General features: G+C 33.9%; 2 protein-coding genes and 3 non-coding genes across 5 annotated transcripts in view; 4 read left to right on the top strand and 1 right to left on the bottom strand.

The window, feature by feature from the left end:
* Window positions 1-1,019, top strand: part of Smp_149600 (histone H4, putative) — a gene marked incomplete at both ends in the record, with an annotated part of 5,639 nt that extends 4,620 nt beyond the window's left edge. Inside the window, one exon of the mRNA XM_018790623.1 lies at window positions 735-1,019. Within this exon, the coding sequence (XP_018646136.1) occupies window positions 735-1,019 (285 nt within the window). The remainder of the gene's footprint in view (window positions 1-734) is intronic.
* A 2,326-nt stretch (window positions 1,020-3,345) lies between these two features.
* Smp_tRNA_02402_Gln_TTG.1.1 lies at window positions 3,346-3,412 on the top strand. Its single transcript has one exon. It is a non-coding gene (tRNA).
* An 18,114-nt stretch (window positions 3,413-21,526) lies between these two features.
* Window positions 21,527-38,658, top strand: Smp_149590 (hypothetical protein; the record flags this gene model as incomplete). Its single annotated transcript, XM_018790622.1, has 4 exons — window positions 21,527-21,778; window positions 29,518-29,763; window positions 34,710-34,757; window positions 38,608-38,658. 4 exons carry the CDS (start codon window positions 21,527-21,529, stop codon window positions 38,656-38,658), a joined length of 597 nt encoding a protein of 198 aa, XP_018646135.1.
* Window positions 38,659-44,908: 6,250 nt separating this feature from the next.
* On the top strand, window positions 44,909-44,975 carry Smp_tRNA_00080_Ser_TGA.1.1. Its single transcript has one exon. It is a non-coding gene (tRNA).
* A 1,113-nt stretch (window positions 44,976-46,088) lies between these two features.
* On the bottom strand, window positions 46,089-46,160 carry Smp_tRNA_01011_Val_AAC.1.1. The gene has a single exon. It is a non-coding gene (tRNA).
* Window positions 46,161-72,089: the final 25,929 nt, after the last annotated feature.

Genomic DNA, 72,089 nt, shown 5'->3' with positions numbered 1-72,089 from the left:
TTTGAAGGCTGTTAATAAAATTAAAAAAGTTTCGTATAATTTCGGATTAAAGCTAACACTGGAATCTAGGACCCTCATTTTGTCTTATTGTAAATCAACAACTGGATTTATCCATATCCAAGTGTTTATGTTTACAATGAGATTTGAATCCAGTATCTAAAGTGTGATCTACTAAGCCACAGATTCCAAATCACCATCGATAGGTTAAAATATAAAGTTTACTCCTATCCTCTATTTTACAGTGTTAACAAAACATTTCACTTATTCATTTCTATAAATTACTATTGTCTAGAATTATATTCTTGTTTCATCCTTTATTATTGGCCATAGTAACTTAATTAATCAATAGAGGATTGACAACAAGAATTCACATAATAAATGGAACTTAATCCGGTTTTTTTCTCATATAGAATTACACAATATGATACATTAGTTTAATCTCATACCATTTAATGTTTATGGTAATACTATAACATGAGATAAATAACCCTAATATATGTTTTGTAAATCTCTTCTTGATTCAACAAAATAAGATGACTATATTAAATAGGAATAATATATTTGTAAAATTTCAGCGAATGAATTTGAAGTAAATCCAACGTTTCATCTGGCAATCTGGTCCAAGCTTTTTCAAGGAAATATAATCAAACATCAAAATTTTCCGTCTCGTATCAATCTGCAAGTCAGTCTATCTATCGTTAAGAATCATGCCTGGTCGTGGTAAAGGTGGTAAGGGTTTGGGTAAAGGAGGAGCTAAGAGACGTCGTAAGGTTTTACGTGACATCATCCAGGGTATCACAAAGCCTGAAATCCGTCGTCTGGCTCGTGGTGGTGGTGTGAAGCGCATTTCAGGATTGATCTACGAGGAGACTCGTGGTGTACTGAAGTTGTTTCTGGAGAACGTTAGCCGTTATGCAGTCACCTACACGGAACCTGCCAAGAAGAAGACAGTAACAGCTATGGACGTTGTGTACGCTTTGAAACGCCAAGGTCGTACTTTGTACGGTTTCGGTGGTTAATTCACTAGCATGTGAGCAGTTGGCGACCTGCAACTGGTACACATGAGAACCATAATTTTGATGTTTGATTACAATTCCTTGAAAAAGCTTGGACCAGATTGCCAGGAGAAACGTTGGATGTACTTCAAATTCATTCGCTGAAATTTTACAAATATATTATTCCTATTTAATATCTTACATCAACTCGGCACTCTAATACTGTGAAACTATTTGCTCTAATTTAGTTCTTATATAAGATGACTATATTTTTCAGTACTAAATAAAGTAAACCTGCTGTAAATTTACTTAATAATTGTATTTGGCATTTCCATTACTCATATATGTATTCACATAAATACATACAAATCACACTTTACTAAATGATAGACAATCAGATATTTAGAATAAGAAATAACCTTGAACTATGATTTATCATTTTTATAATTGGTCTATAGTTGCTTAATTACTTATATCTGTTACTCCCAATGGAGCATAGACCGTCGACCAGTATTCACCGACCCACTCTGTCCTGGGCCTTCCTTTCAACTTCTGTCCAGTTGTTGTTCATTCTTCTCATGTCTGTCTCCATTTCTCGGCGTAATGTGGTCTTTGGTCTTCCTCTTCTCCTTTGACCTTCAGGATTACATGTGAGGGCTTGCCTTGTGACGCAGTTGGGTGCTTTCCTCAATGTGTGCCTTATCCACTTCCAGCGCTTCTTCCTGATTTATTTCTCCGCTGAAATCTGGTTTGTTCTCTCCTATAGTAGCTTGTTGCTGATAGTGTATAATTGGTCTATATTAAATAATAATTTCTAATACATTTAGTGTATAAATTACTAATAAAATAAATTGTAAGCATAGAAATGCGAACAGTCAAATTTTAAAAAAATTTATTCTTAGTAAACATTGACTTTTAATAGCCCTATATCTGACTCCATTTGGATCGTTTCTGATTATGATAGAAATATATATATGTCGCCAATCCTCGTATTCAATCGTCAATTTAGCTGTCGTTGGTGAATAACGGGATTAAATAAATCGAATACGAGAATGAGTTTCGAATACATATATTTCATACAATCGTTGGTCCAGACAAACGGACAAAGAAACGAAACGAAAAGAAGAGAGCGAATCGAAATGACGCGCAGTGGATGTGTATGAGCCAACTCAGTTTAATGGAGCGCTATTCGATATTTATAGTCAGATAAAAATAAGTTACAGACGTGATGAATAAGTTAAGAGATGCATCCACATACTCTCATTCAAAGTTGATAAGTGGATAATTAACAAGGTCAGAATGTGACTCAGAAAGGATGAGTAAATTGGCTTGGCTGGAAGCTAGAATAAGCTAATGTGAGCTTAACATAGCAACCGACACTACAGACTCACCATCGATATAAACACTGTGATGCAGGTACGTCCAGCTGACGAGTCCCAAATAGGACGAAACGAGCGTCCTGGATTCCACTGATAGCCACTATCCATCTTTGCACAGAACACTGTTTATTACTGTTGTTATAAATTGCTGTTGTTCACAATGCATGGACAAGAGTTTTATAACCTGCATTTAAAATAATTTAAGAAATTGTTATTATCGAAAATTTGTAGAGGTGGTTGATGTTTCCCAGATTACATCATACACTGATCTTAGTTAAATAACTATCGAAAACCAGAAAGTACAGGACAGCTGTTGTATCCTGATATGAAACTGTCCAACAACCCTAATCTACCATCTCATCGAATATAGAACCCAGGACCTTAAGTCTTGCTCTGCAGAGTTTGATTTTCAGACAACTGAACCGGCATTCATATATAGGAATAGCTTTTAAACTATTTTTAACGGATATATGTTATGGTTTGTTGTATATTCTATTTTTATTTATGATCTAACATATATACAACCTTGTGAAAACTCTAACTGTTGAACATTTTGGTCAACATCACAGATTGTTGCATACATATTTAATGTGTAAGTGTTTGAATCTTCCTGTTGTTGATGTCAAGGACTGTAATTAATCAGTCTCTTTAGCCATTTACAGAACATGTCATAGTCGCTTTGATATTGTTACTAGCTCACAAGCGTTTTGAAACAAAGTTGGATAGTGGCTAGCAACAGATTCCAGGACAATCTCTTCCTCTTATTTTAGACTTGTCCGCTGGATTTATCCTCATTCCTGCATTGATATTCACCCTGCCGATCAAAATCAGTAACTTTCATTTTAAATCCTTAACACGTTATTCACGTTAATAATTTGTACCTGATTGTTGTCGGTATAAAGAAATTTTAACAAAAGTCATTTTAAATCTAACTATAAAACGAGTTTTTATCATTGATAACAAGTAAGGACTCAGTAGCTGAGTGGATAACGCAATGGTGTTTGAAGCGAAAGGTACTGGGTTCGAGTCCCAGAGTGAACATCAACTCTGAGATGCAGGTATATCCAACTGACGAGTCCTACATTGGACGAAACGCGCATCCTGGATTCCACTGCTAGGCACTATCCATCTTTGCTTATAATGCTTGTGAATTAAGGCTATATCGAAGCAATAAGCACAGTATGCACATATGCCAATTAGAGACTGATCAGTTGCAGTCCTAACACATCAGTGGGAAGATTCAAACAAATAATACTAAGTGAATTTAAGTATACTTTTTGTTAGGGAACCATATATATTCATATTATTTGCACTGGTATATATTCTTAGGTCAACCGCATGTATATTTCATCTCATTATCCATCCCTAGTAATTAAGTGATTGACAAATACACAAGGAATGTCAAACCTACTTTAAAATCAATATACTTACGTACTTTTTAGGATTAATAAATCCCAGTTATTCATTGGTGACAGATTAGTGAATTTTGAAAGGAAGAAAATATGTAGGAAATTTTGGTTTACAGTTGACAGATGATTGATTTCATGCTGATTTTCTAAATAGTTAACCAAACGTTTTTTTTTACTTTTCATCAAAATAACAAAAAATTTTAGCAATGATAGTGAAGAAAACAAATTAAACAGTAAGGTCATATTCAGTTATTTGAATAGTTCAGTGCTTCTGTCAACTATGTAAGACTTACCTACTTACTTGCCTAATTCTGTTACCCCCAAGTGGAAGAGAACAGGCCATCTACCAGCACTCTCCATTCAACCTTTTTTAGAAACAATTTATTGTGATATTTACATGAAAACATTGAATGGATCCCTAGGCACATTTTGATGAAGTAAAGAGAGGGAATTTCACAGTTTAATTATTTAAATGCTTTATTGTATTGTAGTGTGATCTAATTATATCTATATAAGCAGTATATGACGATGGTCAGACATAGATTGTATTTTGGCAGAAGACCGATAAGGAAAAAATAGGAATGAAGAGCAATCGGTACGAAAATGCATGAACAATGGAATTAAAGAAGACGGACTGATATTTACAGAAGGAACAGTGAAGATTGAGACAATTGGTTGTTATTTTACGAATTAACTGTTCATTGTATGGTTATCAGAATTTAGTGAGAAAAACTGTAATTTGTGCTTAAACACATTTGATTATCCCCAACCGGTGTTCTGTTCACTACAGTAAGAGTAACGTTTTGGAAAGAATTCCTAAAAGATTTATTTTCCAGAAAAAGTTATAGTTATTGTCATTTACTTTACCTGATTAAATGAGTTATCTTTAAATCTTTTTTCGTGACTTGTATTTACCAACTTTATGGACCTAATTTAATGAAAAGCCTATTACTTTGATCATTTTATAAACTCGATACACAGTTTTGACCAATGACTTACTTTACTCTTGAAGTTTCTGCTTTTGAATGATATATTAAGCAAATGATGTATTACATATTGACTAAAGTGGAATATATAGACCATTGGATTCCAACACAAACGAGAACAGAAGAAATATTTAGGCTGTCCTTCTACTTTTTAATGATTTTTGACTGGTCCACTAGTTGATTCAAGATTGAATATACATTTCGTCCGAATCTACCTAGATTTCTTCGTATGTAAATGATTAAAACAGCAAAAGCTCTTGCCATCCATGAGTTGAAGCCAGGGCTGTGCATACAAAATAAGTTAATGTTATCCTAACCGTTACCTTGGACGTAAACTATTATTATTATGTTCCATATTTGAAAATATCCCCCTCTCTCTTTAATTATTCCTCTCATCTCCATGATTTTATGCAAACTTCTTTCTGATATCACTTCATTTCATTTTACCCCTATATTACCTTTGGTTATTGTAACAAAGATATTTTATTGAAATCATGAACCGATCAATTTCTGACCACCGTTGACAATCTGGAAGCACTGGACAGATGTTTCGTTCCAGTGCGGGACTCCTCAGTAGTGAGGGCCTGCGATCCCGCATGTGAGATCCGAACCCATCACCTTCGATATCGAGCGCAAGCCCTTAATCTCAAGACCATTGAACCGGTATCCAACGGTGGTAATGTCTAATTTCAACTGACCCATGATGTCGAGCGGTCATCTTCCGTCGTCTTCGGTGGGTATTTGCCTCACATCCGACACTGTTGAACTCCATCGGTCGCAGTGGGACAGAAGGTTCTGGTTTCAGACCCCTTATGTGAGATCACTGGTACACACTGTTTAGGACTCCCATGCTAGAATGAAACGGCCATCCACAGCCTCCAGGTTTTCAATGGTAGTCCAACACTGATCCGTTCATGATTTCAATGAAATTCAATAATTTACACAACCCTAAACTGAAAAAGTATTTTAATCATCTTACTTCATTCACATTATGATACGTTTTTAACTAATTGGTTTTAAAAGGCTTTCTATTTGCGCACACTTAACCTTTAATTGTTATTATTCACATTATCTAATTCAGCATTATTATCTTCCTGTTACATCATCATGTTTATTCCTTGTTCATATGTCCTCACAGAACTAATACGTTAACAGAACTTTCATACATGTATACGATTTTTGAAAAGAGATTCCTTCACTGAACTCCGTGTTTTGAATGATTCATATGCTTATGGCATGTAATAATTAAGATCACCCTCAAAATATCTAAAGACGTTCACAAAATTCATCTTTTTATGAAAAAATTGACGTGAAATAAATTATTTGAGTAGCATATAACATACTAGTTTCAATGAACTGATAAGTCAGTGTGTCAGTGTTATTTTATTTCAATAAATGGATCACAAGTCATTGGAGTGACATACACCAACGATATTCACTGTATTATAACTAGACGTCAATAATACAGCCACTTATCATCGTAAACTATTGACTATGATATAAATGTTTTCTTCCAATATATAACAGATCATGATCATTAGTATTAACTGAACACATCAAGAGATAACAACGATACACGTCTATGCAGGTGAATCTCCGTATAGTATTTGTGGGATGGAATTTCTATTTGTTTTGGACATTAACATTTAACTCAGCGATTCGAAGATATAATTTAAAGTAAAATCTCTTGATTTTTTTACATTGTAGGATTTGACCATAACTCTGACATCCGAAAGACCAGAATCGGAGGTTGAACTTATACCCGACAAATATGAACCCTGCAGAATAAACCTACAAACGCTTGTAGATCAGCAGGTAAAATATGGAAAAGCCTTTAATCTTTACATTTAAAATTGAGTTGAGAAATCATTAGGTTGCACATTTTTGTAAAATAAAATATACTACTTATCTGCCAATGCAGTAGACGATTGCAAACAGCTACAATAGTAAAAAAACATCTTCAAAAGACTGATGAAGTCGATGGAAAATCCCAGGTGGACGTAAACAAAACTTCTTACCGAAAGCTAAAGGCATCTGTTAAAGTTAGTATGATATGGAATTTACGATAATTTATGCCGATTGCTTTGAAATGGTGATGAATTTTTAGTAAAGAATAACAAATTAAATAGAATGTCTTACATTCGTTTACTAATTGGCGAGTTGATGAGTAATAGAAAGGACTTCAAATTACGGATGATATTTTTAATAGCTCCAGTTGATAGAACACATGGACTTTGAAATCTAACATAAAACATTTAGAGTTCTCTGATGGTTTAACGTAGACAAGATTTAGCTTGTACTCATTCCTGTGCTGTGTAAAACCAAACCAAAACAGTTACCATATTTTGAAATATGAGCTGTTGTTCAACAATTTAAAAGAAGCGTTGAGATGGTGGAGAAGATTTGTAGGTCAATGAATGATTTAGGTGGAGTGTTGTTCCATTAACTGGATGGTTTGGTCGCGAATTGGATTGTTCGAATACCTACATACCTACATGTTCTGTTGACCTCGATGTTGGTCAGTTATTATTTACCTTTAAACTGTCATCGTCTACCTCATTATTTCGATCGTATTTCCCTTAGATTTGATTCTTGATCTCATATCTACCACCGATTTTTCTGATTACTTGATATATTGAATCGGTTTCAATGTACTTGTTTATTGATGATTGACCTGAGTACCAAGCTTCTAAAAATACTAGACCATAATTTTAAACACTAATTTAATTAATATTCAATTTTAGGAATGGCGACTCCATGAACATATTGAAATAACAAGACGTTCAGCTACCCAAGAATATACAAATTCTAGTCAAAGTCATCCTTGTATTTCTGTTACGTGTAGAGCAGCACGTAGGCCTGGTTATTTCTACTGGAATGTCTTCCTAATTATGGTATGACTCTGGTGTGTATATGTATATTTGTCTTGTTATCTTAAATTATTGTAACTTACAGATTTTATATTTTAATTCAATAAGTTATTTTGATGTAGGTTTGTTCTCTGAGCTGGATGGTTTGGTCGTGGAGCTTTCATTGTCCTTCTGAACGACATCATCAGCACAAACTTTGGGTAGAAGTCTTCTACCATCTAAACCATCTCAATAAGTTTTTTTTTCTGATTTAAGAGCTACCTAGATGAGTAATCTCCATATTGGATACACATTAAAATGTAATGGTGATTAGAAAAAATCATTCATTAAGCTCTGATTGAAAGGTTCACTTTAAAGAAGTACTCTTCTTCGTATGTTATTTGATTGGATTATCCATTATGTTTGAAAGTTTAATAAGATCTCTTTATAATGATGTTAAAAATTAGTATTGGGAATATATATTCAGTAAAAGAATCCGAATTACATGTGATAAGGAAAAAAACAAACTGTAATACTAAATATTATCTGACGATAAGTATACGATCATAAGGTAACATCGTTATTATTATTATTATTAAAACGATGAATAAATTACGCATAATAGATGGATAGAAGAACTTAGGTGATCCAAAAAAGAAAGGTAGAAAACTTTACTTACTTACCTAATTACTTACGCCTGATACCACCAATGGAGCATCGGCCACCGACCAGCATTCTCCAACCCACTCACTCTGTAATGGGCCCTCCTTTCTAGTTCTATCCAACTTTTGTTCATTCTTCTCATATCTGTCTCCATTTTTCGGCGTAATGTGTTCTTTGGTCTTCCTCCTCTCCTTTGGCCTTCAGGATTCCATGTAAGGGATTGCCTTGTGACTCAGTTGGGTGATTTCTTCAGTGTGTGTCATATCCACTTCTAGTAAGAAAACTTTGACATTAACATATTTCGAGAAGGGGGTTTTGTGGAGATTTTAGTAATTTTATATAGTTGAAATCATGATTCGATTGAATCTAGACCACCATGGAAAAGCAGGAAGAACGGGACGACCGTTTCGTCCTATTGTGAGACTCGTCAGCAGTTCTCATTAAAACATTTTACTCTCTGTAAAATTTCCATAATAATTTTCATAATAAAATACACATAAATGAATGAATTTTTTCTAGAAATTCTATTCAAGTTCTACAATTACATATCTGTAATACTGATCCAAAAAGTTCCCAGTTTTAAAGCGAAATACCTTGATTATTTTAGTATTTGTAAACGATTTGAGAAATTTATTCACCATCCACCCCTATATAATACTTACTGACTTACTTACTTATGCCTGTTACCCCTCGTCGAGGAGCATAGGCCGCACACCAACATTCTCCATCCAACTCTGTCCTGTACCTTCTTTTCCAGTTGTTATTCACCCTTTTCATATCTGCTTCTATTTCCCGGTGTAATGTGTTCTCTGGCCTTCCTCTTTTCTGCTTCCCTTCCGGATTCCATGTTAGGGATTGCCTTGTAATGCACATTGGTGATTTCCTTAATGTATATCCTATCCACTTCCAACGTCTTTTCTTAATTTCCTCTTCAGATGGAAGCTGGTTTGTCCTCTCCCACAGAAGGCTGTTGCTGATAGTATCCGGTCAGTGAATGTTGAATATTTTGTGTAGATAATTGTTTATAAATACTTGTACCTTCCTGATGATGGTCGTAGTAGTTCTCCACGTTTCATCTCCGTACGGTAGGACTGACTGTCTTGACGTTCGTATTAAAGATTCTCACCTTGAAATTAGTTGAGAGTTGTTTTGAGTTCCATATGTTGTTCAATTGTAGAAATGCTGCCCTCCCTATATACTAATTAGCACCTAATTCATATTATACTACATATTACGTGGTTTCTAATTTTTAAATACATTATTCTCTCTCTCTCATTCATTCCATGTTAACCATATATGTTCTAATCATCGATCCCACAATTTCATTTGATGTATAAACTTATTTGTTCATATGTCTATGTGATCCGTTCACTTCAAAGATAACTCATATTTTGTATACTGATTTATCATTAAATGCTAACCAGTATAGCATACGTTTAATCCTCTACGCTGGGCAAATTCTATTGGTCAAGAATTAATGTACGATAAAGTCTGTGTGACGTGAAATCCTCACATAAATAGGTCAACGGTAAAATCTTATCCTTTGACAATTGATAACATATAACTTGAATCCTAGTGGAAGTATCAATCCTCTTGAAAATTTCAGTTATGACGTACTGATAAATGCTAACTAACTAACTAACTAACAAGAAAACAAGGTTCAAAAATTCCTGATAGTTTATTCTAACCATCTAACATGAAAATCAATTATACAGTTTCTGATTAAACCAACAATAAAGTATTTTATAAGTTAAGTAGAGTGTTTTATGAGGGCTTTGAGATAAAGTTGATTAGAACTTGTGACTTAAAAAGAATTTCTAAAATACAAGTGAATTTGTTGAGGTAAGCAATGGTTTAATATTTATATGGTTTGAATTATTTTTTCTGGTTAGCAATTTTTTAGCGAGTTAGTTTTCTATAGGATTGGGTCGCTAACCGCATGCCCAACCCTTCTCTTTTACCCGGGCTTTGGACTGGCAGTAGCCTGCGGAGGAGCTACAGGCGAAGTTTTAATATTTCTATATATACATGAAAAAAAAATGAATAGGCAGAATACATTAAACCGATTTATCGGAACACTGGTTCTTTGGTTTATTTGTAATAATAACGTTTCTTTCTTCAAAGAATATTTATTTTCCTATGTAAACAATAATGTTAAGAATACAGGTAACAGATGGTCTTTTTTCGACATATTTCATATTCTGTAAATATATGAGACAGTAAACAGCTACAGCATTTTATAGAAAAAAAACTGTAAAGTCTATCAAGGATTTATTTAACATTTCCAGTGGAGTAAACCAATGAGTTTGAACAGACAAACTGTGTAAAGTTTCAGTCCAGCGACAACCAGTTAATGTATTTCATCGCATCCCACGTTGTTTGTTTGTTTGCTTCTCTTTTTTAGATCAAAATATGTTTAGATATAAAGACATCTCACTACACAGTAATGATTTCATTTTCCCTAGAGTCTAATAGTAGAAGTAGTATTTTCAAAGGTTAGGCGATTGCCTTTTTGAGTCATTCCGAAAAAGCTTGGTAAATGTATTTGTTAACACAAAATAAATGTACCCATAAATTCATTTAGTATTGTTTATTCGAATCTTCCCATCGATGTGTTAGGACTGCAACTGGTCAGTCTCTAATTGGCATATGTGCATACTGTGCGTATTGCTTCGATATAGCTTTAATTCCCAAGCATTATAAGCAAAGATGGATAGTGCCTAGCAGTGGAATCCAGGACGTACATTTCGTCCAACGTGGAGCTCGTCAGTTGGATGTACCTGCATTTCACAGTTGATGCTCACTCTGGGACTCGAACCCAGTACCTTTCGCTTCAAATGCCATCGCGTTAACCACTCAGCTACTGAGTGAACATCAACTCTGAGATGCAGGTACATCCAGCTGACGAGTCCCAAATAGGACGAAATGCGCGTCCTGGATTCCACTGCTAGACACTATCCATCTTTGCTTCAAATGTATCCATAGATTAGATGACTTAATTTCAGAGTTATCCATTACTCGCTGAAGACTATTAGTATTTTAATATATTTCCTTCACAAAAAATTTCAGTTTTAATCAATCTGCCAAAAGCGTTACCTTCAACAAGAGTTATAACTGGATAAGAAATATAGAATTTCAATGAGGAGCTAATAATGTAAATGAACATTTTGATTGCATCATTTAATTTTAAGATTAGTCCCAATTTAGAAATTAACTGTAAGAGTTTGTAATGAGAACCTTACAAAATGTTTTCATTTGCTTGCGGAATTTCAAAATTTTGAAAAAAACCCAGTTGTTCTCTTTGATGTTACTTACTTACGCCTGCTACCCCTCGTCGAGGAGCATAGGCCGCACACCAACATTCTCCATCCAACTCTGTCCTGTACCTTCTTTTCCAGTTGTTATTCACCCTTTTCATATCTGCTTCTATTTCCCGGTGTAATGTGTTCTCTGGCCTTCCTCTTTTCTGCTTCCCTTCCGGATTCCATGTTAGGGATTGCCTTGTAATGCACATTGGTGATTTCCTTAATGTATATCCTATCCACTTCCAACGTCTTTTCTTAATTTCCTCTTCAGATGGAAGCTGGTTTGTCCTCCCCCACAGAAGGCTGTTGCTGATAGTATCTGGTCAGTGAATGTTGAATATTTTGTGTAGATAATTGTTTATAAATACTTGTACCTTCCTGATGATGGTCGTAGTAGTTCTCCACGTTTCATCTCCGTACGGTAGGACTGACTGTCTTGACGTTCGTATTAAAGATTCTCACCTTGAAATTAGTTGAGAGTTGTTTTGAGTTCCATATGTTGTTCAATTGTAGAAATGCTGCCCTTGCTTTACCTCTCTATGATGTACCCTGCTCAAATAACTTTGAAAAATCCCCTAACCTCCCATCTTTCTAGGTAACAGTGACAGAATTTACATAATAAAAAGTGTTACCAGAAAGTATTTATTCATTTCTAGCACTCTCAAATTGTACTTCATTCGATAGGTTTCATATCTCTTTATCTTGCGTATATCGTTGTCATCGAAGTGTATCAATTATTAAGTTCATATAGTTTCATCTATTTTGTAATGATGCTACAAATATATTCACATGAATGTTTAAATAATACACCAATACTATGAAATATGAACAAAGTCGAATGAAATAATTAAGATACATAAACTTTTGTGGAAGAAACTTCCGGATAATCGAATGTGAGTTTGAAAGGACACAGACAATGTTTGAATAATGTTCCTGAAACCTCAGTTGATGTGACGAAACTTGAGAATAGGTCGATGATAGCATTACATGTTTTAGAAACAGGACACAAGAGCAATTTCGAGGGGGATAAAATACTTCAGAAAGGGTTTATCACACGTAAAAATAGATTGACAGTAGAATCACTGTATACTTGAGCTAATAAGAACAACCTGAACAGAAAAGTTGATATTCATCTAACTACCTGCCATGGCTAATGTTCATTAACAAATAATTAGACTCTGTCTCTATCTAACCTGTCTATTTCATATACATGGTTATTCTGACAGAAATTGATCTGGGATATTTTAGCAATAAATTTATGTATTTAATGGTTCTTATTTTACATTCACATTGACGATTCAGAAACAATTTCAACTCAGCAGGAATGCTTTTACTTTAATTTTTACTTTATATAAACACGAACTAATTCCAGAAAACTCTGCAGGACGAAACGTTGAAATTATTTCAATTCATGATATGATAAGATAAAAAGTCATAATTAGTTTCTTTAACTCATTATGACTTTTGTTCAACAGTCCCTCCGTTTGTTTAATTCAATGTGATAATAACACAGTATAGTATTTGTTTCTGTTTTCTAGTGTCATCTTTTATTCTGTATGACAGACTACCTGGTTGGGATTCGCGAGATGATAGCAATCGATGGTTAGAGATCTTGAATGACATGGCTCAAAATCTCTTGCATTGGCGAAGGTGCATCCACTATTTGTGTTCTGCCAAATTCTAATCTTCTAGATTCTTCATGTCTCTATCTTTTTTCTCTTTCCAAATTTATTTCACTGGATTATACTCTATGAATAACATCTTCAAACCCTAATTTTTCAGATTACTGCTTATACTCTTACTACTTCTACCACTATGGGATTCGAATCGACAACTGCATCTCTGTGCTAATGTGGTATGGCAACTCGAACTGATGTACGTACCTACGAAGTTCTACGTTGTGACTGACCGACTGACTGACTGTTAACATTAACTATACTCAGCAAATGAATTGTTATGACTCTAAGTATTTTCATATATGTGATTTCATCTTAATTATTGATCAAAATGGGTGTACAATCAATATATAAATGTGTATATTTTCGACTAGAGTCATCGTCGTCGTGTTTTAGGGTTAATAAATCATCACTTGTACTAGTCTTCTGAGTTCATACTTTCACATCGTAGGAATTGTAGTGGTTTCTTGTTTACAAGTATAAGTAATAAAGGATTCCGACATAATCAACGACGATCAATCATAACAAATTAACAACAAGACATAACAATTTCAATAACTGAAATGATTTCAAATATAATTTTCACATATATTGTCTTCTTCTCTATACTTGGCGCCGAATATCTGTCAAACTATTCGTTTTAATATTAACGAATATTCCTATAGAGGACAAACTTATTTATAATACTATTTAAGTACATTTGTTTACGTTCAGTTCAAATTTCATACGTTTAATTCCCTTCTTGATGAAGATACCACCAGTATTCTAGTTTGACAACTATTAACTAGTAACACCTTCTATAATCGAATCGTCCCCCACTCAGGTTTCCCACACTAAGCTGTAACGTGATCTGGTGCGGATGCATGACCGAAAGCCTTCAGTTAAACAAGTCCACTAAAACTAATGTAGTCAGCATCCAAAGTCGTACACTTAAAAAGCTATTGATTTTGGGGAATTATTTACAGCTAAAATGAATTCGAAGAAATCTGGAACAACAATCGAAGCAGAATAGCATACATTGATTTTATTTCTTAGTTGTATTACATATACTTATATATCTATATAAGTATGTAACAGTTGTCATTTCCATTAGTTCACTTGTGTATATCGATTATTCATTATTAGGTTATAATTTAGTAATCAATATGATTGCATAACAACTGACAAGTCATCACGAGATAAGATAAATTCATGTTATTCTACTTCGACTTTTGTTCTGGCTTTATTCAAGTCTTGTTCAAACTTGTCATGTATGACAGTTAGATAAAAAAAATATTCTTTGAAAAAAATTATTCTGCATAGATTTAACGTTTCATTACTATCCTAAAATTAAATGCGATTGCATAATTAATTTTTTATCATATCCACAAAACCGCACTATGATTACAATCATCATATACTCACTGGTGACTGGCTTCAAGAGGTATTTCTTGGAGTTCTAGCGAGAAGTAGTGACCAGTGGAGTTCAACCGGGTCTGTTATGAGATAGTAACTCACTGAAGACAATGGTGGATATGTCGCTCAATTTCGTGGATTGTTTGAAGTTAAGCATTAACACCGTTGAATGCCGGTTCACTGGTGTAGAGGATAAGCATTCGCGAGCAAGACTGATAGGTCCTGGGTTCGGATCTCTCGAAGCCGGATCGTGGATGCGAACTGCTAAAGAGTCACATAGTAGGACGAAACAACTATCTAGTGCTTCTAGGTTTTCAGTGGTGGTCTAGCTTACATCGACTCATGAATTGAACTATTAAATTACAATATACTTATTTATACACTATTTGATTTAAATTAATTATTAATTGTTTCTATATCTTATTATCTTTGAAAATTCTAGTTTTTTATAACAGGATTATCATTTGCAACATTTGCTGTACCACCGGAACGACCAGAAAATCGACTTCAATTATCTTTTACATTATTTCTAACTTCCGTTGCTTTCAAATTTGTAATTAATCAATCATTACCGAAAATCTCCTATTTAACATATATGGTAAATTGGATAATTTTATTATTATTATTATTACTATAGGTTTCCCCCTGGTTACTAATTTAAAGAATTTCAGACATTACGTAAAGGCTTATTTTATTGATTTACTACCTATATTGATATTAATGTTGTTATCGTATATTCAAAACTTGGTTTTCATGAATAAATAGAAACAAACACTAAATTATAAAAAGAAAGTAATGAAGATATTAAATTAAAAAAATACACTAGAATAGAAATTATGATACTGTTTCATGTTATTAATAATAGACATTATCAGAAAGGGGTTCCGTGGAGACTTTATATAGTTGAGATCATGAGTCAATTGAAGCTAGACCACCATGGAAAATCTGGAAGCACTGAATGGCCGTTTCTTCCTATTGTGGGACTCCTCAGCAGTGCGAATCCACGATCCTGCCTCGCGAGATTCGAACCGATAGACCACTGAGCCAGCATCCAACGGTGTTAATGTTTAACTTCAAACAATCCACAAAATTGAGCCACCGTCCACCATTGTCTTCAGTGATCCCGCGAGGTGGGATCGTGGATGCGCACTGTTGAGAAGTCCCACAATAGGACGAAACGACCGTCCAGTGCTTCCGGGTTTTCCATGCTGATCTAGCTTTAATTGATTTATGATCTCAACTATAGAAATCAAGTTATTAATTATTATTATCCTTTCTGATTAAACAATAGAGCCAGTGATGTTGGAAACTTCTATACGTAATTTATGAAACAGATTTAGAGATATTCCAATGGTGATTCCATTGACTAGGAATGTAGTGAACAAGAACATGAGTGCAGACAATCGAACATATTTGGCACAAAATTACAGAATATCTCACTGAAATCTGAGAACCGTATAGTAAATAGTTAATTTGCGATTCATTGTCTTAAACTTGACTGTTTCTTTTGCAAATATCAGTCCATTGTCTCAGATTTCATTGTTCATGCATTTTTATACCACTTGAGTTCCGTTAGCGTTCTCTTCTTATCGATCTTCAATTGACATACATTCTATACCTGACCATCATTATATACTACTTATGTAGATATAAGTAACCTACATCACATGGATAAGACCTAGGTGAGATTGTTTTTCTGTAAAGTTAGTCACTACAATCCATGTGATTTGGGTAAATTAACGAATAGTTGTAATGTCTTTGACCAGATAAATACGGTATACATTCTAACCCAGTAATAAATCTGTGTTAACATTAGCATTCATTTGTAACAGTATTGAATTGTCAATTTACCAGGATAAATAATAATCCCCCAATTTAACAATAAACCAATTAATGATTTGAACCAATAAAAATTTGAAAGAAACTTTATTTCTTTTTCAATGTTCAATCTTGATCAAGTTGTACTTAATTAAAACAAAACAAAGTAGCATAATAAAACTGTTTTACTGTGTGCAAAAGAAAAATACATTAGGAAATGTGTATTTCATATTCAGTAGTATGTTACTTTTTTGGGAAGGAAAAGATGTGCACAGTTTACATTTGTTGATGAATTAATAAAGAAAAAGAAGTGTGTTAAAAGCAAGCAATATATATGTGTTTTGCTTGTTTCAAACACATACGTATATAGAAATTTAATGTTTATAGTTCTAATGACTACTAAGTTAAAACCTTATACTATTTAACTTTTATTCTTTTAGAAACAAAGCATAAAATCATTTGGTATTATTTGCTTGTACCTTCACATTGTTTTTAAGGACTGCAGTTGATCAGTCTCTTGTTGGCATATGTGCATCCTGTGAGGACTGCTTTGATATTGCCTTAAGTCATAAAATCTAGAAGCAAGGATGGATGATGGCTAACAATGGGATCCAGGATGAGTGTTTCATCTTATTTGAAACTCGTCATCTGGATGTATGTGCATTCCAAAGTTGATATTCACCCCAGAACTCAAACTAAGTACAGTTCTCTTCAAACGCCACCTCGTTATCTACTTAGCTACAGTAGTGGGTTCGAGTCCTGGGGTGGACATCAACTCTGGGATGCAGGTACATCTCAAATGGGACGAGACACGCAACTTGGATTTAACTGCTAGCTATTATCCATCTTTGCTTATAAAGCATAAAATCACTATTACGTAGATTAGGAACTTTAGTCATTGAAAATATTAGTAATCAGATTTTACAGATATTTCTAATTGTAGAGTTTTGTACTGTTTAATAGGTTGGACATTATTATTGACAAGAGTCAACATTTTTTTCTTAGAAACTCATTTAAATCTATGATTATTTCTCAAAGTATAACTCAGTAATGAACTATGGATTTATATACTGAGCTCTCAATCAAACATTTTATATGAGGACTAACAGCTGTAGAGGAAATTAGGAAAAGACGTCTGCAATGGATCGGACATACATTGAGGAAATCACCAATGTGCATTACAAGGCAATCCCTAACATGGAATCCGGAAGGAAAGCAGAAAAGAGTAAGGCCAAAGAGCACATTGTGTCGGGAAATAAAAGCAGATGTGAAAAGGATCAATGTTAACTGGAAAGAACTTGCAATGATTGCCCAGGACAGTGTTGGATGGAGAATGTTGGTGTGCGGCCTATGCTCCTCCACGAGGGGTAATAGGCATAAGTAGGTTTGAAAAATATTTAAAATCATTTTAAGTCAACCGGAAATTGGTGAGTAAACATTATGTTGAAAAGAGCAAGAACAAAAATTCTAGCAGAATAGCATGAATTCATTTTATTTCATTGGTTCTCAACTATCTTACAGATTATTAATCTAATTTGATTAGCTTTACTCATTTTATTCCTATCACGGCTTACTCATTATGTAATCACTTGTTTCCGGCCGTTTGAATTGTTGTCACAATCAATGTTATAGAATTTTCTGTTACATAAGGTATATATATATATATATACAATATATACAATATTCAGTCTATAAAATTTATTTACACCCTTGCTATACTATACAAATGTATCTTCAACATAACTGTCAACTAAACTCTTTCATCTAAGTAATTTAAACCCATTTCGTAATCATGTTTTGAATATCTTAAGTTGTAAGCAACTGATGTGAACCAATGAAATAAATTGAATTCATGCTATTCTACTAGAAACTATGTATATGAATATAATGTATTGTAATTAATTAACATCGCAGACTAGCATTACTGACTGATATGTATGCTTAACTAAATCAGATATACTGCTTAGATTTATGGAAGAGATTATCTCTAATTACATTTGCTTGTTATTGCATAAGTCAGTAACTGTGTTTGCGACATAATATTGACTGTTAATAATTTATACTAGTTGATTTATTGACATTTCAGAGTGACTATGGTTAATTTCTAAGTTTTAAAATGAGAACACGTTATTGTGTTATATCACTTCCGCTTTTACTGCTATGTTTAAAGTTTTTAGTTGAATCAGATGTATTCTATCTTAACCGTAGGTATATTGAAGTTTAAGAAATCAGGTTTCTAATTTATTTGATAAAGAGAGAGTTATATTAGATTTTTTCTTTAAATGAAGTAAGAAGTAGGTAAATCATATTAACCTACAAGGAAAATACAACTAAGAAATAGTTAATCACTTTAAGAAATATCTGCAAAATAATCTATGGGTCTCAATTATGAAAGATAATTGACTTTTATGATAAATGACCTTTATGTTTGTCGTTTATCTACATATCTGTCAATTTAACAATTATCAGAGGGGGGGGGGGTTGTGGAGATTTTAGTAATTTTATAGTTGAATTCATAAGTCAATGAAAGTTAAACCACCATGGAAAACCTGTAAGCACTGAACGGCCGTTTCGTCCTAGTATGGGACTCCTTAGCAGTGCACATTCACAATCCTGCTCGCGGGATTTGAACCCAGGACTTATTAGTTTCGCTCGCAAATGCTTGACCTCTGGACAATTATGATGCAATCTTTTCTATCCTTCTATAGACATATTTTTTCCATATAATAATAAATACAAATGTATAGCTGAGGTAAATTTTTCTTATAAGAAATCTAAATACATTTTGTAATTATAATTTTTAAATGCCTCAGGTTGTAAGTAGCTGATGAGATTCAGACGAAATAGAATGAATTTATGATATTCTGCTCAAATCTTGTTTATGAATAAGTCTAATAATAGATATGAGAATAATGACTACAGTTTACTTACTTACGCCTGTTACCCCTCGTGGAGGAGCATAGGCCGCACACTAACATTCTCCATCCAACACTGTCCTGGGCAATCATTGCAAGTTCTTTCCAGTTAACATTGATCCTTTTCACATCTGCTTTTATTTCCCGACACAATGTGTTCTTTGGCCTCACTCTTTTCTGCTTCCCTTTCGGATTCCATGTTAGGGATTGCCTTGTAATGCACATTGGTGATTTCCTCAATGTATGTCCTATCCACTTCCAACTTCTTCCAAATTTCCTCTTCAGTTGGAACCTGCTGGTTTGTCTTCTCCCATAAAACGCTGTTGCTGATAGTACAGTATTGATAAATAAACCCGGAAATTAAAATTAAAAGTATCATATAAATAAAAGAAAATAGTCAGTAGTAAACTTTAAGTAGTGCCAACATACTACATTCCCCCAAAACATCTGAATTTCGATAATAATAAAAAAAATACATGAAAGTGGAGTAGACATACAAACACAATGAACAAGGTTAAATTCGAATTCACTTAGTATTGTTTGCTTGAATTTTCGCATTGATACTTAGGACTGCAACTGGTCAGTCTCTTATTGGCATATGTGCATACTGTGCGTATTGCCTCGATATTGCCCTAATTCACAAGTTACAGTCCTAAGCATCAATGAAAAGAGTCAAACAAACAATACTAAGAGAATTCAAACTTCACCCCATTGCACAAGCAAATGGCTATTAGGACTCAGTAGCTAAGCGAATAACGCGATGGTGTTTGAAGCGAAAGGTACTTGGTTCAAGTCTCAGAGTGAATACCAACTCTGAGATGCAGGTACATCCAGCTGACGAGTCCCAAATAGGAAGAAACGCGCATCCTGGATTCCACTGCTAGCCACTATCCATCTTTGCTTATAAGGTTAAATTCGTTTAATAAATCCTGATGGTAAATAAAGAAATAAAAGCCACTGAAAATATTCTTTTGAGTGTAAAGATTAGTGTTCTTTCTTCAAACACATTGCTAACACTTGTCTGGGCTTGGACTGAAAATCACTAGATAAATATGATACAGTGAGATAATTGACTATGAATGCCATAGATGAGTTTCACAATCCCTCACAGAAGTTGGTTATTGAGTGCATTTGACTCTTTTCAAACACCAAACAGAAATATTCCTTAACTCGCTAGTTAAAACACCTATCAGTATATCTGATAAAATTTTCTTTACAGTAACAGTGAGCTTGGTAGGTATATTTTGAGGTGATAAAGCAGATCAATATATTTGCCTATATGGTGAAAAATAAAAAAATATCTTTATACTATTCACATATTTTATACTGATCTTCAAGTCTATTTTTAGGTTCAATACTTTTCTGCATTCAAAACTTATAAAACATGAAAATTTTGTGAATAGTTCAGTGGTCTAGTGATTAAGCGCTCGCGCGCGAGACCGATAGGTTCTGGGTTCGAATCTTGCGAGGCGGGGTCCTGGATGCGCACTGCTGAGGAGTCCTACAATAGGATAAAACGGTCGTCCAGCACTTCCAGGTTTTCCATGGTGGTCTAACTTCAATCGACTCATGATTTCAACTATATAAAGTTACTGAAATCTCCACAAAACCCCCTTCTGATAATACAGATAAATGTTTTAAAGAAAACATAATAGATTTTTTCCCGATATTTACTTCATTAAAACATAATAAACCAAAATCTAGATCTATTAAATTTCTAAATTTATTTTGTTCTGTTATCTTCATAAATGACCGTATAGTTCAGTGACTAAACAATTCGTTTAAATGTCTTGTGAAAAAGTTCTTATGAAAGACCTAAAACTATTTAATAGAGTTAGCCAGCATCAAACCTTAAAAAGAAGACAAAATGAATATCATATACTTTTAAGCACATATTTTAGACATTAACACCGTTGAGTGCCAGTTCAGTGGCTCAGAGGTTAACTGTTCGCGCACGAGACCGAAGGTCCTTGGTTCGAGTCCCGCATGGAAGCGCAATGCTAAGGAGTCCCTACTAGGACGAAACAACCGTCTAATGTTTCTGGGTTTTCAGTGGTGATCTAGCTTATATCGACTCATGAATTCATTTATTGAAAAAATTGTTTGTTACCATTTTTACAGGACAAATATGTATTAATGTCATTGGCAATATTATGTGTTGTTAGTGTATGGCATGCAGTAGTCACATTAATACCAAGTGATGCAGAATTCGAACAGCTTACTACAAAAAATCTTTTAAAAACAACAAATCCCCAATTTTCGTTTATGAAACGTTATAAAGGATTAACATTTCCGTATTCTTCTACCGTCAACGTAACATCTAGACAAATAAATGATGCCAGTATAGATGATCATGTTGATGTTAAAAATAATACAAGTTTAATCCAGGTCAGTATCGTTTATTTATTTATCTTCCTGTATAATATATTTTTAAAGTACTTGGATAGTTTAGTGGATATCATAAAACATTAACTACTTGAAAAATATTTCTTTGTTGTTCAATGGTTACTAGTATGAAACGTTATTGATAATACTAATGAATGGTTAACAAGTAAACGCAATTGTTATTTATATAGTTATGTACATGTCACATTGTTACTTAATTACGCCTGTTACCCCTTCTGAAGGGGTATAGTCCGCCCGCCAGCATTCTCCATTCAACACTGTTCTAGACAATCCTTTCCAATTATTATTCATCCTTTCAATGTCTGCTTCCGATTCTCGACACAGTGTGTTCTTTGGTCTTCCACTTTTCTGTTTCCCTTAAGGATTCCAAGTTAGCGCCTGTTCGTGATGCAGTATGATGATTCTCTCAATGTATGTCCCATCCATTTCCAACGTCTTTTCCTAATTTCCTCTTCAGATGGAAGCTGGTTTGTTCTCTGCCACAGTAGGTTTTTGCCGATGGCATGCAGTCAACGGACATTGGGTACCTTGTGTAGAAAACTGTTCATAAATACTTATACCATTTTGATGATGGTTGTAATAGTTCTCCACGTTTCAACTCCATACAACAAGACTATCTTGACGTTTGTATTGAAAATTCTGGATTTCATATTGGCTTGCACACAGTTGTTTTGAGTTCGAGATCTCTTTTAACTGTTGGGATTGATGCCCTCACTTTGCTAATTACTGCCTGCATATCTGCATCAGATCTTCCTTCTTCATAGATGACGCTGTCCAGTTACGTGAAGGTTTCCACCTTTTCCAGAGTTTGTTTCTCTATCGAGTGAGATTGGGTTGGTGTTTTCTATGTTGTATTTCAGGATATTGTGTTTTCCATTGTGTATGTATGAAGTCCACTCATGCAGAAACAGCTGCTGCTAAATTGGTTGTCTTGACTTGTATTTGTTGATGTGTATGGGATAGAAGGAGTAGGTCGTCTGTGAAGTCCAAATCGTCTAGACGCACCCAAGCTGTCCATTCTACTCCGTGCTTCCCCTCAGATGTAGAGGTCTTCACCGGGAGAAAGAGAAAGGGTGAGGGTAAGAAGCCTTGTCTGACACCAGTCTTCACTTGGAATTCATTTGCCAGCTTGACTCTATTCACGACTTTGCAATGTAATCTGTCGTATGAATTCCATATGATGTTGACGATCTTCTCAAATACTCACATCATAGTGTTGAACAAGTTTCCATAATTTTCTCCCATTCATGCTGTCAAACACTTTCTCGTGGTGAAGGAATTCGATGTATCGTGACTAGTTTCTTTCGATCGATTGCTCAACGACAATCCGTAGTATCATGATTTGGTCTGCGTACGACCGATCCGTAAGGAATCCACTCTGCTGATCACGAATTTGGGAGCCCACTTAATCTTTGATCCTGTTCAGCAGCACTCTGTTGAAAACTTTTCCTGGTACTGACAGTAATGTGATTCCTCTGTAGCTCTCACATTTTCTCAGATCTCCTTTCGTTGGTATCTTGATCAGTCATGTTTATTTCCACTTTGTCCGTGGAACTTGTTCTTCCTCCTACATCCTCATGAATAGAACTTCCATATCATTCTTCAGTTCTCGAGCTGGTACATTGTCAGGTCGAGCGGCTTCCCCACTCTTCATTTGTCTTATGGCCATCCTGATTTCTTCGATCGTTGTTGGAGTGACATTTATAGGAATGTCCGTGTATGTTGTTTCGATTTCTGATGGGTTTAACCGAGCTGGTATATTCAAGAGTCCCTCGAAGTGTTCTACTCATCTATTCCCCTGTTCTTGAATTTTGGTGATTATCTTACCTTGTTTATCCTTGACTGGTCTCTCTGGTTTACTATATTTCCCTAAGTCACAATGTATCATTAAGTAAATCAATTATCAAGTGTTTTCTACATTGCATTACTTCGTATTTGTGTTTTATGTTGTCACCAAACGTACCATTTAAACATTAAAAACATAAAGTTCAGAAAATAGATCTCTTTTCAAAGAATTTATTATCAAACTGTACAATAGTATCTATATGCATATATATATAAGTTGTATATTCGTAGCTGTACGGTAAATAAATGTCTTGTAAGGATAGGAAAGATTACATCATAAAGTGATTCGAGACTCTAAATATCAAATGAAGATTACGTAATAATCGGGGGGTTAGAGGAGAATAGAAGGATGAAAATAATTTATGGGTCAAAATTATGAAAGATAATTGTTCGCATGACAGATATGAAGAAAAATAAACGAAAAACATAAAGGTCAGCTGAATAATAATAATAATAAAAATTTGTTCAAGGATAATAACTGCCTACAGCTTAAAATTACAAAACACTAGTATAAAAAAGGAAAAAAAAGGAAATTAGAGCCGAATAAGGATAAGAGGGTGAACGTATCGTTTTTGCACACAAAGTTCGGGCTTGAATTAGTGGATCTCCAACGCTTCCGTAGTACGTTTTTGATTTGACCTCCCTTCGAACTAGTGCAACTATAAATACGAATGTACAACTTAAGTAAATGATTTCGTCGAACAGAAAATTTTCTTCCCTGAATTCTCTTTATTCGGATAGTACAATGGGTTATTTTAATGATATGAAATTTAGCTATTAATTTTATAGGGAAATATGAACAATAAACAAAAATGACGTAAAAGAAAGATTATAATATTAAGTTGTATAGTACAAACAATAACAATAAAATTTTATAGAGTTGAGATCGTGAGTCAATTGAAGCTAGACTCTTCTGATAATAACAATAAAAGTTTGTCTGATGCTTACGTGATGTGTGTAAATAAAATGGTGTATAAAATCAATTTAACAGTGGATTATAACGCTAACAGTTTCAGTTTAAGTTACATTTTGGAAAGAACAGGAGGCTTGATAGCCTGTGTTAGTCCTGGCAATGATGGTCTCTCAGCTGATACAACTTCCTCCTGAAAGAGTCGACGGATGGAGCCTCAACCACGTGCTGAGGTAATGAATTCCACTCGTTGATGATTGGATAGGAAAGTCGATAGTCATCTGACAAGTAATTTGTCCTGGGATTGTGAATTTTTCTTAAGTGTCTTAGTAAATGCTCTATTTTGGAAGATAAGAAAAAATGAGGGCATATCAGAGGCAAATTTATCACTAAATAATTTGAAAACAATAATCAAGTCACCTCTAGTTCTTCGATATGACAATGGGAATAGGTTTAACTTAGCCAGTCGAGCATCATATGGGAACTTCCCTATTCCGGCAGTCAGCTCAGTGGCTCTTCTCTGAACCTTTTCCAAAGGTTTACTGTCTTTTTTAGGCAAGGGTTAGCAGCTTGTATGAACGGCAGTGTAAAGTAGTCTTTAATTCTCGGCTAACGATGCCTCCCAAGTCATTGTGTGTCTGGACAATAGATAGTTCAATGTTATTCACTGTGTATGTATCCGTACCTTGATGACCAATATGCATCACAATACACTTGGGAGTATTTGCCAGCAGCTTCCAGGTTTGAGGTCATTCAGATAATTTCTTCAGGTCATCTTGAAGTTCTAAGTTATCACCTTTTCTTCTTATCGCCCTCCATATTTTGACATCGTCAGCATATAGCAAGACCGATGATGATAGGAGACGAGGGAAGTCATTTACATACAAGAGGAATAATACTGGCCCCAAAACTGTACCTTTAGGCACTCCGCTAAGTACAGTTTTCCAACTCGACAATTCGGAGTTCACCCGTACTCTTTGTTGGCGCCCAATTAGGAAGTTTTTTATCCACATTAATAGATTGCCTCCAAACCCGACATTTCTTAACTTATATAACAGCCGGTTGTGGGGAACTTTGTCAGAAACTTTGTTGAGGTCATTATAGGATACGTCTGTAGGTAACTTTTGGTCTTTGAAATCGCACCAGCTTTCACGAGCAACTATTAAGTTAGTGAGGCAGGAATGACCTGTTCTAAAACCATGCTGCTTTTCTGAAAGAATCCGGTTTTCGTCGAGATATTTAAACAGCTCCTTTTGACCAATCTTTTCTAAAATTTTACCAACCACGCTAGTTAGGCTAACTGGTCGGTGATTCTTAGGTTTATATTTCGTACCTGTTTTGAAGACAGGACTTACTATGGCGTTCCTCCAGTCTTTTAGTAAACAACCCAGGATTACGGATAGATTAAAGCATATGCTTAAAGGGTTTGCAACAAAGTTATCTAATTCCTTTAGTAACCCAGGATTCAGTTCATCGGGTCCCGTCGATTTGCCTATGTCAAGCTTATTTAGCAGACCAAAGATATCAAGTTCTTTAATGGTCACGTTGTCCAGTGCGTGTGTGGGGGGATTTGTATGGACTGACGGGAAGGGTATTTCGATAGTATATACATTGTTAAAGTAGTTTGAGAATACTTGAGTTTTACCAAAGTCGTCCTCCACTAATGATGTAGCATTATTGTCTTCCCATAGTGATGGAATATTACCTCTTCTTTTCGTCCTTTGGTTTATATACGAATACAAGCGTTCGAGACATTCTATAAATTCCTTAACAACACTCTCTTTGCACAACCTCCTAGACTTACGGAGGGTCGGGGCACAAGTATTCCGAGCTTCTCGATACTGAGATTTTGTCTCATTAGTCCCCAGTACTCTGAATCTATCCCACATTCTTCTCTTATTATTATTATTATTATTATTAATGGCTTTACGGAGAAGAGTGCGAACCTCCCTACCGAACCATGCTGGGGAGTTTCTCAGCACCCTTGGTGTAGTCCAAGGGGTGTGGGGTGCAGTAACGTTTAAGTATAAATTTCGAAATACCTCCCAAGCTGTTTCAATTGGGAACTTTGGTTCTATTGTCCAAACTACCAACTATGCTGAATGTATAATATCTTGTATATTAGCTTTCCAGACGTTAGGTCTGGGTTGGGCTGACGTGTGCTCGCTTTTGATAACTATATGGAAGTCAAAGGTTAGAACTGCATAATCACTTTTAGCTAGGGATGGAATGTAATCAAGGTTCGTGATGCCATCCTCATAATGGATTATTATGAGATCTAGTAACGATAATTCAGATTCAGGGTCGTACCTAGTCGCTTGTTTCACATGTTGAACTAGGGTACACGTGATAACTGTTCCTGCTCGACGGAACTTTCTGACAATTCAGTTCTCAGATTTTTTCAATCTACCGTAGGTGTATTGAAGTCCCCAAGAATTACACATGAACCACTTTGTGATCAAGTATTTAGACTGTTTGGCAAAACCTCATCTACCTCACAGCTTGGACTGCGGTAGACCAAACCAATCCACAGCTCTTGTCCCTTGCATTTTAAGCGGTAAGTAACTAATTCACACGTCTCACTCTCGTGGTATACACTGTCGATAATGGCAAATGAGATAGTATTCCTAATGAATAGAGCTACTCCCCCTCCTTTACGCTTCTGGATTCTGTTGGGTCTTACCAACGTAAAACCTTCAAAATCAAGATTCATATTATCTATAGGCTGTGTCAGCCAAGTTTCTGTGACTGCGATTATATCTAGCTTGCTAGAGTCAATCTGTACACTCAGTTTCGACCGCTTATTGAGAAAGCTTTGGGAATTAGTGTAACAGATCCGAAGCCTATTTAAATAGCTTCGTGCTGCACCCATACTGGCTTCAGCATCATTATCTGTCAAAGCCTCACAACTCGAAAATTTACAATTTTTAGGTCATTTTCGCCAGCTTCTAACTTAATTTGTTGTTCTTTTTCTGCCTCTCGTCTTTTGACACGGTCTGCGAGCGGCAAATCCTTACGAACAAAAACTCCTGAACTATTTAGTTTATATCGATTCTGTCAAATTATGTCCCGTTCATTAGGAGACATAAATACTACTTTAAGCAATCTGGTTTGATTCGGTTTTAAGTTCCCTTGACTATCCAGTCTATGCACATTTAGCAAGGTGACTCCAGAGATATCCTGTGGCATAATCTGATTAAGTAGCTGTTTTATCAACCAAATGTCATGCTCAGAACGAATTTTAGGTTCAGACTTTCACTCTCTTTGATTCTATGAAAAATAAATGACCTGTAAAAGTGACTAGTCTTTAATTACACGGCTACTTTTTGAAGGGTTGCATTTTCTTTTATATCTTTATATCGTTTCTTGTTTACGACCTGTACTCATTCATCAACTTTCGTTGGAGTAGCAGCTATAGTGGCGTCAAGCATACTGTGTGATTCTGGAAGATTATCAACGAATCGGGCAGTTGGGTTGTGTTTCCTGTTAGAAACTGATCTGACCTTGCGATTGGGCTTTTTTAGGCCTTTCCTGCCTACCACCATTTAAAGGACGGGTACAGAGGAAACTTCCTTTCCTGGGTTTCTATTTAGGACAGGCCTCTTTGAAGTCGGTTTTTTCTCCGTTGAGCGATGTAAGTCATTTGTTACCGATTACATTTGAGGTGGTTTCAGATCGAATTGTGTGTCGGCAGGGTGAGTACTGTTCCATGTGTCCCGACCTTGTTTGCTAGTGCGCTTGCTAGCAGCGTTCACCGTTGAAATGGCCTCGTTTAGCAAGCTGTTTGCGTCCGAGCAGCACTGCTGACAAAGCCATACACAACCCTTTTTACTGAACCGTTTGAAAGCTGCAGACGTCAAAATCGTGCAAACTTCATGATACGAGCCTTAGCACCCATCTCAATGCACGCCGCTTTCAACGGGGTATCGACAGCCCGGACGTTAGCAACTGCTTTTTTGCACTGTTCAGTCATCGATCCAATGTTTTTAAATACAAACTAGACACTATAGTACACAGAGACAAAAGTGACATATGACTAAAAAAAGTTGAAAAAAAGTAAATTATTAGGACCAAAAGTGCTAACAACTACAATAGAAACAATGTACTCAAAAGTACGACGACAAACTAATTTAGAAACAAAGCAAAACGATACTCTTAGCGAATACTTTAATTAAAATAAATTCAATCAAAGTGTAAGCAGTAGTCTTGATACGTAATAAACGATCAAAACAATTAAAATTTACCCAGAGAGAAAAATATCACTGTCTTTTTAAATATCGCTGGTCAACAGAGTAATATAAGTAGATATATTTCGTTACAATAAATAAGTGTATTAGAGGAATGAAAAGAAACGAAATGAAATCAGAAACAATTATCAATAAAATCATTGGGATATGAGAAATAACCAAAAAAGAGAGGGATATTTCCATTTACAGAATCTATGTAATAACAATAAAATAGTAATAATATTTTCAAAGTCACAGTAAAGATAATGATAAACAATGCTCCTTTTCATAGTTGAAAGCGTGAGTCAATTGAAGCTAGACCACCAGGAAAAACCTGCAACCACTGGATGGCTGTGGTGGTCTATCTGTTAAGTACTCTGGCGCGAGACTGGTAGGTCCTGAATTCGAATCTCGCGAGGCGAGGTCGTGGATGCGCACTGTTGAGGAGTACCATACTAGGACGAAACGGCCATCCAGTGCTTCTAGATTTTCCCTGGTGGTCTAGCTTCAATTGACTCACGCTTTCAACTATGAAAATACTAAATCTCCACAAAAAACCCATTCTGATAATGCGCCATTTGTACATACACTTCAGCATTTATATCATGGGTAGTATGTGTTTGTTCTGATTTTAACAGTTGAATACAAAGCAATCCTGGTAGTCACTATCTAAATGCTGAACTCCATGTTCTTTCTTATCTTATTGAAATTAATTTTGTATTTATCCCTTGATAATACAGATAGAAAAATCTACAAATGGTGATATCACTTCAAATGATGATAAACAAATTGTCGATAGGCAAAATTCACAGAAATTATCTCAACAATTGAATCAGCAAACATGGATAGCTTTAGCATTACAATCCAAAAGTCGTGAACAACATAAACGTCGACTAATGATGAGAATTGAAAGAGATGTTTTCGTATCGTTCTGCATATTATATGTATTAGCTCATTTGACATTTATATTTTGGTTGTATTTTGACGTAAGTATAGAATTTTATACATATTTATAATTTTTCGTATTACATTTTTACCTATACCATAAGTATAATGTTTATACTTCTATCACTATGGGATTTGAATCGACAACTGAATCTCTGTGCTAATGTGGTATGGCAACTCGAACTGATGTACGTACGTACGAAGTTCTACGTTGTGACTGACTGACTGATACCATAAGTAAATCAATAGAAATGTAATCTGTGATATTACTTTCCAGCTTTCTACTCAAAATTATAAAGATTTCAGCCAATAAACAGGTATAACATGGATTATTATCTCCTGCTTTAAAGTATATTACACGAAACCATACTGTATATGGAAATCATTGACGGTATAGATTGTTTTAGTTTACCACTCTTTATACAATTGGTGGTTTTGAATACTTACACCTACTAGTAATAGAAATTCATTGGTAGACTCCCACTTTCCATACGTTTTTGAAAATTTTAAAAGCTCTAAGTAAACAGTTATGTATGAGTTTAGGTTTCACTTTTCCGCTTTATCAGGAATTCCATCATTTCAGTAGATAATACACCTCGATTATTTTACCAGGGAATCATATCTTAAAGATGATGTTTCTGAAGTTGGTAAAGCCAGAAAGTCATTGATCTAGTGATCTATTTTCAGAAAAAAAATCTATCGAATGATTTGATGAATAATTGGATCAATCTAAACTTACAAACTACATTCTGTGAAGATTGTTATAGTTACACATATGTATTTCTGTATAGGTAATATAAATAATGAATAAGCTAAGGTTGTATATTTTGTAAGATTTTTAGGTTTATTCCTGTATTACAGATTTTATTATTTCTATATTAACTAGTTCTAAATACTATTATTTCTATATTAACTAGTTCTAAATACTACTTGTTAGTGTTACTTATCATCATCATCATCATCATCATCATCATCATCATCATCATCATCATCATCATCATCATCATCATCATCATCATCATCATCGTATATTTGTGTAAATTTTTTGTAGGTAAATGCAAAAGTTTGATAAATAAATAATAATCTATAATAATTGCCTGTTACATCTGCGTACAATTATATTAAATGTAATGAAGAATGATGGAGTTACTCTTCTATGACGTCGTATATAAATGTTGTGCTATATCATAGATTCATGAAATTCGTAAACATTAATTACCGAATTCAAACTCAGTGATGTAAAGATAATTTTCCAACAATAGTATCTTGAAGTTTTTGGCTCAATTCTTAACTAAATTTTCTGGAGTTCCAGTGAGAAGCAGTGACCGGTGGAGTTCAACTGGGTCAGTTATGTGATAGTAACTCACCGAAGACAATGGTAGACGGTGGCGCAATATTGTGGATTGGTTGAAGTTAGACATTAACACCGTTGGATGCCGGCCGGCTCAGTGGTATAGTGGTTAAGCGCTCGTGCGCGAGATTGATAGGTCCTAGATTCGAATCTCGAGAGGTGGGATCGTGGATGCACATTGCTGAGGAGTCCCACACTAGAACGAAACGGCCGTCCAGTGCTTCCAGATTTTCCATGGTGGTCTAGCTTCAATGGACTCATGATTTCAACTATAAAACAACTAAATGATAGTATGAAGTTTTATTATAGAACAGAAAAACTGTTCTGTTAATTAATGAAATCATTTAGAGATTAAACAAACTTTAATATCTCTCTAAACCAAATACTAAGAAACATTTGAAGAAAAACTTGAACAAGATAAATAAAGCATAGCAACAATAATTTACACAAAAATTTTATTTTTCTCCTTTCATTATTTATTCATTCAATAGAAAGTAAGAATTATTACATAATTAATATATGCTAAATTATTCTTAAAGAATTATAAATGTTCCCGTCATATTGAATGGGATAATATCTTGTATATGAAGAATGTATTTTCGTTACTTAACAACAAAAAAAGAACAACGAAACAATTCAATTCATAATGCTTTGAATTACTTACTTATTTACTTACGCCTGTTACACCTCGTGGGGGAGCATAGGCCGAACACCAGCATTCTCCATCCTACTCTGTCCTGGGAAAACCTTTCTAGTTCTTTCCAGTTAACATTCATCTTTTTCATATCTGCTTCTATTTCCCGGCATAATGTGTTCTTTGGCCTTCCTCTTTTCCGCTTCCCTTCCGGATTCCAAAATGCTTTGAATTGCTTAGACTATTTTTAATATTTCGTTTTAGTTCCTTGTATTATAAAGTTCATATAAAGGGAAAGAAAAGAGAGAAAACGTTGGCACGTGATATTTATTATCATCGACATTTACTACAGATAATTGTTTGAGGTTTACACTTTCAAATATAAAATAAACAGACTACTTTTGATAATATTGACTATGAATATACACAAACTATTCTAATATAAGTATAGACAGATAATAGCTTGAAGGGAAATACAGAACATGCATTTCCTCTTATCTAAGACTCGTCAGTTGGATCTAACTTCATTCTTTAACGGATGTTCACTTCGTGACTTGAACTCACTACTGTTTCCTACAAACATCATCGCCTCATTCAATCAGTCATTGAATCAAAAAAGCCAGTAAAATTTAACTCATATACCTTAGATGTTAGAATCGCGTGTCCTGGATTACACTACCGACCAACATCCATCTCTGATTAGAATGCTTGTGACTTAATGACTATATCGGGCAATATATACAACATGAACATATGCCAATATGAAACTGATCAATCACAGTCATAAATGTCAGTGTGAAAATTTAAACAACTAATACATGTTCTAATATAAATTTAAGGCAAACTAACTGCAGTGCAGTGTGTGTTCTAAATCATATAGACAATATTAATGTTATTTAATTCACTGCACATGAGTTTAAAGCTGTGAAATATTCCTCAATAGTGCATTGAAGCCCAACTTCTTCCAAAATTTGTCATCATTTATGCTCTTTAGGTTCGATAGATCATAATCCTTATAGTGTTTGATACAATGTTCTATGATGTACAGTGAAAATACTCGTCAGTCCGAGTTTCTTAATGATAAAACTATTGGATTACATTTCACCAATCACCCTTTCTACGTTGCAAAATTGTCTGTAAACTGTTTAGTAAAATCCTAACTGATTTGAATGAGCTTGTATACCTAATTATGTAGGTAGGCGATAAACTGCAAATCGTTGACCATCAAGGTTTGACTACTTTTATTTTCTGTGAACATCGGATTATCAGTTATTTTCTATTGTTTCCAAGACTTTTGTCTGATAAACTGAGTAACCAGAGAACAGAACAATCATTTAATGTTGTCATATAGCCTAAAATGAATTCGAGTGAAGATTAGGAAGTATTTGCTGTGGAGCACACGTCATTTTACTCACGCTTGGATTAGTCTCGAAAGTCTATCTGTCGAAGTGACAAGTTAGTTCGCAACACGATATTTCACATTATCAGTAACAGAGAAATTGCTGGAGTAGACAGAAAGAGAAGTCTTGATAAGCCGACATTCAACACTAAGTATTCACACACCCTTCTAGTGTATTCGAGATGATGCATCAGTCAACTAACATTTGATATTAGCCTGAGACTGCTGTGACAGTGTTCGGTCAGCTCGAGCATTATGATGTCACACTGACTTTGATAAATAAACATTCAAGTATAACCCAACATATTTATCTACCAGTCAGGTTAGATGTTGATCTACATTCTTCTGTCAGTGTGTGAAACTTGTAGTACATATATTCTTGAAGTAACAACATTTTTGCATGCATATTTTATAGTAATCAGCACTCCTGAAAAAAATGTAATCAGCTTCGAACTGTTAGTGTTTGACGGGAAGTTACAATGTTGTAACAATTTCTGGTAATCATCGATCTTTCATCAAATTTGTGAGCAATCTTGATTTTTCTTATGGTGATGCTATTCACCGACTGAAGTTGAGAGAAAATGATCGAGCAACAAATATTTACCTCTAGAGACAATCGATCCCTTTTGACTGTTTTTAAAATGTTCTTCTCTAAAACGACTGATGAGCGGCATCTAACAACTGGTTAACTTCACATTCTTTATCTGTGAACCTTAAGTCTGCGAAATATTCCGAATTGGTTGGTATAGAGATATGCGTATTATTATAGCTGCTAACGATGTTATTTTGATTCGTCTTATGACTTGTCTGAGGAAGTCAAACGGAATTTGACATATCCTGTATATTGAACTCAGTATGAATTAATTCTGTAAAATAACGAAAAAGGAGGTTAATATTCACTGACCATGATTAGTTAGAGGTTAGTATTGGTAACAGTTCACTTGTCACTGTATTACCTTGGTTTACACGGTATTGTTATTGGTGAAACTTCGCGCGACCCAAGACATAAATATATGCCTTCAACACAGTTTTACCTATTATATCTCAGAAATATTTGGATCAGAATACTGTCATGGTAACGTCAATGGAAAAAAACTAACAAGTAAATCAATGAATATTTTTAATCAGAAGGGGTTTTGTGGAGATTTCAGTATTTTCATCGTTGAAATCATGAGTCGATTGTAGCTAGACCACCATGGAAAACCTAGAAGCACTGGACAGCCGTTTCTTCCTACTATGGGACTCCTCAATAGTGGGCATTTACGATCCCAACTCGCGAGCGAAATTCGAACCCAGGATCTGCCAGTCTCGCGCCAGAGCACTTAACTGATAGACCACTGAGCCGGATGGTATCCAACGATGTTAATGTCTAACTTCAACCAATATTTTTAACTATATAGTCTACTGAACATCAAAACATGCTACATTGGATTATAATTCGTGTTAATTCTTTAAAATCTGATTAAATCTTGTTTGAATAAATGAATGTAACTCCAGTCCTGAACGTACTATTCATGAGGTGATGTTTATTTCAAAATTAATTAGGTAACATTTTAATTCATTGAATTAATTTTTTTTTCAATTTTTTTCATATTTTCTGTAGGCAAGCAAACGTAGAAGAGAGATGGTAGAGCGAGATCGATTATACAAGGTAATATATAGAGATTTTCTTACGATATCAGTTTCTACAGTAATGATATATATGTTACTGGAAAATGATTTAAACCGGGCTCCTTTATCATACATCTAGACGAGAAAAACAGTGTAAACTTATCAGAACACTAAAATAGTTTACAATGTTGATTGTGATTTAAATAAAGTTTATAAACTCTACAATTTACAACCTAATTTTGGTAGTTCACATGGTGTTGTTTACTTTTAATTTCCCATTATTATTTAGGAATTCAATTGGTCAGTCTCTTATTGATATATTTGCATCCTGTGAGAACTGCCTCGATATTGCTTGAAGCCACAAGCTTTATATGCAAAGATGGACTCAGTAGCTAAGTGGATAACGTGATGTCGTTTGAAGCAAACGGTATTGCGTCCGAGTCCCAGAGTGAACATCAACTCTGGGATGCAGGTACATCCAGCTGACGTGCCCCAAATAGGACGAAACGTGCATTCTGGATTCCACTGCGAACCACTATCCATCTTTGATAATTTTGGTAGATTATTAAAAATTAAGCAATTTGGATCTCATCAATAATGAAAAACGTTTAAATATTATGATCAATGAATAGTGTAATATTTAATTAATTACTTGGTAATATAACATACAATAAAAGTAACTATATACAGCTTCATACTCAATAAGGCATAAACACTGATGAACAGGATGATGATAATAATGACCACCTATTTATATTTCTTAATTTTTAATTAGGACTTGATTCAGACTCTCGAACATTTTGCTTGTTCGATTATATCTAAACTTCCTACGTAGGTCTACGTTTGCTATAAAAGTACAAGATAGTCAGTAGTGACTTTGATATACTATATGAGGTAGTTGAGATCATGAGTCAATTGAAGCTAGACCACCATGGAAAAAAACTGGAAGCACTGGATGGCCGTTTCGTCCTATTGTGAGACTCCTCAGCAGTGCCCATCTTCGATCACGCCTCGCGAGACAAAACGGCCATCCAGTGCTTCCAGGTTTTCCATGGTCACCTAGTTTCAATTGACTCATGATCTCAACTATATAAAAATTGCTAAAATCTCCACGAAACCCCCTTCTGATACACTATATTAGTCAAAATCAGAGAAGGTATGTACTAGAGTGTTTGGTAAATAATTTGATTGAATAATGATAATAAATTAAACAGTTAGACGATGTTTCACGAAGCTTTTTTATATGTATTATAGTAAGCTTATTTAAAATTATGATTTAAGGGAATCGTATCAAAATTTCATTAACATAACTGTATACTGGATAATTAAAGCCAGTTGCACGCAATCTGAACATATGTTCATTGTATTGTATTATTTAATAGATTAAGACATGCATATAACATAACTTCAACTAAGGAAGGCAATAAGACTTTTTTTTAGATAAAGTGGTTATAAAACGATTATACAAGGAAACGAATGTTTCAACATGTAAAATATGGAATAGATTAATGGTGATAGGATGAATAAATATGCATTGTCATGCGACCAAACTCTTTCTACAGATCTCCTGAGGGTACTGCTTGTCCCAAGATCGGATAGAGGAGGGTTTGAAATGGGTTCAGCAATATCATACCTTGAAAGTAAACTTTCTAAAAACGTTCTTACTCCAAAGAATCATTTAAACCATTTTAAACTCTGTCTTGGGAGTTAAAAGATCTTCATTTAGAAGAATGATGATATCTCGAGATGAAAGCGAAGATTCTTCAAAAATCACCGGCTGAAGACGGTTCCCCACTTTGATATTCAAAGTAACAATTGATAATCGTTTGATAAAATAGTCAGTCTGAGTTATTTGTGTATTAGCGATGTTAATAATCCACAAGATGAATGTTTACTTGAACAGTTAATGTTACAAATACAGAGTTAAATTGATCTATTTATGGCATACTTAAAAATAATATGGTATTATTATGGCAACAATTTACACAGATTTTGTTCTCTAAGTACTCTGGCTCAGTCTTAAACTAACCAAGTTATATAACAAAGAAAGTACAGTGAAGTGAATTCTCTTTAGTAATTTCTAATTATTATTTCCTGAAATATAAAAAGTGAACGGTATTGCGTTCGAGTCCCAGAGTGAACATCAACTCTGAGACGCAGATAAATCCATATTGGCGAGTCCCAAATAGGACGAAACGCACATTCTGGATACCATTTCTTTCCATCATTCATCTTTGCTTATTAAGTTCTACACTGCCTGTATAATACTTTATCAATAAATGGAATAAATCATACACTTCGTACGATAAGCATAAACAAAATTCTGTCAGAAAAACAAATTTAGCTTCGACCAGCTTAAATTTGTGGATGTTATTATAAAAGGGGAAAAAACCTAAGAGGGTGAACTTTGATTGGTCAAAAGAATTACCTGTTGAGAATTTTAATTACAAATTATGTATTTTGTATGTTTACTAGATAAAGAAATAGCATTAAAAACAAGATCGAACATATGATAGATAAATTATTATTTTCCAAAAATTTATTCCTTGAAGGTATTGACGTGATTATTTCCTGCAAAAAACAAGAAACAAAAAAAAACAAAGGCTGTACACAGTAAGATCTCTGAAGTATATTACATCGCTTTTTCTTCTTCTGTAATTGAAACAATGATTATTTTCGTTTGATGTGTAACAAGGTATACTCTTTTTTCTTTCTCTTTTTTGTTTTCCAGAAATCTATGCAAGCATCAAAGATATTATAAAGTAAGTATTTGAAAGGATAAACAGTATTTTTCATAGTTGAAATCATGAGTCCATTGAAGTTAGACCACCATGAAAAACCTGGAAGCACTGGACGACCGTTTTGTCCTACCAGCACTTAACCAGTTAAGTGCTCTGGCGCGAGACTGTTAGGTCCTGGGTTCGAATCTCGCGAGGCGGGATCGTGGATGCGCACTGCCGAGGAGTCCCATAATTGACTTTCTACATTCAGGTATTTGTCTTTCGACTAATGATACATACTACTTATATCAATCGACATCAGTACCACGCACCACAATATGATTAACCTATTCTATTATATCTAGTAGACTAAAAGTGTTTTGTTAATGATTTATACCGAAGTGAGGACATCATAGTAAAAAAAATTTTTGAAAATTGATACCTGGCGTATACGATAAAAAAATAACTCATCGATATAAAGATACTTTGCTAGATGTAGTTCATGAACAGTAATAACAATTGTGTATATTTTAAAAATAATGGTCATTCTATACTACTTATAAGTAGTCGCTTGAAAAACAAATATTTATGACATTTTGATGATAGACGGTAATATCAAACTATAGACCTAGATTTTCAACTAGCTAACATACACTATCAATAACTCATCTAAAATCATGAGGGAACCATTAATTCTCATATGATTCAAGCTTCAATCACTCAGTGTCACAAATTAACTATTTAAGGAGAGATTAAGCATCTATATTGCTAAGATTTCTATATTAATTCATTATGAGTAATAATATTTAATATATGATTAATGATTTAGATTCAATTTATGATCGTGTTTTCTTCCGGTGCTCATATGAGTTTGTTATGATTAAACTGAGTTTTTTTCCTTTTTGAAGAAAAGTTATACATAAAAAAGAATCATTTAATGAATCACTGTCATTACTGACAGAAATCTGACTGCGAATAATATATAAACTCCTTTTACTCAAATATTTAGTATGTATTGAATGTCTAATCTCTTTTTCATTAGTTCAGTGAAAGTATCCTTGTTGACAGGATATGCAAAGTATCGTAAAAAAAAATTGATTCATACAGTCAATAATCAAAAACTGTTGATTTATCATTTTTTATTTCAAGCGGTATTACTATCTACCATAGTTCATTAAAACTGATGGACGTAATCGTCGTTCTGGTGACACATTGAAATAATGTTTATTATTTTTTTAATGCTTACTGTTCAACTCTGTTTAATAATCTATCTATCTATCTTATGGCGGAGTGGATGCCTTACTAACGTATGATGTGTTAAGACCACCAATTAGAGAGCAGCGAATTATCGATTGGAACAGTGACATACGAAAACCGTACGAGCAGTCGGTCCTGCTTTCTGCCTAGCCCAACCAGTTAAGTCCAGAACACCAATAAAAGCCTCTGCAGTATGATTTCTTGTATTTCAAACATACTGAGTTTATATACCAAACAGACTGACCACATCGTACCAACAAAATAGAAAATAACATTTGTACAAGAGTTAGCCAAATGTGGTTGTGAATAGGGGGAGCAGTAATTAATAGACTGGGTATAACTCAGGAATGGTAAATAGTACAATAACAGTCTAAGGGTCAAAATAAAGCTCACTATGAAAGGAACATGAATATGAGTAGTTTAATTATTTAGCAAATATACGATAAAAATTATATGCGTAATATTGGTTCATAAATGGATCTCAAAGTTACCGTTCACTATTGTTATTGGGGCATAACAATTCGATAGATGCTCATGTTGGTGTAACAGCATTTAAAGCAATTGGTCTTTTTTAACAAATTTCGATAGTGTAATAAGAAGACGAAGATTATCAGAACTGTGATATACATCAGCGCAATACATTTCGAACAATCTGATCACACACTATATACTTGCTAAGAACATTTAGATATAAAAATAAAAGGTCAACTAGACTGGAAATAGCATTTGAGAATTAAAGAGGAAGAATGTATTTGTAAAATCTCAACGAATGAATTTGTAAAATCTCAGCGAATGAATTTGAAGTAAATCTAACGTTTTGTCTGGCACTCTGGTCCAAGTTTTTTCAAGGAACCAGATTGCCAGGCGAAACGTTGGACTTCAAATTCATTCGCTGAGATTTTGCAAATATATTATTCCTATTTAATGTCTAACAAAGTATCAGTCATATTTGTAGCCGAATTCAAACGTTACTTTGGTAAAACTCGATCGATAGCTGTTTTATCAAAAATAACAGATAATTGACGAGCAAGAAAATGCTTAGTTATTCCGACAATGATTTAAAAGGCTTTAAAGTGTATGCTGAGTTGTAACTGAAACAAGTAGGCACCGGTATCATACGTGTAATATAAATATATATCAGTCAATGCATAAAATCGCGCCATTATTGTCTTCAGTGAGTTACCATCTCACAGCAGACTCGGTTGAACTCCATTGGTCATGGCTTACATTTGACTACGAAAGGTCGTAATTAAAATAGTCAAATTAGGTTATTCAATAGCTAAGATAACTATTGATTAATTGACCTTGAGGTTGGTCAGGGGAGGAGAAGAGTTTGAAGATTTTTCTTTTGTATACATAGCTCAGATTTCTTAATCCAGATGGCTACCGCTTCAGTCATTTGGAGGATATTAGGTCTGACAAGCTTTGGTAAAAACTTACTGACCAGATAAGTAATTGAAAAGGATTGGTTTATACTGGCACTACGACCAATTTGCACTAAATGGGCCAATATCAAGCTGTTCACTTTATTTACCAGACCTTGGCTTAGCCACGAAGAGAGGTGTCCGAGAGTAAGAAAATGTGAATTCCTAGGACTCCGATCAATATAACTCGTTCCACTGGAGCAATCGAACTGATAAATACAAAATGTGGTGCCCATTTCAGGAAATTCAATTTCAAATCAAAAGCTATCTACAAATGTTGTTTGAAAAAGTTAAACCATATGAAGGACATTATGTATATGTATAAGCTAAAAAGATCGAAATGAATGACAGATTAACTAAATGAAAAGGTAACATTAAGATATATGAACTAATATGAACAATAATGTATTTAATAAAAGTCGATAAGTCCGAAGAAAAACTTGAATCATAACACGCGATGAGAGGTTGTAAGGATTATATTTCCAGAAAAAAAACAGAATTTAAAGCGAATTTATTCAAAAAACAATCAATTTAGCTTTTCGAGCAGATGATAGAATACTGAAGTCATTAGATTTTGGAAGAACCTATTCCTGATATCTAATTAAATGGTTTTCTTTCTTCATTAAGTTATGAATAACAAAAATACCATTTTAAGCGAACTATGACATCTGTTTGTTTAGTCACCAATTAAGTTCAATTATTTAGATTGTTCATGTCATATTGCCTGTTTAAACCTTAACATTGATGTTTCTAATTTGCTCACCAACATCCTGATCTAATTGCGTCAATATTGCTACTTATTCACAAGCATTATAAGTAGGGATAGATGATGGTTGGCAGTGGAATCCAGGACACACGTTTTAAATAGCCAATACATATGGATGCTATTTCTTTGATCATTAATGGAGTGACATCTATTGACAGGTCTGTTGGTGCTGCTTCGATGTCCGATGGGTTTAATGGATCAGGTCTATTCAAGAGTTCCTCGAAATATTCTACCAGTCTATTCCTCTGAACTTGAATCCCAGTGATTGTATTACCTTGTTTGTCCATGACTAGTCGCTTTGATTCACTACATTTCCCTACTAGTTTCTTCATTGTGTCACATAGTTATCTTACAACTTTTTCCACTGTCGTTGCTAGGTGTCCAACCTATTTCTGCTTATTATCCTTAATGTTCCTCTTCACTCGCTTGTTTGCTTCTATATATTCATTTTGTGCCTTGACTTCCTCTGTTTCTTTTTTATCTGTTGATAATTGCTGTCTTCTTGTTCTTCTTTTCTTCAATCTTGTCAAGGGTTTCGACGGAGATCCATTCTTTATGATGATGCATGTTGTGACCCAGTCTATAACTAAAATATTCCTCACTACTGAATTAGAATCTAGCTTTCCTTACAAAACTTCTCATTATTTATGCTCTTTTAATTCAATAGATAATAATCCTTAATTCATAATTAACTCTCTATTTTCTTCGTTTTTCTTCTCTTTACAGATTCAAAAGTTGCCATAATGATCACTGAGCAACACATCCATAAACAAATCATCATAAGAAGGAAAAAATATATAATTAGAATGACAAACAAATAAACATTTTCCATCGAATAATCTTTGCATTTTCCATTCACCTATCTATTTGATTCAATTGATTGAAATGTATATCTTGGTTATCAATATCTTATTATTATTATTATTACCAATTTATCAATCAACAGTGTTGATCCGTTTTGGGATAATAATCTTTTCTTTGTAAAGAAACAAAAAAAGAAAGAAAGAACTCATTGTGTGAATAAATTTAATTATTCTGTAAAATTTTTGTGATTTGGATACTTTATTAAAAAGATTGATTAATAAGCATAAATGTAGTCACAGTAATCAATGTTTTTATATACTTCATATTATCAAATAATTTTATTACTTAATTACTTACTTACTTACGCCTGTTACCCCTCGTCGAGGAGCATAGGCCGCACACCAACATTCTCCATCCAACTCTGTCCCAGACATTCCTTTCCAGTTCTTTCCAGTTAACATTCATCCTTTTCATATCTGCTTCTATTTCCCGACGTAATGTGTTCTTTGGCCTTCCTCTTTTCCTCTTCCCTTCCAGATTCCAAGTTAGGGATTGCCTTGTAATGCACATTGGTGATTTCCTTAATGTATGTCAGATCCACTTCCAAAGTCTTTTCCTTATTTTCTCTTCAGCTCGAAGCTGGTTTGTCCTCTCCCATAAAACGCTGTTGCTGATAGTATCCAGCCAGTGAATGTTGAGTATTTTGCGTAAACAACTGTTTATAAATACTTGTACCTTCTTGACGATGGTTGTAGTAGTTTCCCAAGTTTCAGCTCCTTACAGTAGAACTTATTGTCTTAACGTTCGAATTGAAGATTGTGACTTTGATGTTGGCTTGGAGACAGTTGTTTTGAGTTCCATATGTTCTTCCACTGTAGGAATGCTGCCCTTGCTTTGTCATCCTCGTCTTTACATCTGTACCCGATCATCCGCCTTTAGCTCTTCTAGAGTTAATGCCGGTCCCAAGCCCGGGTAATGGAGGAGGTTAGCGATCCCATCTCGTAGAAAAACTAACTCGCTAAAAAAACGCTGACCAGAAATATTTTTATAAACCAGTAATAATGTTCCAAATATTATTATTATTAATTATTAGTAAATCGATGTTTCTGAACAGTTTGTAAATAAAAAGTATTGCATTATATTAAAAACTTTAAGTGATATATATTTTAAGTACAGTTGAATAGAAACCAGAAAAGATATACAGGAACAGTTTTTCATTTTATTTTGAGCTCACTATTTAGGTGTATTTGTAAACCGGTGTTGATGTTGTTTGTTTTTTTGGAATTTGTACTCACTTTCTTTCCTACTTGAATAGAAATACTTTGATGCGGGTACATACAGTTGGTAAATTACAGATTGGATGAAAAACTCTTTCACTGCTAACCGAAATTCAACTTTAACTAGAATCTTTATGGCTTACTGACAATATCGAAGCAATATATTCATGATGAAAATATACCACAAGGAAACTGATCAGTTGTCACCATTAGCAGCAGCGACAGAAAGATTCAAGCAATTGTTTTAAAGGAATTTGAACTGAACAGTTTCTAAAGAATTTTCTGAAACAGCGGAGAAACTTATTTCTTTGCATTTTGTTTTAGATTACCATTAATATTATTAGATATTAGCTAAATCTTTTATTAATTAAAATAATTAGGTGAACATTTGGTTTATTCAAATTTTCTAAGAAAAATATCACTTTTCATGTAATGAATGTAAGTCGGTAAGATTGATTTTCATTACAACCACAAATGGATGGTGGATAACAGTGGAATCCAGGATGAGCTTTTCGTCCTATGAGGGACTCATCAGCTAGATTTACCTGCATCCAAGAGTTGACATTAACTCCGATACCAGAGCTGAGTACCATTCGCTTCAAACGCCATGACGTTATCCACTTAGCTACTGAATTCAGATATCCACCTGTTTGTGCAATGGGGTAGAGTTCCAATTCATTTTTGTTTGGTTATCTGAATCTTCTCATTGATGTTTAGGACTTTAATTGATCTGTCTCTTTTAGCATATGTGCATACTGTGCGGATTGTCTCAATATTGCCTTAAGTCACAAGCTTTATAAGCAGTGAACATTAACCCTGAAGTACATCCAACTGACGAGTCTCAACTAGGATGAAACGCGTATCCTGAATTACACTGCCGACCACCATCTATCGCTGATTTGAATGCTTGTGACTGAATGACTATATTGGGTAATCTTTACAATATGCACATCAATCTCAGTCCTAAACATCAATGTGGAAATTCAAACAACCAATACTAAGCCAACTAGCTTTCGTTATTTTCACTTACACAGATCTTTGATAACTTCAAGAAGTTGATTATTTTTCTGTTTCAATAATGTTATACTTTTCAAGGTATACTTACATAATAATTCATGCTTATATTAAGTACCATTTTTAACAGGCACACGCTTCTAAAGGATATATATTTTGAGTTAACTATCTTTTATTTAGGTTATTTAATAAATACTTTGTATATATATAATAGGTAACTAAGAGCAAAATACAGTTTAATTTCAATCATAATAGTTCATGGTCAAAAGTAACGTTCTTTTAATAGACTTATCGACAATACAGTGGTTTGTTGGGTAAGTTCTGTACGTGACTAACAATCAATCATGACTGTTCAGTTGTTAGAATGCTAAACACTAAAATTGGTCACTAGGTTTCTCACTACTGAAACTGTTATTAAACATTTATCAACATATACGATATACCTAAGAAAATTTGTTCCCTATGCATTTCATTTGATTAACATAACCATATAGCCTTACTTAGTATTGTTTGTTTGAATCTTGCCATTGATGCTTTTAGGACTGCAACTGGTCAGTCTCTAATCGGCATATGTGCATACTGTGCGTATTGCCTCGATATAGCCTAAATTCACAAGCATTGTAAGCAAAGATGGATAGTGACTAGCAGTGGAATCCGTGACACGCGTTTCGTCCTATTTGGGACTCATCAGCTAGATGTGCCTGCATCTGAGAGTTGATGTTCAATCTAGGACTCGAAACCAGTACCTTTTGCTTCAAACGACACCACGTTATCCACTCAGCTACTGAGTTATGATAGCCAAATTATGCGCATATGCTAATTAGAGACTGACCAGTTGCAGTCTTAAACATCAATGGGAAGATTCAAACAAACAATACTAAGTGAATTTAAAACTTCACCCCATTGCACAAGCAAGTGACTATCAGGACTCACTAGCTGAGTGGATAACGCGATGGCGTTTGAAACGAAAGGTACTGGGTTCGAGTCCCAGAGTGAACATCAACTCTGAAATGCAGGTATATCCAGCTGACGAGTCCCAAATAGGACGAAACACGCATCCTGAATTCCACTGCTAATCATATAGCATTTGCACAAGTACATTGAATCAGTTACAAATTACAGTTGAATCTAAGCGATGTCATCCGCATATTATTATTATTATTCTCATTATTATTATTATCGTTAGTGTGGCTTTATTCAATACTTTATTTTTGGCACAATATAAAATTCTCAGCATAAAGTATTTCAACAAGTTTAAGTTTCTTATTTCTTGTTCGATGTTAACGATAAATACTGAGTGATTGCCACTTAGATGTTAGCAGTTCAGGAATCGACATCTGAATAATGTTCATTGTTTTCAATGCATATTACCAGCCAACACGATGTCTCTGATTGTACATTTTGTAACTTGTACAGCAAAAGGTTAAAAAAATTTCCAAAACACTCCTGAATAACTTATGCGATTAACACACATAATGATATGTTAAAACAGAAAAATAAACAAACAGATAACTTGTTGAAATATCTAGGTGGCAGGAACAGGTACCCCAGATATTCAAGCAGACCGCCAATTACATCTTGAATGACATATATGTAATGCTAAGTCATTGTTTGTCTCGTTCTCTTAATTCAAGTAGGAGAATTATTTGACTCATATTACTGAAAGGATGTAGATAATGTACTCGATATGCGCCAAAATACACTTTAATATCATTGTAGTGTATATTACTTATGTCTTTCCACATAAGTAGTATGTAACACCAATTGGAAAAGGAAAACCTGGCAGAAGAAAGCTAAGAAGGTCGAGTTGAAGAAAACAGAAATGGGAAACACAAAGGAATTGTGAATTGGAAAAATCGAACAGAATGTGAAGAAAAAAAATTGATGGGAGATCTGCAAATAAAGTATTTAATGTATGGTTCTCGTATTTTATGAAGACATTCTGTAATTTGTATTGAACAATAAATTAGTTGTACTCACCCAAGTCCTCATTCACTACATCATAACTTTGACATTCCTTTCCTATGTATCAGTGCAGAAAAGTTATTTCATGACACTTCTTCTGTTCATAGATACCTTTCATCACTAATTTCTATCATTGAATATACTTGTTTCCTCCCAGGTTCGAAATGGAGACCTTCTGTATGTTAGACAGACGTAATGACCACTACACCACGGAAACGATATTGAATATACTTGCTTGTCTTGAAATCTAATAATCATTTATACTTCCATATATACATCGTTTTAATTTCATTACTAAAAGTCATTTAAAAAATCTCGGGGGTAAATAATTTTGTTTTGAGGCAATTATAGATGGATAAAGGTTTTGAATTTTGGCAAGCGATTATTATAAATTGACTAAATTACAATAATGTAATTACAAAAAGATGTCTACTGGCTAAAAAATGGAAATAATAACTATTTTTTTGGTTGCATGTTATTTTTCATTTATCGATTATACCATCAATTAACAAGAAAATTATAATTCTGATAATTATTTGATAATTGATCTAAATATGGTATGAGCATAAAGTCAAATGTACAAACCTTTTAATATCCCAACTTACTTACTCACGCCTGTTACCCCTCGTCGAGGAGCATAGGCCGAACACCAGCATTCTCCATCCAACTCTGTCCTGGGCAATCTTTTCCAGTTATTTCCAGTTAACATTCATCCTTTTCATATCTGCTTCTATTCCCCGGTGTATTGTGTTCTTTGGTCTTCCTCTTTTCGGCCTCCCTTCCGGATTCGAAGGTAGGGCTTGCCTCATGACGCATTTTGGTGACTTCCGTAATGTATGTCCGATCCACTTCCATGATATCTAAACTACTACTAATTTAATGAGTTCAAGAATACTATATTCTTGCTTTCAAACGAATCAGGAAATAAGTGTCAGCATGATATAGTCTTTCTAATATAGGAGATAGCATTATATAATTGTCAGTCAGTAATTAATCATTTACCATCTTCTTCATAATGATCTAGTACTTGTATCATTATTTCATAGTCTCTTCATCCTCATATGTTTTTGATACCCAAATCCTGATTATCGGTTTCGATCGAAACGTCGTAATATTGCTGTAGCGTACTACTAAATTTCATGAGAGATAGCATCTCATTAAGTGTTAATAATGAGCTTTAGAGATTATTTTCACTTGTCTTTTGTGTAATTCTATTCATACAATGCATCTAAAAAAAATTGATGATTGTAGTTTCTAGTGAGAGGATCTTAGTAGGTCCAGAATTTTTAGTGAACAGAAAAAATGGACACACGTTGAGTAATATTAACGTAATGCTATTAGTCCCACATTTGAATATATTTTCCTCAGAGCTTTAATTAACTAGTACAAGACATTATTGTTCTAATCTTTATATCATCATTATATGTATCTGGCGAAATTTGTAAAGTGCAGATTATAATCTGCACAGAGTTTAACTTTGGATTTTCGCTTTACATATTCTGTATCACTAAAAAAATCCTCAGTTGGGTTAATTCTACTGAAAGTATGTACTAATCACTAATAGCTTATCTGAAACTTTTAATGAACTAGTGCTTAATGTGAAGTTTCAGCATATTATGTATTTTTTCTTATGTACAGATGGGATCTAGTGTCTCCTATCGATGTACATTTTGTCAAATCATATGCTGTTCTTGACTTGCTAATTGACATACATTGACCATTTTTAACCATAGGATATATGACTCAGTTTACAACCATAAGGCTACTGTGCTTAGGATAAAATGTTATAACTAGTTTTCATACCATTCTCAAGAATGTCTGTGATAGTTACTCATGGAATAATAATCCTATAATATGTTTCTAACTTACTAGTTGTTTTAAAGGAAAAAATGTTAAGTGATGAAAATTATATAAATGAATTCTTATTTGAATGGAATAATTCAAAATTTGTCAGATGTTTCATGTGCCCACCAATTTCTAACGTGCTTCTGGTATCCAAAGACAATAAATTTAAATACATATCCTTATTCCGAAATGAGATCAATTACCATCGGGGTTAGCTATACTAAGAACAAGTGTATCACCTAATAACAGTGGAGTTCAAACCACGTCTGTTGTGAGATATCAACTCACTGTAAACAATTGGTGAACGGTGGCTAAACTTCGTGGATTGGTTGGAGTTAGACATAAACACTATCAGATGCCGGCTCAGTGGTCCATCGGTTAAGTGCTCTGGCGCGAGACTGGTAGGTCCTGGGTTCGAACCTCGTTAGGTGAGGTCGTGGATGGGCACTTCTGAGGAATCCCACAATAGGACGAAACGGCCGTCCAGTGATTCCAGGTTTTCCATGGTCGTCTAGCTTCAATTGACTAACGCTTTCAACTATGAAAATACTAAATCTCCACAAAACCCCTTCTGAGTATCTCCTAATAAACATTTTTAATTCCTCTGATCAATTATCTATGTCCACAGATGAAAGAAGGGAATGTCTTTTTTCTACAACCAAGTTTTGTTATTGAATGCTATTATGTATTTCATGTGTCCACTTTCTTCCTTCTACGTTCATCCTGTCAACAAAGAATTCAAAGATACCAAAAACTTGTAGCAAATGAACATTTCATTAATATAGACGATCTGTTTATGAATGAAGTGGCGTGATTATGAGTAGTTACCACCGATCATCTAACGTAGTAACTATAATAGCACTGAATATAACTGATTATATAAATAAATACTTTTGAAACCCATTATTTATAAGTTTAAACATATGATTAAGGCCAGTTGATTAGTAGTAAAATGATAATAACAAGGTAGTGGAACTACACATCAGTATTAACTATTTATTGCAGAAATAATATTCAAACTATAAATACATGACTGTATTTACAAAGGTGGCACAAAGTGACACTAAATACTTTATTCATCTAGGGGCATAACGCTGTACTTTTGTGTAAGTTGGTGGTTCAAGATAGTCGATAGGATACTCTTACATTTTACATCCCAACATAGTACACAAGAAGTTTAGTCACTTAGACTAATGGCACATCAGTACTAAGAGTGATTTAGCATACATAACACTAATCACTGTTCAGTTATCAATCAATTGTAAAAGGGTGCTGTCGTCCATGTAATTTCAGTGTATATGTTTAATGCTTCCCTTTCTAGATGCAACAGTTCCAAATAACTTCAGATATATATTTCATAGGATTTTGTCAGAATATACAAACTATTATATGAATCTGAATGTTTTGACCTATAAACTATGAATTCATTCTTTATTTCCAAACGAACTAAATTAGAATCTCAATGATATGAATCAATAATGAGATATTTTATCATGATACCGTTCGATGTATAGATGGAACTTTTGTCTTTTCAGATGGTTACTTAAAAGTTCATAGTAAAAATATCCAGTATAGCTAATAACAAAGGAAAGAAGAATGTCAATTCAATGAAATGAAGTAAGGTCAAAATTTTCCCTAGATAACATGATAAGACGTATTTGTATCCATTTACAAAACAATTTTGTTGTTGTAAAGCACTTTTTTAATTATTGTCAGTGATATATATATATACTACTTAAAACGCACTTAAAAGAAATTGTTTCTAACGAAAATGCCAGTTTCCAATGGTACGAGAACATATCTCAGTTTGGTTCTACAAGGGTGAAAGGAAAGCAGTTAAGAGTTCTATACTTGAACACGTAATCGACTGTAATCATTCTACGGATCCACAGTCTAATTTAAAGGTTGTTTATATGATTCATTCAAATCTACCTAGATTTCTTCGTATCCAACTCCTAAAAATAGCCGAAGCTCTTACCATTCATGTCAAATATTGATATTAATTAGATAAGTATCCATTTAGTAAAAGTTTAAGCAATCCATATATGTTAACATGTACGAAAATACATGTAGTGTAATTAAAATATACATCTAATTTCATATTATTATATCGAATAAGCTGTACTTTTGATTAGATTTTTGCATTATTTATCTGTTTAGTTTTTTTATAAAGTTGCGATCATGTGTCACTTGAAGCTAGAGCACTATAGAAAAACTGAAAGCACTGGACGGCCGTTTCGTCCTATTGTGGGACTCTTCAGCAGTGCTCATCCATATTAATTTATTAATAAATTAAAATAACCATAAGTTCAACAGTCAAATGGAGAAAGAAGATAATCAAAATAAATATGTGAAGAATGACAAGACAAATATTAATAAGAAGTTAACTTCAAAGTTAGCAGAACATGCTACTAGTCACTTGTAGTGTAATCTTCATAGTTTACTTCTACCTAGAGTTAATACCAATCACTTTTTTTTCTAAAAGAGTAATTTCATTAATAGTTATAGTTCTAAAATAGAGAAAATTTAAGCGTACAATACGATCGCTTATATCACTACTCATCACTAAAATAGTATTTCAAAGACTGGAAGTTACAATTCTACAACAAAAAGGTGAACCAGTGATTTAGATATACTATCCAGATAAGACATTTTTGGGTCGTAAAAAGGACACAGTCGAGTGTATTAATAAGTTAAATCAATAACTATTATTGTACTAGCGAAGATTAATTTATAGGTAACATTCGAGAGTTATTAATGGACTTATATATATATACTCACTGCCTTCTCGTGGCGGGGGTGTTGTTCACAAAAGTGAGAGGACGAAAAGCGAATGTCCGGCGCTTTAACCGGGTTGGTGGATGTGGAGGATCCACCTAGGGGAGTTGGAAAACCCTCATTCCAAACCAATGGTGCACATGAGCTCCAGGATCTTGAAGGAACGAATGGCGTATGAACCAACTGTTGGTCACCGGCTACCATGGGACTGCATCTCCTTACCATGCTCCACTGCCTTGTGGACTAGACCTTTAGGTCAAAGGCTCCGGGTGTGGCCCCCTAAGAAAACCACCTGCTTCAGTCTGGGCACCTGGGCAGTATCACAGCCCACACACAAATCAAATGAGATTTGTGTGGTGCATATTTATCTGGTGCTTTTTGTACCAATATTTATGTGTTTAAATAATAAATAATAATAAATAAATAATATATATATATATATCAAGTATGCTTGAAATATATGATTTGTTATATCCTAATGAACCGGTTGAAAGACTCAGTAGACGTCCAACTTCGCGACTAACAGCTCGGATTCCGTAAGGACTGGTCGTGCACAGACCGAATCGTGACACTACGGACTATCATTGAACAATCAGTTGAATGAAATTCGTCACTATACATCAACTTCCTTCATTATGAGAAAGCATTTGACAGCATGGATAGGAGAATATTATGGAACGTTGTTCAACACTATGGTTGTTGTATCTTAGTGAAGATTAAAGTACTGGTAACTTCCGGGACCTATCATTGGACTATTATTCTATATATATATATATATATATATATATATATATATATATATATATTGTATAACTATTCAGTAACTAGATTACGTAAATCTATATTAATCTTATTATAAGCTTCATTTTGAACTATGGATTATTATTATACCACTTACTGTTCCTAAATTATACTCAGTTAATTGATTACTGTCTCCCACGTTCACAGTCACATTTGACCTGATCATTTTCTATTTTATGGTGTGATGTGGTCTGTCTGTCTGGTATATAAACAGAGTATGCTTGAAATAAACGATTCGTATAGCAGAAGCTGCAATTGGTGTTCTGGACTCAAGTGGAAAGGCTAGGCGGACAAGGGACCAATAAGGACGTTAGACTGCTCATACTAGTCGAACGTCATTGATTTGTTACGGTGTTAAGATTGGATAAGTCGTATTTCTATTGGTGGATAATTCACGTGAATCAATAACGAATTAGGATACGTCATTTGTTTATTTTGTAAAGTCACAACATGATTCATAAAATGGAAGCCGTTATTTGCGTTTTGGACTCAACAGGAGGAGCTAAGCAGAAAAAGCCAACAAGGACGCTCGGCTACTCATACCAGTCAATCCGTCATCGGTTTGCCACAGGGTTAAGATTGTACACGTCATATACTGAACGGCGAATAAATCACATGATAAATTAACCGTCTAATGGTCATAACAATAACATCTTCGGCGATATCAAAACTACAAGAGAAATATCAGCCTATAAAATTCCATTTTTTCGATATCTTAATCAACAGGAAAGACATAAGTACACAGATTTCAAAAACGTACAGGAAACTACACAAAACAGATCAAATTTTAAATGGATACAACAACGATCCAACACTAGATGAAAAGATTTGAAAACAATCACTATTGTGAAGGGACTAAAACTGACTACTACACTTTCAACATGTAAAATGTTATGGGAACTTAATTTTTGTCCTTTGTAACCTACCGAATAAATAAATCGTCACAAAATCTACCGGAAATTACATATCAGATCGTTTTAAAACTAAAAAAAAACATTTCAAAAATAACAACAAGGATATCAATTGGCTTCCTATACCACAAACCTTTACGAGTCACAGCTAAGAGAAAAATTCAAGTTTATCTACAGATGAAATTTATCAGCTAAAGGAAATACACTGTATGATATAAAGTGAACATACCCCTCTTTTGAGGTTAGCAACGGCAAGGCATGCAAACTTGATAAGAGCAAAAACAAAGATTGGTGCAGAATAATATGAATTCATTTTATTACGCTAAATTCTCATTAGTTGTTTACAACCTATAATACTTGAATAGTGAAATTATCATGGAAATTGATATAATCATAGATACGAAGGAGATTAGACATAAATCTGTGTATTATGGTGTAGTAAACATTCCAATAAAGTTAACAAGCTCGTAAATAATTTGTTTCTGACATGTTACTCTTTCACATATATCAATATATGTACCACCAAGCATAGACACCAACGTAACTGAGATAATATCGAAATTCATGATCAATCCTATGATTCTAAATAAATTATCGAATTAGGATATTTCAGTTACTTTTAACTCAATAGACATATCGACATGAATTTGATTTATCAATCCATTTTGGTAAAAGTGGACCAATCACATTGTAGTGTCTAGTACAATGTCAAACCCACAAGAGTTGTCCTAGCATCCGGATAAACCAATTCATTCATTCTTTTCATGTCACATTTTGACCTTGTCAAATATTTACTTATTAATGTTGACTGTTTTTATATGAGTGTATTCAATTGATTACATGTCTGTAGCTTATTCTCGTCGAATTGTAAGTATTGAATCTCACTTTGTCAAAATGAGTTGGTTCATTCGCCTTCTCGGCTTCGCTTTAATTTCTAGCTTTTCGTTATGAATGTCTGTCCGAATCAACGAGTGTACGAAGTATACGTATTCAAAATTCATTCTCATTATTTCACTTATCTCGTTATCCACTAACGCAATTCGAAATCAATCATTATATACAAGGGTAGCCGGGATGTATATTTTGATAACAGCATCGTATTATCAGACCGAAGTCAGGTACTGGGCATCAAAAGTGGGTTGATCTGACTTGAATTCGATTTACGCCCATGAAATCCATAGATTTGTTTTCGTGTTGGGTGTAAATCAATTTATTTCTTTATACTTGTTGTGGTGTCCGCTTCTTTTGTGGACAGATATTAGTAATATGTGGTAGAAATAGGAAGTGGATTGTTTACCAGCAGAAGATTGAAATCAAGAAAACTGGAAAGGCAACTGAGGGCAATCGGAATGACAACAGAATTAGAGGAATGATGGAGTATGTAAGAGACAACAGAAGGAAGATGTGCATATGATGTGTTTAATGTATGATATCCATATTTTAGAAAACCACTGTGTGATTTAAATTCACTTTGTATTGTTTGTTTGAATCTTTCCATTGATGTTTAGGACTGCAATTGATCAATCTCTTATTGGCATATGTGCGAACTGTGCGTATTGCCTTGATATCGCCTGAATTCACAAGCACTATAAGCCGAAATGGATAGTGGCTAGCAGTGGAATCCCAGACGCGCGTTTCGTCCTATTTTTGACTCGTCGTACGGATGTACCCGCATCTCAGAGTTGGTGTTCGATCTGGGACTCGAACCTAGTAGTTTTCGCCTCTAATACCATCGCGTTATCCACTCGGCTACTGAGCTTTGATAGCCACTTGCTTGTGCAATGGGGTGAAATTCAATTGCAGTCCTAAACATCAATAAGAAGATTCAAACAAACAATACTAAGTGAATTTAAACTTCACTTTATACTATTTAATTATCAAAATACCAACAGAGTGAACTACAACCGACCAAATATTTACTGAGAAAAATAAACTAAGTGATAGTTCTCTTTGCTTTAAATATATAAAAAGACTTTGCTATTTTATTGAAGTTAATCTTCGCATCTCAACTAACCACTGTCTAAATAAACTATTCCCATTTCATAATGACTGATCGGTGGCATTTTATAATTGTCCATTTCTTGTTATTGATCAAATTATGTCAATGAATTATCAATTTACTAATCAGTCTGAATCATGCGATGTCGTGCAATATAATTTCATGTTATTCGTTGAATTCATTCATCAAAAGTCTCTGGATTTTGTGTTCCATACTGTTATATCGATTGCGTGAGTGCCCAGTTTAATATATGAAGTTAAAAGACCATCAATTGGAGATCAGTGAACTATTGATCAAAGCAGTGATACACAAAAGCCGTATGAACAGTCTTGAGTACTTATCAGTCCTGCTTTCTGCCTAGCCTAGTTACTTAAGTCCAGAACACCAATAACAACCTCTGTAATATGAATCATTATTCTCAAACATACTGGGGTTTATATACCAAACAAACCGACCACATCGTACCATAAAATAGGAAATAACATTTGTACAAGATTTAGCCAAATGTCGCTGTGAATAGAGGGAACAGTAATTAATTGACTGGGTATAACTCAAGAATGGCGAATCGTATAATAATAGTTCATAGGTCAAAATAAAGCTTATAATAAGATGGAAGCGAATATGAATATATTAGTTAGTTAACAATCATACAATAGGAAATATACATATCATAATGGTTCATAAATAGTTCTCAAGGTTACCATTCATAATTCTCCACGGGATATAACACATACTGACTGACATTGTTCAACAAGACTTATCTGCAATATGATTCTTATAGTGTGAATATTTTTAACAACAACAAAAACTATAAAAATTAATCAACTACAGTCACCGCTTCAAAAGACAAAACACTAGACTATTAAATATAAAATATTCTATACAAATTATAAGTCTTTGCTTATAGAGATATAAAATTTGTATATACATAGTTGAAATCATGAATCAATTAAAGCTAGACCACCATGGAAAACCTGGAAACACTGGATGGCCGTTTCGTCCCATTGTGGGACTCCTCAGCAGTGCGCATCCACGATCCCACCTCACGAGATTTGAACCCAGGACCTACTAGTCTCGCGCGCGTACACTTAACCGATAGACCACTGAGCCGGCCGGCATCCAACGGTGTTTGTTTAGTAAACAAATAAATACATTATGGCAGATGGAATGAAACAATGAATGGATTGTAAATAAACTAACTAGTTATGTTATCTAAAAGGTTACTTTTTTTTCTCTTTTTTCGAAAAGAAAACAAACTAGAATCTCATTGTGTTAAACAAAAAACTAGGACAAAATTGCCCTTTTAAATTTTTTAAGTTAAACTGACAGATTCATTCAATAGAACATTTGTCAAAATATTCTAGTTTCTTTGTTATATATAAGTGAAAAATAGATATATATGAATGTAAACAGGGGCAACATCTATTTATGATGAAATCATAAATTATTATGAAAATAACAGTTGTTAGTTGGGAAATTGTATGTTTTAAAATATGAAAATTGGTTTCAGTAAATGAAAAAAGATGTTTTTTCTCGAGTTCACTATTCTTTGACACATATAATTAATACTTAGTGATGATAATATTAGTCATTTGAACTCTACCTGTAGCCCGTCCGGGGGATACTGCCGGTCCCAAGCTTGGATAAAGGAGGAGGGTTTGGCGTAAGGTTAGTCACCCCATCCAGTAAAATCCTAACTCGTTAAAAAACGCTAACCAGAAAAAATTATTCAAACCATTTAAAGATTCATGAATATATGTGCATAAATTTAATCCTATGACCAGGTATAATATACAACATATTTCACTTAACCTAGCAGTCAATGGTTGCTAACTGTTTCATTCACATTAGTCAGTGAAAAAAAAACATAAAGAAATGGTCATTTAATTGAAATAATCTTTTGTCATTTCTTGTTGAATTTTTTACATAAGAAAACAGCAAACAACATCCTAATCATCATTTTGAAATATAAGTCCATTATCCAGTACTTACTTACTTATGTCTGTTACCCCCAATGGATCATAGAATGCTAACCAGCACTCTCCAACCCACTGCATCCTAGGCCTTCCTTTCTAGTTCTATCCAATTTTTGTTCATTCTTCTCATGTCTGTCTCCATTTCTAGGCCTAATGTGTTCTTTGGTCTTCTTCTTTTCCTTTGGCCTTCAGGATTTCATGTGAAGGCTTGTCTTGTGACGCCGTTGGGTGATTTCCTCAATGTATGTCCTATCCACTTCCAGCGCTTCTTCCTGATTTCTTCCTACACTGGAATCTGGTTTGTACTCGCCCACAGTAGGTTGTTGCTGATAGTGTCTGGTCAACGGATCTCAAGTATTTTGCGTAGACAACTGTTAATAAACACTTGTACCCTCTGGATGATGGCTTTCGTAGTTTTCCATGTCTCAGCCCCATACAGTAGAACTGTCTTGACATTTGTTTCGAAAATTCTGACTTTGATATTAGTTGATAATTATTTTGAGTTCCAGATGTTCTTTAATTGTAAATATGCTGCTCTTGTTTTGCCGATTCGCGCCCTCACATCTGCATCAGATCTACTGTGTTCATCAATGATGCTGTAAAGGTTTTCACATCCTAGAAAGCTTCTCCGTCAAGTGTAATTCAATTGATGCATTCTTTATTGTATCGAAGATGCTCGCATTTCCCTTTGTTTATATTGAGACCCATTGCTGCTGGGGCTACTGCTACACTGGTCGTCTCCTGAACTTGTTGTTGCGTGTGTGATAGAAGAGCCAGATCATCTGCGAAGTCGAAATCGTCCATTATCCATAAATGACAATAAATGTCATACCCATTGAGTTTACTGATGATGATCATGGTTCTGTAGTGTGATGAAAGCGTTCTTATGCTTGAATTTACCTGGATTATATTGAAAACTAACTGTGGATAATCTCTCTGTAACCGGCTTTAAAAAGTTAATCGAACAATCGAGTTTAATTTATCTTGCTTATTGCTTAATAAACCGATATACGAGATTAAATCTTATTGTAATTCCCACCAGGTAATCATAAAACAATAATTGGGATGCCGTTTGTTTGCATTAGAATAAAATTGAGACGTATAAATTGCAACTTTTCGAGATTTGTTTAAATCAGTTAATGATGCATGTTTCCGACACAGTTTTATTACATGCATGTAACCATCTGATTACTTTTAGTGAAATTATCAGAAATGTTGATTAACATTCTTCTACTGTTCTTGCTTGCAGATTAAATAGATGCTTGAACAACATCTGTGCATCAATTTGAATGAAAATCATCATAAGGTTAGTGCACATCTAAAACGTTTCGAGGAAGGTGATGAACTGCAGATTTTGTAAAATGACTTAATCAGTGAAAAATCTGACTCAGAAATGAAATTTCTCTGTGCCAAGTCACTATTATTATAACTAAATATGTTATCATGATAATAGACCGAAAGAGTAGCACTTCCTAGTTTGTGAAATTATACTACACTGATAGCTTTTAGTGGCTAATCTAACTTATGTTAACTATTACCGTAGTTGTAACAACATAATTAAATTGACAACAGTGCAAATTTATGGACTCTACTGAAGAAAAAAAGATTTCTAGACCAATATATTGATAGTTAACTTGAATAGGCTAACTATTCATGTTGAAACTGTAGATTCCTCAGAGTTTTGGAATATTTTAGTAAGAAATGCTTCATTTACAATAGTCAAATCCTGATTACTTATTATCAATCATGTATAAGTGATAATTATCCTGTAAAAAAAGAACCTCACATCCTTGTTCAATTAGATATAACCAGACAAGTAAGAGTATTACTTACTTACCCCTGTTACTCCTAATGGAGCATAGGCCACCGACCAGCATTCTCCACCCCCACTCTGTCCTGGGCCTTCCTTTCTAGTTCTATCCAATTTTCGTTTAATCTTCTTATGTCCGTCTCCATTTCTCCGAGCAAACCATTCAACAATTGATTGATCTTATAAATTATACGTCAAAATGTAAATGAATTTGATAAATTTTGACATTATCAGATGTGAAAATTCTCCTTATTTGGAAATTAGTGGGTTTCTTTTTTCTCTTCTAAATTTCCTTTTCTTTTGTTGTTGATTAGTGACCTAAATTTTTCTTTTCTATTCCACCAAAATGAATAAATTAAAGCATAAAGATTCTTATGATGAACGAGTCAAAATGTCAAATTTCAGTACATGTCAATTTGAAATGAAAAATTCAAAAAATATGAATCCATTATTTTTAATATAGTGAATATTCACTAAGTGGTCATTTATCACTAACCGATTATTATATAGCTTCCTTTCAATATCAGATTTTGTAAACAATTCATAATATGAATCCATTTAGTATTGTTTGCTTGGATCTTCCCATTGATGATTATGAATACAACTGATCATTCTCTTATTGGTATGTGTGCATCCTGTGAGTATAGTATCGAGATTGTCTTAAGTCACAAGCATTATAAGCCAAAATGGATGGTGGCTAGTAGTGGAGTTCAGAATGAACGTTTTGTCCTTCTTGAGACTCATCATCTGGATGTACCTACATTCCAGAGTTGATGCCTTTAATCATTCGATATAGATCATCTATGTTGATGATCTACACTTCTAGTAATCATTTTACAACTAGTTATAATGATACATATAAACTTGAATTCGAATAAGTAGAATGTTAAGACAGTATTTCGTTTATATGCTGATACACTATACTAGTTAGTTATGGACAATCTTACTGAAGATATTAGTCTTCTAGGAATCTAGGTTTGATGAATGAAGTTCAAAATTAGGAGAAAAAACACTTGATAATATCACTCTCAGACTTACGACAAATCTCAAGTCTATGTTTGCTTTGATTTGCTGCACTTTTTAAAAAATCATTTTCAGATCATATATGATAAATAACAATAGACTCATTTATTTAAAACCATCAGTACATTGTAGGGCCAGTGAAATGTCACTGAACCCCAGCCAAATCATCCGGCAGTTAAGTCACTAAATATCGAACGGATCATCGATCTCCATCAAGGTCAAGGACTATCAACGCGCATCAGTTAATCATACGCCATGGACTGGCCAATGAGGCAGTGGCTCTACTTTCGCTTGTATCTACTTTAACTAATACATTCCTGTAATAACGTGCTTTGCGTTGTACAGTCTTCAGAGCATCCATGGTCCCTTGATGCGTCGATGGAGCAATCCACGTAAGGTGCTGATCGCGAGGTGTGAATTCGAAGTTAGCTTGTTCGTTACACCGTTCCCGTCTAACTCGAGTAGGCCTCCAATCATTCTACATAGATCATGGTCTACATCATTTTTTTTCATACATTAAAACTTTTAATGAAACTATTCAGTCAAACTATCTAAGTTACTGGATCAGTGAAGTATCAGTTTATTAATAGTATATTCTTATCTTGACTAAAAAAAATTTTTCTTTTTACATTACTCATTCAATTAGTTTTTGATTCAGTTCAATGAATTCACAAAGCCTAAATAACTTGACAACTAACTTACTTGGTAAGTGATTAATGAGAAATTTATCAACTTGACATAAATAGCTAATGTTTCCTTTTTAGTTAATATATTTTTATATTTTATAAGTCTACTTCTCATATATAATTTTATCTAGTTACAAATATTTAAGCTACTGAATGGTACAAAATTATGATTATTACACGATCATGCAAACTGTAGCTGTAAATAATTCCCCAAAATCAATAGCATTTTAAGTGTTCGACATTGAATGCTGACCACATTAGTTTTAGTGGACTTGTTTAGCTGAATGCGTTCAGTCATGCATCCGCACCAGATCATGTTACAGCACAGCGTGGGAAACATCTCCTACGATCATTAGCCAGATTAGATCAATCGCTTCTCGATATATTGATAACGCATCAAATATATCTTCCAACCTCTTCGCTTCTGATTTCTGATTTTAACTGGGTGGGCGCGATTCGATTATACAAGGTATTACTGGTAAAGGGTTGTCAAACTACAATACTGGTGGTATCTTCAAAACTTTCCTAGTTCAAAAATTGAAGTATTACAAAAAAACATGTTGAAAAGTATCGTATGAATTAAATATGGATGCGCACTGCTGATGAGTCCCATAATAGGACGAAACAGCCATCCAGTGTTTCCAGGTTTTCCATGGTGATCTAGCTTATATTGACTCATGATCTCAACTATTAAAACTACTATAATATCCACAAAAACCCCTTCTGATATTAAATTTTCAATATGTCATATGTTTTATTAGTGTTTTTATCAATCTATGAACTATTGATATAATATAGGTAATAACGCCAAGGTTGAACTTGATAGTTTCAAAGAAATTGAGCATTGGGTAAAAGGTAATAATAAATATACTTTTGTTACATCTGAGTGAACATAAAAATTGTATTTCTGACGTTTTGTGACTTAATATAGTTCACTTCTTCAGAGTAAATAAATAACGGAAAAATTAACAATACAATTTTTCTACTGATTGGGCTATGACAAAAATATATTTATCCTTCATTTTGTATTGTTTGTTTAGATTTCTCCATTGATGTTTAGGACTGTAAATGATCAGCCTCTTATTGGTATATGTGTATCCTGTGCTGACGGCCTCGACATTGCCTTAAGTCACATGCATTATAAGCAAAGATGGATGGTGGTTGGCAGCAGAATCCAGGATGAGCATTTCCTTCCTATTCGGAACTCGTCATCTGGATGTACCGGCATCCCACTCCACTGCCAAAAATACAAGATTAAATGACATCATACTAAACTGTTAAGTAATGGATGATAGATGACATCACTGAAACGAAATTTGTTTATTTAAATAATTGAATTTTGTTTATTCATAACTTGACAAATTTTTAAAAAAAAATTAAATTAAAAAAAAAAAGAAATAAACATTCATAAATCTGAATACCAATAAGAAAACTATTTGAATTTGATCAATAATTGTTATGTTGTATATTGTTTCTAAGCAGGTTACTTGATTATGTTGCTAAGCTACTAAATCATTCGACTATGCAAATAATACAGTAATTTTTTAATATCTCAATTATGTTCTGGTTATTAACATCGGTATCTACTCATGTGTTATACTAAATACTGTAAAAGTCAAGTTATGTTATCCTAGTGATTTGAAAGTTCTCCACCTAAAACAACATATATAAGCGAACAATATTGTTTTCGATTAGATCCTCATTAGGCTTTATCCTAGTATATAGTAATGTTTATGTGCATATATGAAATTATTAAACCAATCAAGGCAGTTTATGATTCAGTAATAGTGGTGGAATAAATTAAGTAAATAAACATAATGAGTAAAAAAGTACGAATTCATAGTGTGACATCTGCCAACAATACAAGATACTATGAAATCTTCATTTACCCAAACAGCATCGAGATACTTTAAATAAGGTTAGAAATCATAACACTTTGATCATAAGCAAACCGAACAAATGAACAAAACTGATCACATCAATAAAATGAACTCATTTTTGAAAGATTCAACTAAGTTTCAAAAACTCAATAACGTTAAGAAAATAAATATGAAGGCAGGGAAACTACTGACTAATTCAGTTAAAGAATTAAAAAATAAAAGAAATACTTACTCTATCCACTCATGATTCACCTAAACCCACTGGATCGAACACACTGTGACTCTATGGTTTACCCACAGTTCACAAGACAAGTCTTCCTCTTCGTCCAGTTTTAGACATGTATAATTCACCTTACCTTAAAACTGCAAAGAAGTTAGTTCGAATCGTAGATCCCTTACGCAAACTAATCGTCAAAAGAAGCGTGAAAGGTGCTTTCGATTTCATTTCCAAAATTGAACATATTGAATTAAAGGGGAAACGGATGATATCTCTAGATTTCGCTTCCCTGTTCACCATTGTACCATTAAGTGCGACTATTGACTTTGTTTGCCAACAATTACTTGAAAAACAAAACAATACTGGAATTTCCGAGGTTAGTCTTGAAGAATTACTTCTGAAATGTACAATGAATTTCCATTTTGTCTTTAACAACACGTATCATAGACAAATTGATGATATAGCTATGGGTTCACCTCTAGGTCCTATCCTTGTTGATTTTTTTCTTTAGAAACTAGAAAACTGACCTCACAAAGAGGTTATCGATAAGCTTGACTTTTATTGTCGTTATAGTGATGATACTTTCATTATAGTCTATCAGAACATTGAAAAATGAAGAACTATTTAATAACGAACATTCAGCAATCAAATTTACGCATGAAGAGGAATTTAATAATGAACTATATTTCCTTGACGTTTTCTTAAACAAAGAAGAAAGTGGCTCTATCAGTAGAACTACGTAAAGGAAAAGTTCTTCAGCAAACCAGTACACACATTATTTAAGCTTTGTACCCTTCATTATAAGAGAAACTTAGTTAGATGTCTTGCAAATAGAGTTAGTAAGATATACTCAGTCTATACTATAAACAAGGAAATAGAGCTTATAAATAATATGTTGATTGAAATGGGTTATCCAGGAGGTTTCCTGAAGAAACACATGCATGTAACAAACAAGAAAGCAGCGAAACCAACGGCTAGTAATAAATTTCTCTTCCTCAAGCTGCAATTCAATTGAGATATAACTGGCGATGTGCAACAGGATGGGCTGACTAGAACAATTAAAAGATGGTTTAATGGAGCTAACCTCAGTCTATCGTACTCGACCCGATCTATAGTGATTCCTCAATTAAAGAATGAGTTACCTGGTTCTGCCACATCTATTTGTATCTACAAGTTTAGCTGCTTCTTTGGAGAAAGCTATATTAGGCGAACTGACAGACAACTCAGCCAACAAGTTAGCGAACACCTCCCTTCGTGGTTAGGAAAGGGTATCGTCAAACAATACGCAGCTCTGTTCCATCACACTTGATTAATAGCGGTCATGTAGTAGACAGAAACAGGTCATTTGGAGTGATTTGTCATATTCCTACTAGTTTTCCTTATGGGGTTCGATCTCGTCTCTTTTACATAGCTGAAGCTCTAGGAATTCGAGTTAACAGTTCAAGTCTTTGTGTTCAGAAAAAATTTGTAACACCTTTGGCGTTAATAAATGACTTTATTTATTATTAATTTCCATACTCTTGTTCGCTTGCGTTTCTTCACTCGCTCCCATCTATTTTTCACCCAAATATACGATTCATTGTCTAATTATCTGATCACTTCTGATCACATAATCATACAGTTTTTACGGATGCTATTTCAGCATCTATATTTTTTCAAATCACTGACCTAATTCCCATTATGGAACATGGATACAAGCCTTCATTATATTTATCACGACTAGTACACCTGTCAAGTATTTTAATAAATTGGAAGATCAATATTGTTGTACATCAAGCTGACAGGTTGTAAATAGAATTCCATCGCAATCTACCATACAAATTTATCAAAATCAGTCACAAATATAATGTTTATTAGAAAAGAATCATGTTTGACTTTATGACTTCAGTATTTATGAAAATAACATTATGAATAGTCATGTATGACTTAATACTTCTTTGTATTGCAAAATGACGTACGTCACTGACAAGTTACGCAACAATACTTATCACCAGGTATTTTTGAAGTAACTCAGCGGAAGTGAATCCTGCTTTATATATATATATATATATATATATATATATGGAAAAAAATTATTTTGATTAAATAGGCTAGAAACATTTTAATCCAAATGTGTGTAAATGATTTATGATGAAATTGTTTTGTGGTGTATGCTACTTATGTCTGTCGACATAAGTAGTATGTAAAACCAAGGAAAAGTTGAATGGTTGACAGCAGAAGGCTAAGGCGATCGAATTGAACAAAACACTAAAGGGAAATAGAAAAGGAATGTGAACTGGAAGAATCAAACAGAAACAAAAAAAAACAATTAATCGGAGATTTGTCAATGAAATATTTAATGCATGGTCCTCATATTTTCTGAGGACATTCTGTAATTTTGTAAGAAAATATAAATTGGCTTTCGTCACCTGAATGTCCATTCACAACAGTTTCTGCATGCAGTTTCTCTTTTTATGTTTTTTTTAGTTTAATATATCTATGTGTATATATTTGTTTCCTTATGCAAGTCGATTTTTGATGAAAGCATATTGTTATCGACTCTCGTAAGTAGTACTTATTTATTTATTTATTTGAAGACATAAATATTGGTACAAGGTGGCACCAGATAAATATGCGCCACACAAAAAATTGTCATTTCATTTAATTGTGTGAGGGCTATGATTCTGCCCGGGTGCCCAAACGGAATCACGTCACACGGTAGCCGGTGACCAAAAATTGGTTCATACGCCATTTGTTCCTTCAGGATACTGGAGCCCATGTGCACCATTGGTTTGGAATCAGGGTTTTTCAACTCCCCTATGTGGACTTTCCGTGTCCATCAACCCGGTTTTCATCATGGCTCTGCACCAGTATATATATATATATATATATATATGATTCACAATAAAGGAAAAACACTCATCGAGTAGATACGTTACGTAATAATTATATAATGACATATCGATAATAAACTAATATTAACTAATTGTAAGAAATAGGATTAATAATAATCAAAGTAAGGATGATAGCTTAGAACTTCGAAAGGACCTGGAGAAATTATTTGAATGGTCCCAAACCTGGCAATTACTAATAAATAGTTCCAAGTGTATTGTGATGCATATTGGACATCAAGGTACAGATACATACACGATGAATAACACTGAGTTACCTATTGAAATAACCGCCAAAGGGTTTAGAACTGTATGGTCCATACGCAGGGCTTTTAGTCATATCGACGCTAAAACATTTCTGACTTTGTATACAATGTGCGTGTGTCCTAAACTTGAGTACTGCATACAAGCAGCTAGCTCCTGCCTAAAAAAAAACAGTGTGCTCTTCGAAAGGGTTCCGGAATAGCGAAGCTCCCGTATGGTACTAGACTGAAAAAGCTAAACCTATTCCCTCTGTCATATCGCAGAACCAGAGGCGACTTGATTATAGTTTTCAAATTGCTTAGTGATAAATGCGCACCTGATATACCCTCATCTTCTTCGTCTTCCAAAACAGATAATTTACGAGGACACTCCAGAAACGCTCACAAGCCCAGAACAAATTACTTGTCAGCTGACTACCAACTTTCCCATCGAATCATCAACGAGTGGAACTCATTACCTCAGCACGTGGTTGAGGCTCCATCCGTCGACTCTTTCAAAAGGAAGTTGGATCAGCTGAGAGACCATCATTGCCAGGACTAACACAGGCCATCAAGCCTCCTGTCCTTTCCAAACTGAAACTGAATCGAAAATCAAGCTGTTGTATAATATGTAAAAGGAGAAGAAAGAACTAAGAAGATATTTTGATGAATGGTCAGTAATATAGTAGTTATGTAAGAATCAAGATACGAATGTAAAGAATAAGTAAAATACAAAAATGGAAGGAATACGAAAGTTGTTTACCAAAGTTCTCGTATATTGTTTAGTCCCGTTGTACAAATTTATGTTCAATATAATATATTAACGACAATAAAGCAGACTAAACAGTTTTATCTAACAAGGATATTAACAAATCAACAATTTGAGTTTAAAATCTGTATTCAGATGTGATATTGTAATATATCGACCTTTCCATGGAACGTTCATGCTCCCTCTATCAATATCACATAATTCATCAATATAATCTTTTTTCTTTTCCATTTTCTTTATATCTCTTAATTAGATAACTAAATTGGTACATGTTTTATTTGCAGACTATTCTCATTTCGTTACAATGAAATCGTATAAATAAGTATTGAACACAGATGGCGGTCTATTGTTCTTTACCTTTATATAAGTAACTGGTAAATGGTAATTCAATTATTCGATGACGCAATCATCTTCATTTGTTATTTAAAGACTTATGAAAACTTCTATCCATTTGAAATTGTCTGTCATCTGATTTGACTTTTGTCATTATTTCAAACAACTAAAGTATATTTTACAGTTTCGTTTAACCATGTGTTGAATCACCATGTCAAAATAATATATAGTAAGCAAAGATGGATAGTGGCTAGCAGTGGAAGCGAAAGGTACTGGGTTCGAGTCCCTGAGTGAACATCAACTCTCAGATGCAGGTACATCCAGCTGACTAGTCCGAAATAGGACGAAACGCGCGTCCTAGATTTCACTGCTAACCACTATCCATCTTTGCTTACCATGCTTGTGCATTTAGGCTATATCGAGGCAATACGCACAGTATGCACATATGCCAATTAGAGACTGACCAGTTTCAGTCCTAAAAGCATCAATTGGAAGATCCAAACAAACAATACTAAGTAAATTTTAAAATAATATATAGTTTGTCTGATCGGTTATATATTACGTTTTCATACTTTATGTGTCTAGTTGTCTTTTTACAATTATTAACAAACAGTTTTCATTGCTTACAATAACACTCTGGATTAATTAGAGTTATGATAGTGTTTAAAAGTGGAGTCATAGATTCATGTTTACTTCTATTTAAGACTAATCAGATGGATATACCACCAAGTGTTAATATTCATGCCGAGACTCGAACCCAGCACCTTTCATGTTGATATTTGTAGGCCATAGGTGCTTATACCCTAATTAAAAAACACGTCATATCTAGTAGTAATTGACAAACAACTTCTAATCAATAATAAAAAGACAATCTATGACAAATCAGCATTCCGACTGAGCTATAGAGCGATATTAAATAATCTTGAACTGTCTGAATCCATTATGATAAATTAATAACCTTATATTCAAGCACATTTAGTCACAATCCGTGATTTCATTGTGAACTACTATATTTTACAAGATACCACAAAATCTGTATTGTTTTACAAAACTTCTTAAATGTTAACTGTGTTTAATTATGTCTGAATAATAAAAATGGTAACAGATAAGATGTTCACGTGTATTGACATAAGGGTACAATAACTTAAAGTATAAAATAACTTTTAAAAACAATATTTATCTGTTCCTGTATATGTAGATGAAATAACATTTATATTTTAACCTATAAGATTTTCTTCTTAAATACTAATTTGTAATTACAGAAAACAATGTCAAAAACTAGAGTTCTAGTGAGAAGCTATGACCACTGTAGTCCGATCCGCGTCAGGTAGAGACATAAATCTACCTCAGACAATGGATAGATGGTTGCGTAGTCATTCGTGGATCGATTGAAGTTAACACCATGAACACCTTTGGATGCCAGCTTACTGGTCTAGAAGTTGATCGTTCGTGCATGAGACCGAAAGTGATTGGTTCAAATCCCGCATGAGACATCCTGAATGCGCACTGCTGAGGAGTCCTATACTTGGATGAAACGACCGTCCAGTGCTTCCAAACTTTCCATAATGGTCTAGCTTACATGGACAAATGAATTTAACTATTAAAATTACTATAATCTCCAAAAAATACCCCATTCTGATTATTAAAAAAAAACTAGACAGTTTAACTTGACTATAATTTTTATTTTTGATTGGTCCTTTTGAAAAAGCCAATCAGATTTCTAATTAAATATAATTTACTATTTTTCAAATATCCTACATGATTATTAATTTAATTTAATATTATTTTTAAATAACCCATAATAATAATAATAAATGGAAATTTTTATTAATTTACTAAAGTAAAATTATACTTTTTTAAAAAAAATTATATATACTACTGTGGATAAAGGACTTACTACTGATCATTCTTATTAAAGTTAATTATCATTAAAGAAAATGAACGATGATATGTAAGTTTGTTTTAATGAATTATGTTATAAGAATGATTAAAATATTTGGCGCCAAATGGACTAATTTTTTGTTCAATTTTTTTAAAAATGAAATTAATCTGAAATTTCCTATCTACAAACAAAATTAAATTTTAATAGTTGAGATGATGGGTCAATTGAAGTTAGACCACTATGGAAAATCTGGAAGAACTGGAAGGTTGTTTTGTCGTATTGTGGGACTCCTCAGCATTCACATTGAATTTTTTATACTCTTATAAGAAAGCACATAGATATACAAATTAAAACAATCTATTCAATTCAATTGGTGTTGTATATTTGTATATTCCTATTGTTAATTTAGGACTTCAATTAATCAGTCTCTTGTTGGCATATGTACATCCTGTACGCACTGCCTCGATATTGCATGGAGTCACAAGCTTTATAAGCAAAGATGGATAGTGGCTAGAAGTGAACATCAACTCTGAGATGCAGGTAAATCCAGCTGACGAGTCCCAAATAGGACGAAACGCACATCCTGGATTCCACTGCTGGCCACTATTCATCTTTGCTTATAAATCTATTGCATTGATGTAATTTTAACTAAAATAAGAGACATATATAAGAACTTACGTCTAAATTAGAGCGAATAGTTTCACAGTATTTGAGCGCCGAGTTGATGTAAAACATTAAATAGGAATAAGAGACAGTTTTAAATGATTCAGTATTGTTTACAATTGTTGCCAGTACTAATTATAAGTTCTTGACAGCTGGTAATATTCTACTTGCGTCATATCTTACTTCCCGAACAAGTAACAACCGTTCACTGAAATGATAGGAAAATAACTTATTAATTGTTCTGGCTAATCATAATTTTTATAGTAGTCAGTTTTTACGGATATCAGAAGCTAATAATATTTGAGCAAACAATTAGAAACTAAGAAGTAAATGATGGCCAGTTTTGTTTAGTTCTAGACTTTACAAGAGTGAATAACCATTGACATGTTGAAGATCAACAATATATAGCTCTTTTGATTCGAAATTATCCGACTTTAAAGTCATGTTTTAGTTTTCTTGGAAGACAAAATTTTATTTTATTAATTTTGCCGATTGAAGTTCCATGGAAAAATTCATATTCGCACATTTTAAACACTAAACAGCATATCAAAAACATACTGTATTTTTGTTATCTTTTTTTCGTATATTCTCTAGTCCAGTTTCATGTTTTTTCAGACTCTAATTTTAATGAATTACCACCTTTTTAAAACTAGAGAATCACAGTCATAAATAACAATGGGAAGATACAAGTAAACAACACCAAATGAATTTAAACTTCACCTCATTGCACAAACAGGTGGCTATCAGGACTCAGTAACTTAGTGGATAACGCGATATTGTGTAAAGCGAACAGCACTGCGTTCGAGTCCCAGAGTGAACATCAACTCTGAGATGAAGGTACATCCATCTGACGAGTCCTAAAATAGGACGAAATGCGTGTCCTGGATTCCACTGTTAGCCCCTATCCATCTTTGCTTATAGAGACTTGTTAATTTTACTGCATGTAAGATCATATATCCAACTAATAGTTATTCGTTTAATTTACCAATAACAACAATATAATTGTATTGTCTAAAATTTATTTAATTATAGAAGGGGTTTTGTGTAAAATTTATTTATTACATTAATCATGTTTTACATTATAAGTAACACAAATGTTTAAGCATACTAAGTAAAGATAGAAGTCAAATCTTGGATAAAATTGAATTTCGATACTGCATGTAAAAGTACCATAGTCGTTGAACTTTCTTTATGACAAGTAACAATCAAATAAAATTTCTTTTCATAAAAAATTCAGTTTTTTTCAAGGTGAAAGTTAAGGAAAATGCGGTAAAAGCAAAACTTTCGATGACCTTGAGAAGACAAAATCACTTGTAGTCAACCATAATGTCGGTGATATAAATGAACTATTAATCACATTAAAAACTTGAAATCGATTAGGGTGAGTATTCCGGGTTGAAATTAGTATTGTTGAAAGGTTAATATTAAGAATTAGTAATGATCGTTAAGAATAGACTGGGAAACGCTGCTTGTCTATGTGGCTTGACAATGATGTAATCATTTTTTTATATTTTAATTGTCAGGAATCCTTAAAGTTTACTTCGAACATTTATGATTCGTGTTTAAACTTTAGATACTGGTTGATTGTATTTGTTTCCTATCATTTTTGTCCATTGTGCGCTGGTCGTCATTTTAAAGTTTCTCACTTTTTTGTCATTCTTTTGCTTGACATGGTAATCCATATTATTTGTTTTAGTAACAACGTATTGACAGATTTCACTTGTTTCTTACAAGCTGTCCATCACTAGTTTTTGGATTTCTTCCCGTAATCTAATTGATTTGTCAGAGAAAACATACTTATCCACCTAAAAATCACTAGTGAACAATCTCTAGAATTACTCATAAGGAATTGCTACATATAATGTCTACCGTATACTCAGGATCCAATGTTTTGCAAACTATTCATTAACATAGGTATCATTACCAAGGTTTGGCTTGATATTTTCTAATGAATTGAGCATTGGGTAGATTGTTACAGGCAGATTAATATATTTGTAATATTTCAATGAGTAGAAAAATTCGGTTTTCTGACGTTTCATGACTCAGTGTAAGCCACTTCTTCAAAGAGTAATTAACCAAATCAAAATTAATCCAACTTTAAATAGTACAAAGGAACAACGCAAGAATATTATGTGCGATCAATCAAAAAACTGTTCTGCACTAGTCAATTTCATGTCATTTCGGTCAAGGTGATTTATAAGCGAAATGTACGTAGGTTTGTGTGTGTATATGTGTCCAAGATCAGGGATGAAAGAATGTGACATTTGTGGAGCGAAAGGATAGAGTTTAATTTGTATGTACGATAGTAAAGTGAAATGCCAATGATATCAGATATGGTAGCTTGGATAGTTAGTCCAAGTCGGATGTATAGTCAGGCCTTCTTTTCTATTGAGATCAGTAGGATTAAGCATTATATGGATAAACCTTTTTGTAACATCTTGATGTTTTTGAAATCAATTTGATGTTTGTTGAAAATGGCGTGAACTGCTACTGCCGATTTAATTTGAAGTTTATCCAGTTCTACTGGATTATTAGGTGGTTCCTTTGTGTACTCAATGTGTTCTTTGACTTGAGTCAATACTTCGCGAGATGATTATCCAATATAGAAGGCATCACAGTCGACAAGTCTTAATTTGTAGACACAGTTTTGTGTTGATATAAAGGGGAGCTTTCCGTTTAAGCGAACTAAAGTATTTCAAAGTGTGTTCAATATTTTGTAATACACTTTAATTCTGTGTTGTTTTAAAATTCTTTGAAGTTCTTCTGTTATACTATGGCGTATAGTAAAACTGCAGTACCAATCCATGGTATTTGATTCGAGTTATTATTTAGCAGTGAAACGTCGCATTTTGATACACTTCTGATAATCTTCATAGGAGAGTTATTAAACTGTAAGATGTTAATTACATTCTTTTGTTCTTTTTGTTTATCGTCTTCCGATGTGATAATCTTGTTAACTCTTCTAAAAAGATTTAGGGCTAGGGGGATCTTTGCAGTGAATCAATGAATATTCATCAACATATTAACCGAAATATGCTACACAAATAGTAGTCTACAACTTGTTCATGTTTCATTTTAATTTGAAATAGTAAATCGTTTCTGTCAACCATCCGTTTCAGATAAATGTTCAGTAATTAATGAAACCGAATTAAATTAAATTTAGTATTTTTTTAGCTAAACCTACCTTATTTTTTTACCTAAACTATTATTAAGAATCTTAGTTGGAGCAGAAAAAGTCACTTACTTGCGTCTGTTACCCCTCGTGAAGTAGCTCGGGCCACCGACCAGAAACCCCCAACCAACTATATCTTGGCTTCTTCTTTCCATTTGTTTACAGTTACTATTCATCCTTTTCATCTCTGCTTCCCAATCTCTTCGCAGTGCGTTCTTTGTCCCTCATCTTTCCCGTTTCCCTTTAGGGTTCCAAGTTAGCGCTTGTCTCGTGAAGCAGTTTAATGAA

The sequence above is a fragment of the Schistosoma mansoni genome (genome assembly GCF_000237925.1).
Source record: "Schistosoma mansoni, WGS project CABG00000000 data, supercontig 0049, strain Puerto Rico, whole genome shotgun sequence".
Lineage (NCBI taxonomy): Eukaryota > Metazoa > Platyhelminthes > Trematoda > Strigeidida > Schistosomatidae > Schistosoma > Schistosoma mansoni.
Note: the sequence above shows the minus strand (reverse complement) of the source record. Positions and strands in the feature narration are given on the sequence as shown.